The sequence below is a fragment of the Amphiura filiformis genome, chromosome 14 (assembly GCF_039555335.1).
Source record: "Amphiura filiformis chromosome 14, Afil_fr2py, whole genome shotgun sequence".
Lineage (NCBI taxonomy): Eukaryota > Metazoa > Echinodermata > Ophiuroidea > Amphilepidida > Amphiuridae > Amphiura > Amphiura filiformis.
The window spans coordinates 42255217-42327305 of record NC_092641.1 but is presented as its reverse complement, the minus strand read 5'-3'; the positions used below and the strand labels follow the sequence as shown (position 1 = coordinate 42327305).

Here is a 72089-nt window from a genome sequence, read left to right as displayed (position 1 = left end):
TTGAGATGAGTCTGGTATTTATTTCTAGATATTATGTGAAATGAGACACATGTAGCAGCTGACAAGTGCATCGTTTTGATATGGATGTACACATATATCAAGCTCAAAAACTTGCTATTCCACAATATTGTGGCTCAAAAGCCACGACATGTAAGTTAACATTATCAAAACATTATGTATAACTTATTACAGTATATTCAAATGAACCTTAAGTTCATCCCAGACATTTTGATTTTCTTTTATAATTGTTGGCACATTTTCTGCATTTGTTGTTATTTCATTCAATCTTTCTACTTCATTAATAAAGAGCAGTGGTATAGGAGTAAATATATTGGTTTCACTATATCTTATTTTGGCCTTGTAAACTGAAAACGATGCTATAATTAAGAGCAGGTTTACAAAATCAAAATGTGAGTCTTTCTTGTTCCAACCATAAATAATATGTTCTAGAGACACGTTCAAATGTGTGTGTGTTGTAATTAACACGCATTCTTTAAAGAAAATCCAAAATGATGTATTTTTCCTACATGATATGAAAAAGTGTTCATAGTCCTCACAACAATTGCAGAAACAGCATTCGTCCGAATTACTAATTTTCCATTTTAATAGGTTTTTCTTACACGGTATTAGGTTATATAAAAGGTTATATTGAAAGTGTCCAAATTTGTTTCGAATTCTATTTTTTATTTTAAAAGTGAAGATTTGTCTCCAAGATGATTTACTTGTATTACAATTGAAGTGATCTTGCCAATATTTAAAGCAAATTGGGTCGCATTCTGATGGCATTAAAAGTTTATATATTTGTTTTGTGGATAACTTTGAAATGTGTAGTTTGGTTTTCCCAACTTGAAATAATCGATCATTGCCCTTTGTTTTGTTGAAATCGACATGATTATTTAAAATTAACGTTTTCCATTCTTTTGGTATTGCTGTCAGTAATGTATGTAAGTTAAAAACATCATTTGGACACCGAACTATTTGTCTTAGCTCAAAAAGAGTTATAAAACGATTATTAATTGTGTGACCCTTTAGGGTATCCGTAGGGAGAACACTAAGTGATACGGCCAGGTCTGGCCAGGTGCATGTTTGTTCGCAGTCTACAGGTGTAACTAGGTTGTTGTATATTCTATAATTTTCCTGGTGTGTTAACTGTGATTACATCTAGACACCAGTTTATTTTTTATTTGAACGGGACCCTAATTTAATGAGAAAAACGCCGAAAAAGAGAGGCCCGGCAAAAGCCGATTTGCAGACAATTTTGTAGCTACAGACAGCTCGTATTCCATATAACAACTAGGGCGCACACCACTAAATAATCGTCCCATTGAAATACACGGGAAAATACAAGAAAGTAAGTTTGTTTTTCTACCCCATGTAACAACATTTTTAATATTTTGATCGAATCAACGTCTTAAATAAAGATTAAACTTTTATTTAAATTTGATTTTTTGGGACAAGTTGAGACAAGCTTAAAAGATACGAACTCCTGAACAGCGCCATCCCGAATTTCGGCCGACACTCTCGCCTCCTTACCAGTTCCGGCCATGATATTGTTCCGAGGGCCTATTGCCCATGTACATTCGATTCGGAACATTTTCTGAACAGATTTGAAATGTTGAGCTCCTATTCTATCGTTTTATCAAAACAACCAAGAGTCACTCAAATTTGGTTCCCTTGGGACGCCGATATGTTTCGCATAGGCGCTATTTTTTACCGGAACTATGAAGGGTTACACCAAATGCGGAAGGATTTAGTGTAGTGCACTCTTCTAAGAAAAAATATTTTTGAGATTCTTTATTTTTGGAATCAGTGGTCAACATCCTAAAAAGTGTAATTGCTTTTTATCGCTAGTCGCTCTAAAGTTATAAATCAGGGCTCCAAACAAGCTGGGACTGGGTGAAATATATGATACTTTTCGCAATTTTCGGTATTCAAGGGCCAGAGCAACATTTTGACCATGTTAAACTGTATTTAGAATCCCATTAACATCAGGAAAGTGACTTTGTTTGTTAAAAGTATGTACAATCACAAATATAACATGACCGAAAAGCGACATGTGATCATTTCACCCCCCCCCCCCCTTATATCATGCATAATATAAGGACGTGCAAGTAGTCATGTGCCTAAAGTTTGTGGGGGGGGTATGGGTAGATAGAACGTCAATTTGACACTCTAAAATGTTAAATTTCCCAGTTGTGTGTATTATTTTTGCAAGATCTAAAATTAAGACCCCCCATCATTAGAATTTTTGATAAATTTCTCTCTTGGGAATTGAATATTTGGTCATATAATAAAAATGCCGTCATTTTTCCATCATTAGGCCGTAATATAGCATGCTTTGACTTTAAATGTCTATTGAGACCCAATTAAAGGTTCAGTGATTATTTTCAAAACGGTTATAATTGAGTTTTGATCTTATAATTACATTTTGCATCAAAATAATTCCAAAGATGTTTTATTTTTCTGCACCGAGATAATCAAAAGTGACCACTTCTATGATATTGTGGCCAAAATAGCTCAATTTCAAAAGCCCGGTCTTAAATTGTCAATTCGACGGGAACTTGTGTTTTGAAGCGAATTTCTCGCGCGTTTAAGAATGAAATCGCGTATTTGTAGACGGAAATAGAAAACAGATCTTTTTTCTTTGCAAAAACATCAGTTTCAGACAAAAATCTCAACTTTTTGGCACTTAAAATCAGGTATTAATCATGTCCATAGCCTATAAAAATGAGTCTTCTAAGAAAAAATATTTTTGAGATTCTTTATTTTTGGAATCAGTGGTCAACATCCTAAAAAAGTGTAATTGCTTTTTATCGCTAGTCGCTCTAAAGTTATAAATCAGGGCTCCAAACAAGCTGGGACTGGGTGAAATATATGATACTTTTCGCAATTTTCGGTATTCAAGGGCCAGAGCAACATTTTGACCATGTTAAACTGTATTTAGAATCCCATTAACATCAGGAAAGTGACTTTGTTTGTTAAAAGTATGTACAATCACAAATATAACATGACCGAAAAGCGACATGTGATCATTTCACCCCCCACCCTTATATCATGCATAATATAAGGACGTGCAAGTAGTCATGTGCCTAAAGTTTGTGGGGGGGGGGGGGGTATGGGTAGATAGAACGTCAATTTGACACTCTAAAATGTTAAATTTCCCAGTTGTGTGTATTATTTTTGCAAGATCTAAAATTAAGAACCCCCATCATTAGAATTTTTTGATAAATTTCTCTCTTGGGAATTGAATATTTGGTCATATAATAAAAATGCCGTCATTTTTCCATCATTAGGCCGTAATATAGCATGCTTTGACTTTAAATGTCTATTGAGACCCAATTAAAGGTTCAGTGATTATTTTCAAAACGGTTATAATTGAGTTTTGATCTTATAATTACATTTTGCATCAAAATAATTCCAAAGATGTTTTATTTTTCTGCACCGAGATAATCAAAAGTGACCACTTCTATGATATTGTGGCCAAAATAGCTCAATTTCAAAAGCCCGGTCTTAAATTGTCAATTCGACGGGAACTTGTGTTTTGAAGCGAATTTCTCGCGCGTTTAAGAATGAAATCGCGTATTTGTAGACGGAAATATAAAACAGATCTTTTTTCTTTTTTTAAACATCAGTTTCAGACAAAAATCTCAACTTTTGGCACTTAAAATCAGGTATTAATCATGTCCATAGCCTATAAAAATGAGTCTTCGAAGGGCGCACACCACTAAATAATCGTCCCATTGAAATACACGGGAAAATACAAGAAAGTAAGTTTGTTTTTCTACCCCATGTAACAACATTTTTAATATTTTGATCGAATCAACGTCTTAAATAAAGATTAAACTTTTATTTAAATTTGATTTTTTGGGACAAGTTGAGACAAGCTTAAAAGATACGAACTCCTGAACAGCGCCATCCCGAATTTCGGCCGACACTCTCGCCTCCTTACCAGTTCCGGCCATGATATTGTTCCGAGGGCCTATTGCCCATGTACATTCGATTCGGAACATTTTCTGAACAGATTTGAAATGTTGAGCTCCTATTCTATCGTTTTTATCAAAACAACCAAGAGTCACTCAAATTTGGTTCCCTTGGGACGCCGATATGTTTCGCATAGGCGCTATTTTTTACCGGAACTATGAAGGGTTACACCAAATGCGGAAGGATTTAGTGTAGTGCACTCACTACGGAAACCAATCAGTGCCAGAAGTGTTGATTTATATTTCATCCACTTAGGTTTGGCTTAACCCACTAAAAGGTAAAACTTTAAGGCTGATCATTTTAATTATAAATGTAGTGTGTGTGTAAAAGTATATTTCTCAAAATGGAGGAGAGCGCCTATGACTATTGTCCGTTCTGTCTACATGGTCTATGATAATTGTTTTCTTACCGAAATATATTCACTTAACACAGACCACGGTTGCCAAACAAATGAGGGCAAACCGCGGGTCAAATCATTGAAAAGTCGCCCAATATTTTTTTTATCAACCGTTGGTTTCTATGAGATAAAAACTACCAGAAGTCGCGTAAGCCAATGTTGAGAAGTCATGCAATATTTTTCTTAACCATCAATTGGTGTCTATAGGACAGGAAATTGTCGCGAGGAAAATCTTTAAAACTCATCCTATTGACCTAGGCCTATTACATCGCGGGTTTGGCAACCCTGCAATATATACAGTTATATAACATCGCACCGCATTGTGAGGTGAACGAACTGAATGTTGACATTGTATTCAGGATTTAAAACAAGAACTGTCTTTAAACAGACAATGCGGTTGGTATAAAACATAGCGTGTGATATCATGATATCAACTTCAAAATCTAAAAACAAAAGTAAAGAAATAATTTAGGGCGAAATAAATAAACAGCGTACAGCAGGTGCTATCTTGTCAATAATGATAAGAGGAACATGAAAAAAAAAGCAGAGAGCATGCACCCCAGTAAAGAGTTAAATAAAGCAAGGAAAAATCATAATGTGCAGAAGGCCTACTTTTCGGATGATATTCACAGAAACAAAAATAAAGAACTAAAGATCTAAAAACAAAAGTAAAGAAAATGAGGGCGAAATAAATCAACAGCGTACAGCATGTGACGACTTGTCAATAACGATAAGAGGAGCATGTACCTCAATAAAGAGTTTAAATAAAACAAGGAAAATTATAATGTGCAGAGGCCTACTTTTCGGATGATATTCACTGAAACAGAAAAAAAGAAATAAGTTTAAAGAATTATATATTTTAAGATTAGATAATGAACAATCATACATAAAAATGTGACAGGTGTCTGATGATATTTATACACTTCGAGCAAAAAATAAAGAACTACTTAACACGCGACATAAATAAATAGCCATATTTTATGAACGAACTGAATGTTGACATTGCGGACCAGGATTTGAAACAAGAACTGTTTTCAAAAAGAAAACGCGGTTGGTATAAAAACATAGCGTGTGCTATCATGATATAAACTTCAAAATCTAAAAACACAAGTAAAGAAATAATTTAGGGCGAAATAAATAAACAGCGTACAGCAGGTGCTATCTTGTCAATAATAAGAGGAACATGAAAAAACCCAGCAGAGAGCATGCACCCCAGTAAAGAGTTAAATAAAGCAAGGCAAAATCATAATGTGCAGGCGGCCTACTTTTCGGATGATATTCACAGAAACAAAAATAAAGAACTACGTTAGTACGTTTAAAAAATTATATAATTTGAAATTAAATAATGCAAAATCATACATAAAAATGTGACATGTGTCTGATGATAATTATACACTTCGACCGAAAATTAAAAAAATACTTAACACGCGACATAAATAAACAGCCATCTATCAAGAATGACAAGAGGAACATGAAAAAAAAACCACCTAATATATGAGAGCATGCACCCCAATAAAGAATTGCTTTAAAATAAAACAATGAAAAATCATGACATGTGAAATGTATATTGATACACTTATAAATAATACTCAAGGGTGAAATAAAAAACACCTTATCTACCGATATTTCCACAGTTAAACATACTCAGTGATCACTTGTACTAAAACAAAAATAAAGAAATACTTCACAAATGATAAGAGGAACACATAAAAAATAAATAAGCGAGCATGTCCCAAAAAAGAATTAGTAAAAGATAAAATAATGATAAAACGTACAAGAAGGGGCAAAATATTTGTCGCAAAACCTTATTAAATGCTCATTTGCTCTAAGATATTTAATGTTTGCAATTTACTCCTAGTTTATCATTTATTTATTATTTATCTAGGCTTATATATCTTTTATTTATTTATCTATTAATTTATCAATTTATTTCAATATCATTATTATTAAGTGCCTATTTATAATGATATTTAAATCTATCAACATTATGCTTACGTCATCCAGGAGTTATTATCCCACTTGAAATCGCCATATAAACACAAATTAATAAAGAAATACCCAATGGGTGAAATAAAAAGCATGATCTATCTTTTCAAGAATGAAAAGAGGATATAAAAATATAACAGAGCATGTCCTATAAACATGATAAAGAATTATTTAAAATCGTACAAATGTGAAACATGTAATATGACATATACTTAAGGGATCTGGAATGAGCGTTTCGACAGTATTTTTTTTGGGAAATGAGAGCACATCAGACATATCGAATTGCATTCTGAATACGAAGAATGTCTTTCTCATATCAAATAATTTTCATTTTTTGAAATTCACGATATAATGCAAATTTTATGACAAATTATTAAAATTTGATATTTTTCAAATTTTTGATATATAACAGTCCTCGAAGTAAATTTTATAAATCTAATGACATTATTCTTAAAGTGTATGTAGCTGGGAGGAAAAGCCGACGATCAATTGAAAATTTTGACCTTTCATATTGAAGATATGGATTTTATTTCCCAAAAGACCTATTTTTTTGGGGGGAAATCCATATCTTCAATACGAAAGGTCAACATTTTCAATTGATCATGTTGATCGTCGGCCTTTCCTCCCAGCTACATATACTTAAAGAATGTATCATTAAATTTATAAAATTTACTTCGAGGACTGTTATATATCAAAAATATCAATTTTAATGATTTGTCATAAAATGTGTATTACATTGCGAATTTCAAAAAATCAAAATTATTTGATATCAGGACATTCTTAGTATTCAGAATGCAATTCGATATGTCTGATGTGCTCTAATGTCCCACAATAAATACTGTCCAAACGTTCATACCCCAGCCCTTAACACAAAACAAAATAAAACGGTCATGATAATATGACATTAAGGGCGAACACCACTAATGAAGCGTCTTGGTTGAAATGCACGTGAAAATTAATGTCTTTCTTTGCTCAATTTGAGGCCTTTTTGGCTCTCATAGTTGCCTGATGTACCCCGTTACATTTTATTAAGAAACAAGGTAGTATAGTTTCTCTCCATTGATTTTGCAATGGCGTCTCCAGGAGGGGGCTCAGAGGGGCTTTCAGATTTATGCGGTGGGGGGGCTTAATGGCTAAAATCGCCAAAAACCGCCTGATTTTACATATCCCTCTAGCGTTGGTTGTCAGTAGATTGCAGTCACTCCTCATCAAGTGTTGACAAAGACAACAGTGGTTGTTGAAACGTACACAGTAAGTGCATTTTCTTGGATCAGATACTACGAACTCTGGTTTACTAGTTTACTCTACCGATCCTGATGAATTTGTTCAATCAATAACGATATCTGGGGGACCAATCACAAGCCAGATTCATTTAATGATGCATTACATCATGACCAATTTTAGTTAGGCCAGAAATTGGCCTAACTCTCCATAGAATCCCGTGTTAAAAAGTTATCCGCAATCCAAAGTCAGTAGTCCACTTGGGAAGCTAACAAACAGAGGGAGTACGGTTGACTGAAAAGATTAGATGTGAAAATCTATCAATTGTGCACAAATAATAATCAGAGTTTTAAGCTTAAATGCAATAGCCAGAAGCACAATTGGCAAGTGGAGTACGGAGAAGTCTAGCTACACCCTGGAAGGAAAAAAAAACAGTATTTGAAACGAGGAAATGTGCAATATGACTTAATGTAATACATTAGAAAAGGCTTAAAAGGCAACTATTAGGCCCTGATTCATATTTAATCCTCATTTAGGCCTGTAAATTAGATTGTCTGTGTAAATTTAGCAGGATCCGACTTTTTATGACGACTTTCAAAATGTGTTACATTTCAGAAACACCAAGCTGTTTGTGAGGTGGCGTTAGCTGTATGGGTTATAGGTTGAACTTTTTACAATATTTCTGGAAAAAAATCCTGAAATCCATATATATTAATTTTTACAATGGATGTCGTCATCTGACCTTCTGCTTGCAGAAAGGGAAGTTTTGAAGAACTGAGTTGTTTTCCCGGCCCCTGTCTGTACAGAAAGTCAGTGGGGGTTATTTACTGGTGTGCACCCTAAAAGGCCCTTGTCATAACCAATGGTGGCGGCATGATTTTTCCCGTGCATGAGGGTTTAGGCCAAATTAAATTATATGTCTAAACTTGAGGTTGCATGTGTAAAACATGGTCTTTTTTTAACGCATGTTTGGGGTATTGAAATGATATTTTTTTTTTTTGCACAATCATGGTAAAGATCCATGTCATACATAAGAGATTATAGGACATAGAATACTTGGTAGGCCTAATGATAATGCGTAAACTTTGTACCTGTTAGGGAACTGAAATCAGACTGAAAACACAAACGTCATGGGAGGCTCTGTCTCACCAGTTGCATTTACAAGGCCCTTGTTATAACCAGCGGTGGCGGATGATTTTTTTCTGGGGGGGGGGGGGAGGGTCACACAAGGTTCTGAACAGAAACGTCACATGTACATACGGACCAACCCACACTACCGAGAACCGCGAATGCCGAGAACCGCGAAAGCCGAGAACCGCTCTAGTTACAATATCACTTAAGTACATGATACCAGCATCTTTCCACTTCTTAAACATAAGCAACTTATTTCTAAATTTTATGTCATTATTGTACCAGATTATTTGATCATGAAGTACTCTTGCTTCGTGTAAAGAGGCATCAGCATTCTTTTTTCAACATAAACCAAGATTTTAGTACCTCTGTGTAGAACTTGTGAATTTTTTCTTTTGTTACTTCCGATACATTAGAGGACTTACATTCCAAATTAAGTACAAAATCTAGGCCTCCTATTTGATTAAACCAAAATTTTGCTATTTTTATCCAAATACCATGATCATTTTCGCAAAGTAATCTTGAAATCCATTTAATTTTTAGAGCTCTTATTTGGCTTTGCAGGTCTATCATTTTCAAGCCACCATATTCCATGTATCCCGTTATCGTTGTTCTTTTGACTTTTCCTCTTTGAACCCCAAATAAATTGAAAGAGCATTTTGTTTGCTTCTTTTATCACATAATCTGGTACATATATAGAATATGCACAATATAGTAGTTGTGAAACACCAAAAGTCTTGACAACTGATATTTTACCATAATATGATAGTTTTCTGGCTTTCCATCCGTTCAAAGCAAGTTCCATTTTCTTTAATTTTTCAGACCATATCAATTTATGACATTTCTCAATATCTTTTCCAAAATACATACCTAGACTTTTAATAGGTTGTGTTGACCACGAGATAGTTGTTTGAGGAATGTTAGGGGGACTGTCTCCCAACCAAATACCTTCTGTTTTGTTTTTGTTAAGCCTAATTCCCGCAGAATCACTAAATTTTTCAATTGCTTCCAATGCTTTCACAACTGATGTTTCATTTCTGACAAGTAAAGTAGTATCGTCAGCCAATTGGACTAACTTAATCTCTAAATCAGACTCATTTCCAATTTCGATACCCTGTATTTGCTGGTTTTGTTTAATATCCCCAGATAAAAATTCTACCGCTATTATGAACTAGAGCGGTTCTCGGCTTTCGCGGTTCTCGGCATTCGCGGTTCTCGGTAGTGTGGGTTGGTCCGTATGTACATGTGACGTTTCTGTTCAGAACCTTTTGTGACCCTTCCCCCCCCCCAGAAAAAAATCATCCGCCACCGCTGGTTATAACAAGGGCCTTGTAAATGCAACTGGTGAGACAGAGCCTCCCATGACGTTTGTGTTTTCAGTCTGATTTCAGTTCCCTAACAGGTACAAAGTTTACGCATTATCATTAGGCCTACCAAGTATTGTATGTCCTATAATCTCTTATGTATGACATGGATCTTTACCAAGCCAAAAAAATATCATTTCAATACCCCAAACATGCGTTAAAAAAAGACCATGTTTTACACATGCAACCTCAAGTTTAGACATATAATTTAATTTGGCCTAAACCCTCATGCACGGGAAAAATCATGCCGCCACCATTGGTTATGACAAGGGCCTTTTAGGGTGCACACCAGTAAATAACCCCCACTGACTTTCTGTACAGACAGGGGCCGGGAAAACAACTCAGTTCTTCAAAACTTCCCCCTTCTGCAAGCAGAAGGTCAGATGACGACATCCATTGTAACAATTAATATATATGGATTTCAGGATTTTTTTTCTTAGAAATATTGTAAAAAGTTCAACCTATAACCCATACAGCTAACGCCACCTCACAAACAGCTTGGTGTTTCTGAAATGTAACACATTTTGAAAGTCGTCATAAAAAGTCGGATCCTGCTAAATTTACACAGACAATCTAATTTACAGGCCTAAATGAGGATTAAATATGAATCAGGGCCTAATAGTTGCCTTTTAAGCCTTTTCTAATGTATTACATTAAGTCATATTGCACATTTCCTCGTTTCAAATACTGTTTTTTTTTCTTCCAGGGTGTAGCTAGACTTCTCCGTACTCCACTTGCCAATTGTGCTTCTGGCTATTGCATTTAAGCTTAAAACTCTGATTATTATTTGTGCACAATTGATAGATTTTCACATCTAATCTTTTCAGTCACCGTACTCCCTCTGTTTGTTAGCTTCCCAAGTGGACTACTGACTTTGGATTGCGGATAACTTTTTAACACGGGATTCTATGGAGAGTTAGGCCAATTTCTGGCCTAACTAAAATTGGTCATGATGTAATGCATCATTAAATGAATCTGGCTTGTGATTGGTCCCCCAGATATCGTTATTGATTGAACAAATTCATCAGGATCGGTAGAGTAAACTAGTAAACCAGAGTTCGTAGTATCTGATCCAAGAAAATGCACTTACTGTGTACGTTTCAACAACCACTGTTGTCTTTGTCAACACTTGATGAGGAGTGACTGCAATCTACTGACAACCAACGCCAGAGGGATATGTAAAATCAGGCGGTTTTGGCGATTTTAGCCATTAAGCCCCCCCCCCCCACCGCATAAATCTGAAAGCCCCTCTGAGCCCCCCTCCTGGAGACGCCATTGCAAAATCAATGGAGAGAAACTATACTACCTTGTTTCTTAATAAAATGTAACGGGGTACATCAGGCAACTATGAGAGCCAAAAAGGCCTCAAATTGAGCAAAGAAATACATTAATTTTCACGTGCATTTCAACCAAGACGCTTCATTAGTGGTATTCGCCCTTAATGTCATATTATCATGACCGTTTTATTTTGTTTTGTGTTAAGGGCTGGGGTATGAACGTTTGGACAGTATTTATTGTGGGACATTAGAGCACATCAGACATATCGAATTGCATCTGAATACTAAGAATGTCCTGATATCAAATAATTTTGATTTTTTGAAATTCGCAATGTAATACACATTTTATGACAAATCATTAAAAATTGATATTTTTGATATATAACAGTCCTCGAAGTAAATTTTATAAATTTAATGATACATTCTTTAAGTATATGTAGCTGGGAGGAAAGGCCGACGATCAATGATCAAAAAATTTTGACCTTACGTATTGAAGATATGGATTTTTTTTCAAAAAAAAAAAAAAAAAAATAGGTCTTTTTGGGAAATAAAATCCATATCTTCAATATGAAAGGTCAAAATTTTCAATTGATCGTCGGCTTTTCCTCCCAGCTACATACACTTTAAGAATAATGTCATTAGATTTATAAAATTTACTTCGAGGACTGTTATATATCAAAAATTTGAAAAATATCAAATTTTAATAATTTGTCATAAAATTTGCATTATATCGTGAATTTCAAAAAATGAACATTATTTGATATGAGAAAGACATTCTTCGTATTCAGAATGCAATTCGATATGTCTGATGTGCTCATTTCCCACAAAAAATACTGTCGAAACGCTCATTCCAGATCCCTTAAGTATATGTCATATTACATGTTTCACATTTGTACGATTTTAAATAATTCTTTATCATGTTTATAGGACATGCTCTGTTATATTTTTATATCCTCTTTTCATTCTTGAAAAGATAGATCATGCTTTTAATTTCACCCATTGGGTATTTCTTTATTAATTTGTGTTTATATGGCGATTTCAAGTGGGATAATAACTCCTGGATGACGTAAGCATAATGTTGATAGATTTAAATATCATTATAAATAGGCACTTAATAATAATGATATTGAAATAAATTGATAAATAGATAAATTAATAGATAAATAAATAAAAGATATATAAGCCTAGATAAATAATAAATAAATGATAAACTAGGAGTAAATTGCAAACATTAAATATCTTAGAGCAAATGAGCATTTAATAAGTTTTTGCGACAAATATTTTGCCCTTCTTGTACGTTTTATCATTATTTTATCTTTTACTAATTCTTTTTGGGACACGCTCGCTTATTTATTTTTTATGTGTTCCTCTTATCATTTGTGAAGTATTTCTTTATTTTTGTTTTAGTACAAGTGATCACTGAGTATGTTTAACTGTGGAAATATCGGTAGATAAGGTGTTTTTTATTTCACCCTTGAGTATTATTTATAAGTGTATCAATATACATTTCACATGTCATGATTTTTCATTGTTTTATTTTAAAGCAATTCTTTATTGGGGTGCATGCTCTCATATATTAGGTGGTGGTTTTTGTCATGTTCCTCTTGACATTCTCGATAGATGGCTGTTTATTTATGTCGCGTGTTAAGTATTTTTTAATTTTCGGTCGAAGTGTATAATTATCATCAGACACATGTCACATTTTTATGTATGATTTTGCATTATTTAATTTCAAATTATATAATTTTTTAAACGTACTAACGTAGTTCTTTATTTTTGTTTCTGTGAATTTCATCCGAAAAGTAGGCCTCCTGCACATTATGATTTTGCCTTGCTTTATTTAACTCTTTACTGGGGTGCATGCTCTCTGCTGGGTTTTTTCATGTTCCTCTTATTATTGACAAGATAGCACCTGCTGTACGCTGTTTATTTATTTCGCCCTAAATTATTTCTTTACTTGTGTTTTAGATTTTGAAGTTTATATCATGATAGCACACGCTATGTTTTTATACCAACCGCGTTTTCTTTTTGAAAACAGTTCTTGTTTCAAATCCTGGTCCGCAATGTCAACATTCAGTTCGTTCATAAAATATGGCTATTTATTTATGTCGCGTGTTAAGTAGTTCTTTATTTTTTGCTCGAAGTGTATAAATATCATCAGACACCTGTCACATTTTTATGTATGATTGTTCATTATCTAATCTTAAAATATATAATTCTTTAAACTTATTTCTTTTTTCTGTTTCAGTGAATATCATCCGAAAAGTAGGCCTCTGCACATTATAATTTTCCTTGTTTTATTTAAACTCTTTATTGAGGTACATGCTCCTCTTATCGTTATTGACAAGTCGTCACATGCTGTACGCTGTTGATTTATTTCGCCCTCATTTTCTTTACTTTTGTTTTTAGATCTTTAGTTCTTTATTTTTGTTTCTGTGAATATCATCCGAAAAGTAGGCCTTCTGCACATTATGATTTTTCCTTGCTTTATTTAACTCTTGACTGGGGTGCATGCTCTCTGCTGGGTTTTTTCATTTTCCTCTTATCATTATTGACAAGATAGCACCTGCTGTACGCTGTTTATTGATTTCGCCCTAAATTATTTCTTTACTTTTGTTTTTAGATTTTGAAGTTGATATCATGATATCACACGCTATGTTTTATACCAACCGCATTGTCTGTTTAAAGACAGTTCTTGTTTTAAATCCTGAATACAATGTCAACATTCAGTTCGTTCACCTCACAATGCGGTGCGATGTTATATAACTGTATATATTGCAGGGTTGCCAAACCCGCGATGTAATAGGCCTAGGTCAATAGGATGAGTTTTAAAGATTTTCCTCGCGACAATTTCCTGTCCTATAGACACCAATTGATGGTTAAGAAAAATATTGCATGACTTCTCAACATTGGCTTACGCGACTTCTGGTAGTTTTTTATCTCATAGAAACCAACGGTTGATAAAAAAATATTAGTCGACTTTTCAATGATTTGACCCGCGGTTTGCCCTCATTTGTTTGGCAACCGTGGTCTGTGTTAAGTGAATATATTTCGGTAAGAAAACAATTATCATAGACCATGTAGACAGAACGGACAATAGTCATAGGCGCTCTCCTCCATTTTGAGAAATATACTTTTACACACACACTACATTTATAATTGGGCGACTTTTCAATGATTTGACCCGCGGTTTGCCCTCATTTGTTTGGCAACCGTGGTCTGTGTTAAGTGAATATATTTCGGTAAGAAAACAATTATCATAGACCATGTAGACAGAACGGACAATAGTCATAGGCGCTCTCCTCCATTTTGAGAAATATACTTTTACACACACACTACATTTATAATTGGGCGACTTTTCAATGATTTGACCCGCGGTTTGCCCTCATTTGTTTGGCAACCGTGGTCTGTGTTAAGTGAATATATTTCGGTAAGAAAACAATTATCATAGACCATGTAGACAGAACGGACAATAGTCATAGGCGCTCTCCTCCATTTTGAGAAATATACTTTTACACACACACTACATTTATAATTGGGCGACTTTTCAATGATTTGACCCGCGGTTTGCCCTCATTTGTTTGGCAACCGTGGTCTGTGTTAAGTGAATATGTTTCGGTAAGAAAACAATTATCATAGACCATGTAGACAGAACGGACAATAGTCATAGGCGCTCTCCTCCATTTTGAGAAATATACTTTTACACACACACTACATTTATAATTGGGCGACTTTTCAATGATTTGACCCGCGGTTTGCCCTCATTTGTTTGGCAACCGTGGTCTGTGTTAAGTGAATATATTTCGGTAAGAAAACAATTATCATAGACCATGTAGACAGAACGGACAATAGTCATAGGCGCTCTCCTCCATTTTGAGAAATATACTTTTACACACACACTACATTTATAATTGGGCGACTTTTCAATGATTTGACCCGCGGTTTGCCCTCATTTGTTTGGCAACCGTGGTCTGTGTTAAGTGAATATATTTCGGTAAGAAAACAATTATCATAGACCATGTAGACAGAACGGACAATAGTCATAGGCGCTCTCCTCCATTTTGAGAAATATACTTTTACACACACACTACATTTATAATTAAAATGATCAGCCTTAAAGTTTTACCTTTTAGTGGGTTAAGCCAAACCTAAGTGGATGAAATATAAATCAACACTTCTAGCACTGATTGGTTTCCGTAGTTGTTATATGGAATACGAGCTGTCTGTAGCTACAAAATTGTCTGCAAATCGGCTTTTGCCGGGCCTCTCTTTTTCGGCGTTTTTCTCATTAAATTAGGGTCCCGTTCAAATAAAAAATAAACTGGTGTCTAGATGTAATCACAGTTAACACACCAGGAAAATTATAGAATATACAACAACCTAGTTACACCTGTAGACTGCGAACAAACATGCACCTGGCCAGACCGCAGACCTGGCCGTATCACTTAGTGTTCTCCCTACGGATACCCTTAAGGGTCACACAATAAAAGGGCCGAGAGAGGACATCCTTGCCTAATACCTCTGCTGATTGTAAAAGATTCGGATAACCATCCATTTACAGAAACACAACCATTAATGTTACAATATAGAGTAGATACCCATTTTCGGAACTGTTCACCAAAACCCATTTTGATTAAACATTTATCAATAAACGGTATTTCAAGCGTATCGAAAGCTTTTCGAAAGTCAACAAATAATACTGCACCCTCCTGTTTATTATTCGTACAAAATTCTATCGCATCTTCTATCAGACGAATATTTTGGCCACTAAAACGACCCGTAAGGGTAGACGGGGTGTTGTTGGTCGAAATAACCAAAAAAATCGATTTTCATTCTCTAGATCAATAAATTATTGACAAATAACACCTTGATGTTTTGCAAAAGTTCATTCTACAAATTATGTAATTTGAAAACTTGCTTAATTTATTGTTGTTAATGAGTTATGTACATTTTACAAAAGTGTTGTTGTTTCAGCCCTCTTTACAACATAACTCAAGAACCACAGGACCTACAAAATTATTTCTGTGATATTTGAATTCTTCTACACGCTCGCAAGGAAATGAGCCATGCAATTTTTGCCAAAGCTTACCATTCGCAAGATGTTGTGAACTACCAAATCGCAACACTTTAAAATAGTGTATTACCTTAACATACCCTGTTTGCTCCGGATTTATCACTTTATCAAGAACTTTGTGTAATCTCAGTGCTAGAGCCATCGTACATATTTTATAGTCATAATTGAGCAATGAGATAGGACGCCAATTATCTAAACTACTCGCGGTTACCCGTATCTCGCGGTTTTCGGCTATCATGGTTATTGGCTTTTGCAGATCTCAAAATCAGGGTGTGTCCTTTGGCTGGGATCACTTTCCTCACAGCTGAGCTCAATTGCAGCGTTTTACAATTTGACCTTACATTTCGCCCTCAATTTGAAATTTGACCTGACCTTTGACCATGGATGACCTAACAAACGCAAACCTGAGCTTCTTTGGCCAGAGTTACACCCACTCAAAAAGTTTGAGCTCCATTTATATGAGCAATTTGAAATTTGTACGTTTTTTGAACTATGACCTCTTAACCGTAGGTCTGACAAAAAGGTCACCGTGAAAACTTTTGTTTGTTAGTCCAAGGTCCACTCACCCACCAAGTTTGAGCTCCATAGAGGCAATTTGAAATTTCTACCTTTTTTTGACCTATGACCTCTTAACCGTAGGTCTGACGAAAAGGTCACCGTGGAAACTTTTGTTTGTTAGTCCAAGGTCAACACACCCACCAAGTTTGAGCTGCATAGGAGCAATTTAAAATTAGACTTCAATTGGACTTGACCCGGTCGTTGACCTTTGACCTTAAAAAATATAAACTCGTTTTTCCTCATACCAAGCTGCACCCACCCACCAAGTTTGAGGAACGTGCGACCCCCAGTCTCCGAGAAAAGAGGCGGACAGACAAACAGACAGATTCTGGTGAATTATAGTAAGACTAGGCGGTTACCCGTATTTCGCGGTTCTCGGCTGTCATGGTTATTGGCTTTTACATATCTCACATCAGGGTGTGTCCTTTGGCTGGGATCACTTTCCTCACAGCTGAGCTCAATTAAATTGCAGCTTTTGCAATTTGACCTGACTTTCGACCACGGATGACCTAATGAACGCAATTAACCTAAGCTTCTTTAAAATCTTTGAAATTTTTGACCTGTGACCTCTGAACCGTAGGTCTGACGAAAAGGTCACTGTGGAAACTTTTGTTTGTTAGTCCAAGGTCCACCCACCCACCAAGTTTGAGTTCCATATAAGCAATTTGAATTTTTTGACCTATGACCTCTTAACCATAGGTCTGACAAAAAGGTCACCGTGGAAACTTTTATTTGTTAGTCCAAGGTCCACCCACCCACCAAGTTTGAGCTCCATAGGGGCAATTTGAAATGTTGACCTTTTTTTACTTATGACCTCTTAACCGTAGGTCTGGCGAAAAGGTCACCGTAGAAACTTTTGCTTGATAGTCCAAGGTCAACACAATGGCATGGCTAGATTTGCCATTTAACATGTTTGAAATTAGACTTCAATTGGACTTGACCCCGTCGTTGACCTTTGACCTTAAAAAATATAAACTCGTTCTTCCTCATACCAAGCTGCACCCACCCACCAAGTTTGAGGAACGCGCGACCCCCAGTCTCCGAGAAAAGAGGCGGACAGACAAACAGATACACAAACACACAAACAAACAGATTCTGGTGAATTATAGTAGGATTCGATCTATCACCCTTTTTGTATAGTAAGGTTATTACTCCTTTACGCTGTGTATACGACAGTTGTCCCTCTTGAAAACCTTCATTGATTGCATTAACAAACATGTATTTAATGTCATCCCAAAATGTTTTATAAAATTCTGGAGTCAATCCATCAGAACCCGGTGTCTTATTGATTTTGAGACATTTCACTGCGTCTGTACACTCATCAATTGTTAATTCACCTTCACAAAGTACAGAGTCATCTCTTTCTAAAGTATTTACATGACAATCATTTATATACAAATCCATATCATTTGGGTCAATATCTTCTGATGTATACAAGTCAGAATAGTACTTCGTGACCTCCTTTAGGATTGGATTTACGCCAGTTACTGCTTTACCATTTTTTATTTTGAGTTCACTTATACACTTTTGGACACTTCTACTTTTTTCTAAGCTGGTGAAATACTTCGTGTTCCTTTCCCCTTCTTCATACCATTTAACCCGAGACCGAATAATAGCCCCTTTTGTTTTTTTTTTTTTTAATATTTTTCAAGTTTTTTCTTATTCTTATTATATTCATTTGTATTTCTGGTGCTTTGAATGTTTGAATTTAATTCATTTTCACATTGCTCAACAGTGGATTGAAGTCTCAATAATTCTTGTTTTTGAAGTTTTGCTTTAGTCTTACAGTAGTCAATAGTGTATGAGCGAATTCTTATTTTACACAACTCCCATTTCAATTGTTTTGATAATTTACATTTTTCACCCTCTGTTTTTGCACCTTTAATAACACCTTTTAATTTCTCTTTATACACGGGGTCTTGTATTAATGACGAGTTAAATTTCCAATATCCGGGTCCGTGTTTCTGTCGTAACAAATTCAATTTGAGAGATAAGTTGCATTATGGTCGCTTTTAGGAGCAGGTCTAATGTCTACAGACTGAACGAAATCTTTTACATTTTGTTGTATTAACCAGTAATCAAGTCTTGAGGCTTTTTTGAGTGGTATATTTCGCCAAGTAAATTGTCTTTTTCTGGATTTTTTGCCGCCATATATCAATACAGTTTAAGGGGTCTAAAATGAGCGTTTATTGCGTTTCGACAGTATTTTTTGTGGGACATGAGAGCACCTCAGACCTATCGAATTGCATTCTGAATACGAAGCATGTCTTTCTGATATCAAATAATTTTCATTTTTTGAAAATCACAATATAATACAAATTTTAGGACAAATTATAAAAATTTGATATTTTTCAATTTTTATAACAGTCCTCGAAGTAAATTATATAAATCTAATGATATATTCTTAAAGTGTATGTAGCAGGGAGGAAAAGCCGACGGTCAATTGAAAATGTTGACCTTTCATATTGAAGATATGGATTTTTTCCCAAAAGACCTAATTTTTTTGCTGTTTTGGGAAAAAAAAATCCATATCTTCAATACGAAAGGTCAAAATTTTCAATTGATCGTCGGCTTTTCATCCCACCTACATACACTTTAAATATAAATCATCAGATTTATAAAGTTTACTTCAAGTACTGTTAAATATTTAAAATATCAATTTTTAATGATTTGCCATAAAATGTGTATTAAATTGCGAATTTCAAAAAATCAAAATTATTTGATATCAGAATGGCATTCTTCGTATTCAGAATGCAATTCGATATGTCTGATGTGCTCTAATGTCCCAAAATAAATACTGTCCAAACGTTCATACCCCAGCCCTTAAGGTTTTTGCATCTTTAAAAGTTGTTTACATTCACTGTATTTACTTTTAACATTTAATGTATCCAATTTTGAGTCTTGTACACAATTATGTTCACCTCCAATAGCAACATTATATTTTGCATTTTCCTTATCCACCTATGAGTTTTTCTATAAAATATTTCTCTTTGAGATGCTACAGTAGGTGCATAAACATTCACAAAAGTATACTTATCATTACCCATGTTTACATTGACAAGAAGTCTTCGCCCATCATCAGATTTGTGATAATTTACAATTTCTATATCAAGACCCTTTTTAAACAAAATAGATACACCTCTACTATGTAACGACCCATATGTACTTATTACTTTCCCGCCCCATTCTTGTTCTAAATGATTATTAATTTTATCATCTAAGAATGTTTCTTGCAAAAACACAATACACGCATTCTGATTATTTATCCATTTAATAACACTTTGTCTTTTGATTTTGTTCCTGAAACCCCTCACATTTAGAGATATAAGGTGAAGTGACATTATGATATACAGTCAAGGTGATTTATTTCTTCTTTTGTCTTGATCTTCTAGAGCGTTGAGGTGACTTTGATTTCTGCTTCCTCTTATTGTTCTCTTTGGATGACATTGACACAGCAGATATGTCCGACACCTCATTGCTCTCGGTCTCCACTCTTCCAGGTGAAGTCATGTGAATTTCATGTTCTTCTATCTGTGATGTGGTCGAACCTCTTTGTACATCTAGGCTTGAGGTAAGTACTTCAATTTCAGTTTCAGCGTCAATATCATTGTCTTCAACACTGTCAGCTTCAGATCCTGAATCACTAGCTTCTTCTGTGCTGTGTTGATGTTCAAGTTCAGTTTCAAGTTCAGACTTGCGATCTTCTTCTGTCACTAACGGTGCATCACATACGTCCTTTGTGTGACCGAACTCGTGACATGCCTTACACTTGATCGGTTTGTCACAGTTTGATTTGTAGTGCCCTTTTTCCAGGCAGTTACTGCCCGGGAGTTACTGCAGGTTGCATTTGGATTAGGTTGGCTTACATGCCATAATGCGTGCTTTGTAGCCCTCAATGTCTATGAATCTTGGTAATGGTTTCTCCAGCGGTTTCACGTTCACCCGGCGTGTTCCATTAAGGCAGTTTGTTAAACTTCCATTCACTCGCAATTTTTCCCTCACAGGTTCTCCTATGGTTTCTATCGGCCATTCTTGACCAAGAGTGTTTTTGAGTGCGTAATCATCAGGATACTCCAGTGGTACCCCTGAAAGCTTAATGCATAAATTGTTCGGGCGTGGTGGTCTTTGGAATGGGTTGGTTTCACACAATTCCACATGTCGACCACGAACATTAATGCCTTCAGCTAGTAGTATTATCGAGTTCGCACGATCAAGTAAATCCGCCATAGTCCTCCTGTGCGTTGTATTCCAGTAATATACTGATGTTGTATCACTTTATCAATCGCTATAAACAGCTCTTCACCGGTGATGTTATCAGTATCAGTCACCATATCTCTGTTCTTTATAATTAATGAAGAGTAACTGAGGTTTAGGCTTACGGCTGTCTGTGGTCCCGGTCTGTGGTCTGAGGTGTACTGGTAGGCCTATTAGCCCCGATCGGCCGCCTCGTTGGTTACGCTACCGTTCAGAGCTCCCAGTCTCCCACGTAGTTTGACCTGTGTTGTTCTATTTGTTCGGGCGATGTCATTTTGGCGACTGGTTTTAGTTCCTAGAATCACAATATTTCCCACGAAATTCTAAATCAAAGTGATCACCAACAGTCTACAAGTCTAAATCTTCAAAAATATTCACTATATGGCTGGATAAAATCCGATTTTTAAGATGTTTCTGTAGTATTTTGTGGAGCGATATCGAAGTCACGTCCGTAGTGTTGACACTCGTATCGATCGGTTCGTCAATCCTCACAGATGAACTTAGCAAGTCTTTGCCATTCTAAATATGTATACTTTTATATACTTTGGACCAACAATTTAGAAGTTATGAGGCCCGAAAGTTTCCATATTTCCAGGGTTCAGACCAACCTTAATAGGTTTACACGTTACAAATTCAAATTGGAAGAAAAATGTTTAAAAAATACTTACTTGAACCTGCATAGGCCTAAAGCTAGATCCTTCTACTTCTGCGCAATTGCTTGTCAAAGCCTGATCGGCAACTAGACAACACTAATCACTCTTCAATGATTACTAGCAGCAATCATATAAACAGTAATGTGCAGCTAAAACATATAATAGGCCCTATCATCCATAAATTCCAAACAAGAAATGTCTTTAAAAAGACAACGCCATGGATGCAGATCATGTTTCATAATTTTACATTGCAAGTACTTTGAATGCTAGTAAATTTGAATGTTTGGTACAATTAATTTTCATGCTGAAAGCGAAATTGAACAATGTGTGCTAAATAGGTCTACATATTTTAATTCATACCTGAACAAATGTCTCCTCTTAGTTTTACAACACTCAACAGTCTATATTCGGAGGTCCACCGTCGTTGGTCAACTGGCAGGTTTATGCAGGAACTAAATACCAACAATTACTAAATGTTTATACTAGGCAGGGTCGGATCCAGGAATTTTTGATAAAGGGGGCGCCTTTAGGTCGACGACGAAAAATATGTGTTAAAGGGGGTTACCCCCTCGAAAACTCAACGGTTTTGGCCCATTGTTTGCTGTTCATGGCCGAATTTGTTCCTTTTTTTTAATTTCTTATAGCCTAATTTTTGTATTTTTAAGTTACCGGTGCCCTTTGCTAATCAAAAAATAGAGGGGGCGCGCGCCGGCTGCGCCCCCCCCCCCTAAATCCGCCCCTGCTAGGATTTGGGCAAGTAACTTTGTCCTTACATATCACTATGTTCTTTTAGATGGTCAGGACCTTGGCGAGTTGGACAATTTTATTATCATGGATTATATTATGCTATAAAATGCTAAGCTTGTGTAACATTGTATGAATAAATCCAGATGTGCTGGTACCTCTTTAAGGGATTTCATATCAACCAAGTTTCATGACAATCCAACTATCTATTATCAGTAACTTTAACCTTGATATGACCTTGATGGTTTCCACAATCTGACAAGCTATACTCAATTTACCTTGGATGACCTTGACCTGACATTTAACATTTTCCGCTTACTAACTCATCATGTCCATAACCCCCATAACAATCTGTCCTTTTACCTTTTCTGTGTTTTACCATTTACCGATATTTAGTAAATTACAGTTAAAATCCATCCTTTGAAAGCATGGTATTTTATTTAAGATATATTTATTCACAATGTATAGTTTACTGGTAGTTACAATCTACCCCAATTACTGGTATTTACCCTCCCCTGACGACTAGTATCACTCCCAACATCAATTATTAATGGTAGTAGTGGCACCTGCACTGTTTATACCCAGCTTGTTTCCTTGTTTGGTCAGATCAGGGAATGGTCGCTAAGATTAGGCCGAGTAAAAAAAATACATGTTTCTCGTCCGCGCCCTCCTCCTTTTTTAAAGATTTTTCAAATTTCTTTTTATTTTGTAAATTTTTAGTTATAACTTGTTGAAAAAGATGTTTCAGAACGTGAAACTTATTTGACGGGTTTGTAAAACATAATACATCATTTAAGAAGAGTTTTGTGATCACTGGAGGGGCCTACCTCTTAAAACATTAAAATAAAAAGGGCCTCCTCCTTTTTCTCAGATATCAATCTGTATGTCGAGTACCCAAAATATGGTGCCAAATACAGGTATTTAGTGTCGTTTTCCAATAAAAATAGAAAATAAAAAGCCCTCATCTTCCTAATTTTTAAAACCCGGACGAGAAACATATTTTTATTTTTACTTGGCCTTAATGCTCATTATTATTGTTGAATTATAGTCACACTTGTTGCAGCTTATCAGCAGGAGTGCAATTGTATCCTTTTTCATAGAGCAATGATTGTTCAAAATGTTTAATGTCAAATGGTTCCTAAAAACCTTATTTGTAAACGGATTTCAATCGTTGAAAAAACAAAATGTATGTTTAATATATTAATTATTTCATTAATAGCAATTTCCTAAGTTTCCATCCATAAATAACCACAGAGCATTATCTGTTTGCAAAATAAGTGTTTATTTCAGATTTCCAATTATAGCCAAGTTACCAGTATACTGATAAGCATGATAAGAGGCCAAATCCAGACCTTCTGGTCATATTTACATTGTTATAGTCAAAAATGGATACTTTGTCCTGGTAGTCCCTGGCAACCCAGTCTACATGTGGCTCAGTCGCAAACATACACGACAGAAACCGGCTGTGAAGGAGCCTATATACACGTAAACAACTTTAATTCTTATTATAAAATCCGTTTTTGGGTATAATAGGAAAAACTCAGATACCATGGATGGATACTGACTAGAATTTTGCCTACTAGGGATTTCATTGAAACATAATGGGATAGGTGGAAAACAATAATGGACAAGTATTAATTCAAAAGAAAATATCCATTTTGGTCAAAATTTAACCAGTTTGAATATGTTGGGTGTCAATCTGGACTGAAAATGAGCCATTCGCCAGATTTCGTTGATTACAGCAAATTTCATCCATAAACAAAAAACTTATTCAGCACATTTCATATCTACCTAAACTCTTGAACAACCTCATCCTTTTTTCTGAAAATAACCACATTTTGAAGGTTATCACAAGAAACTCATGCATATGCAAAATGAAGCAATTCCCTACTGCTAACTTGATAAAATGCACACTTGTAGCCCAATCTCGTACGTCATAGCACCCAATTTTGGTTTGTCGTTTCAAAATATTGCAATTACACATTAGTTCTTTCAAATATAAAACGCTAAAACCCAAATCTAGAACAATCGAACATAGCTGATCATTATTTATAAAGATATAGCAAACTTTCCATGATAGAGATTCGACCCAAGATAAATTACACCTAAATTGAGTGTCAATTCAGTCTTATACCCGCATGGCGGGAAAAATATTAACGATATAGCGAAACAAGAGATAAGCTCTTGAGCCTCTTTGTGTCATTTGAATTTCAACTGCCACGCACTATGTACATGTACATAATTCTACGTAGCGTGCATTGGCTGTACATGTGGACGGCAACAGGTACGGAGCGACCGTTTAAACAAACAAACAAACTTTTGTAAAACGTCAAGCAAGTTTTCAAAGTAGGCCCTTCTTCCTTCCTTCCTTCCTTCCTTTCGTTCGTTCGTTCGTTCGTTCGTTTGTTCGTTCTTGATTTCTTGATTTTAAACGATGTTCCATACAAACACGTTTGATCAGTTTGCCATTGCAGTCCACAGCTACTTTGCGCTTTTATGCCCATCATGCCAATTGTTTTGAATAATATGTTTGGTAACTTACAGAGATAAATGTCGATTTGAAGAAGCTAGCTGAAATTTACAATGAAACGGATTCCGCAATGGACGAAGTCGGCGTTGGGAATGGATTAACTCCGAGCGAAGTGGATACAAATGTGACCTTCGACTGGCAGACGATGGCACTGGAATTGGCTATGGAAGAAAAGCGGGGAGAGATGTCCTACAGAAACGAGTCGCATAGCTCCAACAAGACCACGATGAAGAATCATGACATAGACCGCCCTGGAAACGTTTTCATCTTCAACTCATTGGTTGATGACAGTGAAGGTTTTCACGGGAATGGGGGTGGAATTTGTGTGAAGGTACGTTTCAGATTTGTCAAGGATGTAGTTTAAACAATTTGATATGATAATCTCATCTGTATGACATGCAAACATGCATAATCTATTTGGGGCTGTTATGAATCACTTCACCCCGTAGTCCTCAGTCTTTGGTATACGCCCCTATTATAATTCTGTTTGGAGGGTTGTTTTACGGGGAAAGCTCAGAATGATAAATATCACTTTAATGTGTACTTTTGTAGGATTTTGCTGACTTGTTTCTGGATAGACAGACATGCCCAGCTGGTTTGGATCTTCAGATGAGAATCAATGATGTCAACGTGAGTGGCCCTGATGAAGATGGTACTGTCCATCCAACTCATGGTAAGAAACTATCACTCAAAAATAAAATCGAACTTAAGGGAAGGGGTATGAACGTTTGAACAGTATTTATTGTGGGACATAAGAGCACATCAGACATATCGAATTGCATTCTGAATACGAAGAATGTCCTTCTGATATCAAATAATTTTTATTTTTTGAAATTCGCAATGTAATACACATTTTATGGCAAAAATGTTTGATATTTAATAGTACTTGAAGTAAACTTTATAAATCTGATGATTTATACTTAAAGTGTATGTAGGTGGGATGAAAAGCCGACGATCAATTGAAAATTTTGACCTTTCGTATTGAAGATATGGATTTTTTCCCCAAAACACCTTCAATATAAAAGGTCAAACTTTTCAATCGATCATCGGCTTTTCCTCTTAGCTACATACATTTTAAGAATATATTATTAGATTTATAAAATTTATTTCGAGGACTGTTATATATCAAAAATTTGAAAAATAAAGGTGCAGAAATGAAATTATGAAGATCACATTTTTGAAACAGTTCTCTTTTGATTGTAATAGTTAGCCTACATTAATCGTCGATTTTGTCTGTTTTTCTCTTATTCCAGGATGCATTGGATAAAAATCACACTGGTTGGACGGGAGGATGGGAAGGGAGGGAGGGGGGAAAGCCATTACAAATAATCGAAATTCGAAATAAAATGACTGTGTTTTAAACATTGATTTTATTACCAGTATTCTTTCTTTTTTTGGTGTGATAGCAGGGTTCGGTTTTGCCGGCAAAGTGGCAAAAACCTGGCAAAAACTGTTTTTGCCAGTTTTTGCCTGGTTTAAACCGGCAAAAATGGCAAAAACTCGCATATAGTCACTCAAATATTAAAAAGTGACACAGAAAGCTCATAAACAGTAACACACATATTTTAACGAATCATTTAACATATTTTTTGTCTCATCAAGTCTTTAAAATGAAAAAGTTTTGAATTTGATACATGCCACATTTCGATTAAATGCACTTGAGCAATGAAAACGCATGCCTTTAAGTTCTTATTATATTGCTATAATTACAAAATCTGGCCTTGTTAAACTCGGGAACTTATTTTTGTAACTTAATAATTTGTTTTGAGATGAAAAAATTGAATTATAAATCACTTTCTTAGTTTTTGCCATTTTTGCCGGCAAAACTGGCAAAACTGTTTTTGCCAAGTGGTTAAAACCGCGGTTTTTTTCCACCTGCGGCAAAAACCTGCGAACCCTGTGTGATAGAAATCATATGACGCAGGTGTTTAGCTGATAAGCTGTTAGTTTGTTTGTTACACTTCACAATGCAGTGATGTCTACGAGTTAATTTTGTGAGGATATCCAGGGACTGGGAAGACTACCTTGTTGTTACACTTCATAATGCATGGTGATGTCTACGAGTTTATTTTGTGAGGATATCCAGGGACTGGAAAGACTACCTTGTTGTTACACTTCACAATGCACAGTGACATCTAAGAGTTCATTTTGTGAGGATATCCAGGGACTAGAAAGACTACCTTGTTGTTACACTTCCCAATGCACATTGATGTTTACGAGTTTATTTTGTGAGGATATCCAGGGACTGGAAAGACCGACTTGTTGTTACACTTCATAATGCATGGTGATGTCTACGAGTTTATTTTATGAGGATATCCAAGGACTGGAAAGATTACCTTGTTGTTACACTTCATAATGCACAGTGATGTCTACAAGTTTATTTTGTGAGGATATCCAGGGACTGGAAAAGACTACCTTGTTGTTACACTTCATAATGCATGGTGATGTCTACGAGTTTATTTTTAGAGGATATCCAAGGACTGAAAAGACTACCTTGTTGTTACACTTCATAATGCATGGTGATGTCTACGAGTTTATTTTGTGAGGATATCCAGGGACTGGAAAGACTACCTTGCTGTTACACTTCACAATGCACAGTGATGTCTACGAGTTCATTTTTGTGAGGATATCCAGGGACTGGAAAGACCGACTTGTTGTTACACTTCATAATGCATGGTGATGTCTACGAGTTTCTTTTATGAGGATATCCAAGGACTGGAAAGATTACCTTGTTGTTACACTTCACAATGCAGTGATGTATATGAGTTTATTTTGTGAGAATATCCATGGACTGAAAAGACTACCTTGTTGTTACACTTTCACAATGCAGTGATGTATATGAGTTTATTTTGTGAGGATATCCAGGGACTGGAAAGACTACCTTGCTGTTACACTTCACAGTGCACAGTGATGTCTACGAGTTTATTTTGTGAGGATATCCAGGGACTGGAAAGACTACCTTGCTGTTACACTTCACAATGCACAGTGATGTCTACGAGTTTATTTTGTGAGGATATCCAGGGACTGGAAAGACTACCTTGCTGTTACACTTCACAATGCACAGTGATGTCTACGAGTTTATTTTGTGAGGATATCCAGGGACTGGAAAGACTACCTTGCTGTTACACTTCACAATGCACAGTGATGTCTACGAGTTTATTTTGTGATGATATCCAGGGACTGGAAAGACTACCTTGTTGTTACACTTCAAAATGCACAGTGATGTCTACGAGTTTATTTTGTGAGGGACTGGAAAGACTACCTTGTTGTTACACTTCACGATGCACTGTGATGTCTACGAGTTTATTTTGTGAGGGACTGGAAAGACTACCTTGTTGTTACACTTCAAAATGCACAGTGATGTCTACGAGTTTATTTTGTGAGGATATCCAGGGACTGGAAAGACTACCTTGCTGTTACACTTCACAGTGCACAGTGATGTCTACGAGTTTATTTTGTGAGGATATCCAGGGACTGGAAAGACTACCTTGCTGTTACACTTCACAATGCACAGTGATGTCTACGAGTTTATTTTGTGAGGATATCCAGGGACTGGAAAGACTACCTTGTTGTTACACTTCAAAATGCACAGTGATGTCTACGAGTTTATTTTGTGAGGGACTGGAAAGACTACCTTGTTGTTACACTTCACGATGCACTGTGATGTCTACGAGTTTATTTTGTGAGGGACTGGAAAGACTACCTTGTTGTTACACTTCAAAATGCACAGTGATGTCTACGAGTTTATTTTGTGAGGATATCCAGGGACTGGAAAGACTACCTTGCTGTTACACTTCACAATGCACAGTGATGTCTACGAGTTTATTTTGTGAGGATATCCAGGGACTGGAAAGACTACCTTGTTGTTACACTTCAAAATGCACAGTGATGTCTACGAGTTTATTTTGTGAGGGACTGGAAAGACTACCTTGTTGTTACACTTCACGATGCACTGTGATGTCTACGAGTTTATTTTGTGAGGGACTGGAAAGACTACCTTGTTGTTACACTTCAAAATGCACAGTGATGTCTACGAGGTTATTTTGTGAGGATATCCAGGGTCTGGAAAGACTACCTTGTTGTTACACTTCACACTGCACAGTGATGTGTATTATATTAGTTTATTTTTGTGAGGATATCCAGGAACTGAAAAGATTACCTTATTGTTACACTACCCAATGCATAGTGATGTTTATTAGTCTATTTTTGTGAGGATATCCAGGGACTGGAGAGACTACCTTGTTGTTACACTTCGAAATGTACAGTGATGTCTATGAGTTTATTTTGTGAGGATATCCAAGGACTGGCAAGACCACCTTGTTCTAACACTTCGAAATACACATTGATGTCTACGAGGTTATTTTGTGAGGATATCCAGTGACTGGAGAGACTAACTTTTTGTTACACTTCGAAATGTGCAGTGATGTCTACGAGTTTATTTTGTGAGGATATCCAGGGACTGGAAAGACTACCTTGTTGTTACACTTCACAATGCACAGTGATGTCTATATATTAGTTTATTTTTGTGAGGATATCCAGGAACTGAAAAGACTACCTTGTTGTTACACTACCCAATGCATAGTGATGTTTATGAGTCTATTTTTGTGAGGATATCCAGGTACTGGAGAGAGTACCATGTTACTACATTACATTTCACAATGCACAGCGATGAGTTTATTTTGTGAGCGGTAGTATCCGGGGGTTCAATGGCCAGTCTCAGTATCTTTGTTCAACTTGTTCGGTTTTGTTATTGGTGAGCGTCAATAAAGACCCACCTTACACACTCGTGTAAATTTACACATTATAGGTTGAACAATTGTATTTGGTTACAAAACGTAATTTTGTTGCTAAAAATAAGTAGCTTAGTCTACAACGTTTTACCCCAAGGTTCTGATAATATTAGTAATATAAAGGAAATTTAATTCCATCTCCTCTAATCTCCACTCGTTGTTGTCTTTATCTGCATTTAACACGTGTCTCGTCTTTTATGCAATCAGAATGAAGTAATTTTTGTTACCATATGTTGGGAATTTGCAGTAAAATATACCATTTCAAAATAATTATAAAACAATGACTAGTGTAATTTTTTTTAAACATGCGTATTTTTGGAGCAATGAGCACATTTGGTGTCAGTTTACTCAGCAAAGCTTGTATAACATTTGGGAAAATACCATAATTGGCATTCATTTTGCTTAAATTCAGATTTCGTAACCCGAGTCATAACCGGCCTTTAATTTTTTTTCAAGCTTGTGAGTGTTTCAGCACATATGAAATTACCGTATATCAAAATAATAGGAATTCTATGAACGATATCAATCATCATAAATCACCCTCCCCTACCATGCCTACTAATTGCGTACTGATGGAATGTGTTTAAATATTGTTTCAGCCATTCGTTGAAAATTGTGGTTAAAAATATTCATAATTATTATCAAACGTGGTGTAACGTGAATTCAACCAATCAAGGATCTTTTACTGTGTCCCGTACTGTGTCCATGCCATAACATGACATAGTGCATCTGTCTTTAATGTTAAAAACATACGCTACAGTTTTCAAAATGACACGTAGACGTATAGAGCGGCTACCTATTCTTGTTCTGAGTTTAATAGTTTTTGGTTATTACAGTATTATAACAAACGAAGAAAAATACCACGCTGAGTCACAGTTGAAATTACAACGGACATTATCACAACCAAGCATATCTTCAGGTACGTAATATTTATACTCCAAAATTATCGGGACAACGAATGACGAATTACTAAGAGCTCTAAGATGATGATGAAGCTGGCGAAGACGAGGATGATGATGGTGATAATTATGAAGGTAATAATAATATTGGTAGCGATAATGATGTTGATGATGATGATAATATGATGATGACAATGACGAATATAAATTATGTTGAGGATGACGATGATGAGGATGGTGGAAGTGATTTTTATGATGATGATGATGATGATGATGATAATGTTGATGATGATGTCGACGATGATATCATACACAATGTAATTCAGTTTGGAACAAAAAGCTGCCTTCAGCTCCTTTTCGATATTGCGGACAGTTACCGGGGTAGGGATCCGTACATTTTGCAATTAACCTTTTTACAAACTGATAAATAGTCTTCAAACCACTTAATATTTTATAGCTCAAGATTGTTGTTATTTTTTGTTTTCATATTTTGTCAACACCAAGACCAAAGTACTAAGCCATCATTCATTCTCGACGGAGGCAAGATAAACAGTGAGGGGGAGTACCTACAATACTGTGGATTCACAATCGTTAGCAAATGCACCAATGTCGAAAAATTGAAATATTTGGAAGAATTCATCAAACATAGTCACATCCTAAGAAAAGTTATATCCCCCTTGCCTTACACGTCTTATCACATGACAACGTATGGCATCTATTCGAATTCACAACCACCGATTAAATTTGTCCAAGATTGGTTAGATGCTGATCCAACTCGCACTATCAGCCATGAAAAATGCATCCCAGCAGATGAGGTTTACCCAATCATGAAAAGAGCTCAACAAGTTTGGGACAAAACTGGAAAAGATCATTTTACTGTTGAAGTAAAATATTTATATGTAAACTGTGAAAATAGTGCACTTTCGATTCGAGTGAGGATTGATGATGCGGGGCTATTAAAGAAATTTGGCAATGCGAGATTGGAGACGGGCAAAGTTTTCGGCACATCTTATAATCGTCATCTACACATAACGCTTGGCTATTTTTATTCTGAACTTTGGAATCTGACAATTAAAGATCAACTTGAATTTGAGCTGGAAATAAACAAATTTGAACGAATGCTACCAAAAATGTTGTCGATGAGCCCTCCAGTAGTGTCATCGTATTCATCAATGACCGAATTTATACCGATTGTTAATAAATGGCACGGTGACCTATAATAGCGGTACGGGGCTCTGACTCATAATTGGAAGGTTGTGGGTTCGATTCCCTGCACTCTAAAAACGTGTTGTCCAACTCCTTGAACGAGTTGAACTTCACTATTTTACCATGGGTTTCACTCTTTTTTTAGTAGTTTTGAAGTTACAAAACACATTTCACTCTTTTTTCGAGTGGTTTTATAAGTGAATCATTCTTTTTGGGAGTGAGTTTTTCACTATTTTACATTCATATGGAAAGGTTTGGCTACAAAAATGATTCTCCTATAAACCATTATGCAGTCTCCACCTCGATACACCTGAGCACACAATCTCGTCCAAGCTAGTAGTGACTTGTCCCGACACAGTCTTTCATTACACGACACGGATGAGTGCATAGCATCATAGAGCTGTGTGAGATTCTAGCTGGAAAATAGGCCTCTATGATTGGTTTTTCTGACCTCAAATGTTCTCTTCATCCAATCAGATTTTTTTTATATCGAACGAAAGCTAACACTTCCCTCTAAAAACGCCTTCTTACATTAGGTCAACAGATAACGCAAGTCAATGTTTATAGCAAGGCGAACATGGTAAATCACGATTTTTGACGAAAATGTAGGTTTTAAAAGTCAAAACCTCAAGTGTTCCTTACAATATTTTTCAAATTTTATGTCATTAAATGAAAGAACACACTTATATTGTCCATATACTAGCGTCATTAGAATGAGCAATGACCAATTCTCTTTAACTTGTAAATATTGTGCAAAAAGTTACTATTTTCGCCTGTTTTGTCATACGGTTGAAAATTCAATGAACTCTGAATTAAAGAGCGCTTACAAATTGGTATATAGAGAGTATACCTACAATACGGGCTGTCGCTATGAGGGTGCAATCCCGCGGTGCGAGAGAGGGAGGGAGAGGAGTTGACCCCATTTGAGCTATGTCGGCCCATTTCAATGTAAAAATGTCGAATTTTCACGCACAGACGTAAAATGTTGCCTCTCCGTTTACCTCCCTAATTCACACCCGGGGTATACTTGTTGCACCACCCCTTACCACCCTATGTAAGGCCTATACATTTTACAGTCCTTTAATTCGGTTCACTTTGATTGATGAATATCCCAGTATATCGACTGCTCAGTGCCAGAAGTGGGTAAGTAAAAAGCTGCCCTTTGAACATTTGGCAATTTACACACAGTATATTGTACTCATCTACACATGACAGCTACACATGGCAGCTAATGGCTTACCGACTTCAGGCACTGAGCAGTTGAAATATAAAAATGTTTTTAAAATGTTACAAACGTCTCATAAACGTGTTTTAACCGTTTTAAAAACATTTAAATGTCGCGTTATACAAAGATCATGAAACCATTTTCCAAAATAATGTTTATAATGTTGTATTGAAAACAAAAATTATATTTGTCAACACTTAAATGTTTTGCAGCATTTTCAAGAATATATTTGAATGATATTATAAAGTTTTATACTGTTTGTTGTGATTAGTATCAAAGGTCGCATTATAGGACAAAGTACTGGAGTACAATAACTATCAGGATATCGTAAGCACCAGAGTTCAATGTTTTTAAAATACTACTAGTACATAGACAATTTACATTGGTTTTCAAAATGAAATCCAGCTCCAGACCAATTAGACGGTATATTGAAATCATCTTCCCGGTTTTAGTTTTGAGTTTCATAGTGTTCGGGATATATATCATAATCACAAACAGAACAGATTGCAACATAGAGCCACGGTTGAAATTGCAACAACGAAAAGAACCAGGTGAGTAATGCGTTATGTCCTTATCATTATGACAATATTGATGATTACGATGGAAACAACTATGATACAACGATGACGATGGTCAACGACGACGACGGTGACGAATGTAATTCTCACAGTTCAGAGTAAATTATTAAATTCATTTTCATTATTGCCAGCCAAACCACTGGTTAAAAATTCGTTATTTTACCAGACTGGGTGTTTTTTTTTTAAACATTAACCCAAAATTTGTTAAAAATAAACGTTATTTTCGTTACCCTTATAGAAATGCATAATCAAGTGGCGTGGCGTGAGTCATCCTGTGGGGGGCACCGACCCCCTGCATCTTTTGGTATACTTTAGAGTAGTTTAACTTATAAATTCTAATTTATCAGGCATGAGACTGCACTTTCCTTAAAAAAACCTGAAAGTGCGCGTGAAATTGGGCAAAAAGTACCAAAACAGGCTGAAATTAAATAAAGTTACGGAAATTTTGACTAACCCTGAATTCAGTTTTAAAAATTCTCATGCCTGGTTTATAGACCATTCCTATAATTGGCACTTTCCTGCCGTTGATGGGGTAAACATCGATATCACACCCTTCATGTTCTCGCTTTCGTTATTTTATGATCAAATGATTCCGTTCTTGTCATCGCTTCACTCATCATCCCTTCATTAAATTTAACAATAGGCCTACATGATATCGATAGGATGGTCTTTAGACAAAATGTTTTTTGCAGAAGCTAATTAGGTTGTGAAAGAGCCGCAGAGTTTGGAAGGGCATGAAGGACGACCTAGCAATATCGGAGCATGTGCGTGATCTTATAATTGATTAATAAGCTCAATGGAAGCTGACAATGAGCTTTCAAAGTTGCGGGCCGCAATGCATGCAAGGGTTGGTGAAACGCGTATTCAGCATGCCGATGATGATGATATAGTGATGATTATGATAATGATGATAAGGAGGAGATGAACTTAACTGAAGAAAAGCCATTGTTTCCGTAAACATTATCCTCTTTTCCATTTCAGCTCGTCAACACCACGACCGAAGACTTATTGCGTCACCAATTATACTTCCCGGGGGTAAGATCAACAGTGCGGGAGAATACGCACAACTCTGCGGATTCACCATCATCAGCAAATGTCACAACATCGAAACCTTGAAATATTTGGAAGATTTCATCAAAAATAGTCACACCTTAAGAAAAATCATATCCCCCTTGCCTTACACGTCTTACCACATGACAACATATGGCATCTATTCGAATTCACAACCACCGATTAAATTTGTCCAAGATTGGTTAGATGCTGATCCAACCCGCACTATCAGCCATGAAAAATGCATCCCAGCAGATGAGGTTTACCCAATTATGAAAAGAGCTCAACAAGTTTGGGACAAAACCGGAAAAGAGCAATTTACGATCAGATCAAAACATTTGAACGGTAGAAAAAATGCACTTTCCATTCGCGTGTCAATGGATGATGAAGAGCTAATAGAAAAATTTACAAATGCAAGATTGGAGACTGGTGCGGTTTTCGGGACATCGTATGAATGGCCGCTGCACATAGGGCTTGGCTATTTTTATTCCGAATATCAGAATCTGACTAACGAAGAACAAGCTGAGTTTGAACTGGAAGTAGATAAATTGGAAGCAATACTCCCAGAAATTATCACCATGAATCCTCCTGTAGTTGCATCTTTTTCATCGATGACTGAATATACACCCATTATCAGTCAATAGGTATGGGCAAGACACGGCAACATTCAGGGCCGGATTTATCGTCTTTTGCTGCCCCTGGCTTTTCGAATGGTAGGCCTACAAATGCGCCATACATTTTGCCATACTGAAGCTAAAAAATGGTCCAAATGGTTGAAATTAGAATAAATTCTTTTGAAGCGCGCAAAATCGGACTTTCTTAGCAGTAATAGTCAACTATGAGATCAACTTGATCAAAAGCACATCCACAGGTGCAGGCGTCAATTTTGGCCCCTCTAGTCCGTGTGGCCCCTGGGCTCGGGTCCACTTGGCCCTGTGATAAATCCGGCCCTGACAACAATGCAAATATCACAAGTGAAATATAACACTTTTCAGTATCCGATGCCATTATCACAAATAGTAATTTCATTATCTTCATGTTCTAACTTATGTGTCATATTTAAAGCTCTTTGGGAAGGTGCTATTATTTCAAAAAATGGGTTTTTGGGAATATGCTGATACTTCTTACTCAAAATAAGCACAAACTATTAATAAGAAATTAAAAATTTGATTTATTTTATTTGTTTCAGAGCTTCATCATATTATATGATTTTCTTATTAAGTTTCCTTGTAAGAATGCAGATGGATAAATATGTAATATAATATATATGGTCAAAATGTTGTTGAGATATGATAATAAATTTTAGTAGTTTTAATGAAAACCCTGAAAAATTCTGAATTTTTATAAGAAAACCAGGAAAAACATACGTACAATCTGAACAAAATGGGCTAAAAATTTGAGGAATGTGTTTTTTAAAGGGGGGGGGGACAGCAGGGTTTTAAGAGTCAGCCAATTTATGACAAACAAACACATATTTTTTTATGCCTTATCCTGAATGCAAAATCAGGAAACGATCGGAATATAAGAGTATTGTAAGGATGTATGCAAGATCACGTTTGACTGGAAATATTTAAATTTTATTTTCACTATAATTTCAAAGTTTCAAACAGATAAATATATGAAAGTACATATCTTTAGAAAAGAAATGGTGACTTTATGCTTGAAATTTGGTAATAATACAAATATTTGAAAAAAGTCCAAAAATGCGACCATTACTACTTTTAATGCTTACATTTCGAAATAATAAATATTGCATTAAGTCTAGTTAGTACTTTCTTATTTCTTTTTAAGGCATTTGGAATGAGCATTTCGAATTTTTTTTTTTGTGGAGCATCAGAGCACATCAGACATATCGAATTGCATTCTTAATACGAAGAATGTCTTTCTGATATCCAAAAATGGTCATTTTTTTAAATTCACAATATAATACAAATTTTATGACAAAATATTAAAATTTGATATTTTTCACATTTTTGATATATAACAGTCCTCAAAGTAAATTTTATAATTCTAATGATATGTTCTTAAAGTGTATGTAGCTGGGAGGAAAAGCCGCCGATCAATTGAAAATTTTGACCTTTCCTAATTATTGAAGATATGGATTTATTTCCCCAAAAAGATCTAATTTTTTTTTGGTGTTTTGGGGAAAAAATCCATATCTTCAATACGAAAGGTCAAAATTTCCAATTGATCGTCGGCTTTTCATCTCACCTACATACACTTTAAGTATAAATCATCAGATTTATAAAGTTTACTTCGAGTACTGTTAAATATCAAAAATATCAATTTTTAATCATTTGCCATAAAATTTGTATTACATTGCGAATTTCAAAAAATCAAAATTATTTGATATCAGAAGGACATTCTTCGTATTCAGATGCAATTTGATATTTCTGATGTGCTTTAATGTCCCACAATAAATACTGTCCGAACAGTACACCCCATCCCTTAATTAGATTCTCAAATTTTCATGGTCAAAAATATCCAAATGCTATTTTGGAAAAATAAGTAAAATTTAAATAAAAAATTTGAGAAAGTAGTAACTAGAGATTTGACTCAAACCAATAACATCTTTTTCAAAAATTTGTAATGTTTTCTAAATATCAAAGATACAGTTGCATTCCTTTCACCATTTCCTTTCCAAAAATATATATCTTTATATCATTGTTACTTCAAAAGTTATAAAATAAAGTTTACAGATTTCCTGCCAAAACGATCATGTGTGCCCCTAAAAACATTTTGTGTCAAAAATGACTTAATTTAATGTTTATTTGACATGTTATTAGTTTTGGCAGAATCTTTTTTAAGAAACGTTTTGTCAACATTAAAATAACCTACAAGGTTCAAATATGATCTTGCGGTAACATTTGAAACTGTTATTAAAAACTTGAATAACCTTATCATAAGGCCCCCAAAAAAGTCTGTCTCGGACACCCGCACAATTTGCTATGTGAACTCCAATTTAGCGCTTAGCACTACCGTTGGCCGTAAAAAATGTTTCCCCTTTTTTTTGCCCATATGTTCAATTTTTGTTGTTGTTGATATTTTCAGTATCGTATCGAGATCCAATTTTGTGGGTTTTTTTGCAGTTTGGTTGTTGTTTTTTGTAAACATTTCGCCATGATTGTAAAAGAGAGACAATCATAACTATTGATTGTCTATGTTTATTACTATGTTTCTGTATTTGAATATCAAAAAGTACATAAATATTGTGCCTTGCATGACTGTAAAAAGAAAATCGCATATCGCATAGCTCATTTCCTTTAAGAACAAAAAAAAAGAAAAAAAAGAAAAAAAAACAGCATAGCACTTGGCTTTTTTACAAAATGTGTCTGAAACAGACTTCCCTTTTTTTTTCGCCTAACCATGCAGATACCGTATTTCGTCAAATAAACGCCCCCACCACTTTTTTCAACCAAGATGTTTCAAAAATTCTGATATTTCCATGCTATCTTGTGTAGTAAGCTTACCAAGTTGCTCACACGGTCAATAATAGCAGCAATAAATGGCGAAAATCTGCATCCGAACCAGGAAGTGAACCAAAAGTCAGTGTCAAAAGGTCATAGTTCGTCATTTTAGCGTGACTTTTAAGCTTACCTAATGATTTTAACAGGAATTTTCGTGCTAAAAATGACCTCTAATAAATGCCCCCCCTTGGGAAAATGTAACGCCCCCGGGGGTGTTTATTCGACGAAATACGGTATTGCTTTATTTTGAGTGTTTCTTTGGCTATTCCAGTTGAAATTGTCCTCTATGGAAGACACAAATTTAATCTCCCATCCCCAACACAGGGAGTGTGAATTTCAAGTGGGTGACTTCATTTGAAATTCACACTCCCTGTACTTGGGTGGAAAAAGGTCATGTCTTCCGAAGGGGGCAATTGGACTTCAACTCAAAATAGCCTATGTGGCCTTTTGAAATGTTATGAAAACATTTTGTGTTTAAGATGTGCAGCAGTACTTCTATGTTGAAGTGTGCACCCAGCAAACGTGATTAAAATGTTTTTCCAAAAATATTATATTGATAACGTTTTTAAATGATATAAAATGTTGAGTCCCGGAAATGTCGAAAACATTTTTAGAATAACTATTATCAATGTTGTTTAAATTATCTAAAATGTTTTTAATTTAAAGTTTTGTCAACTTTCAAATCACATTATGAACAATGTTTTCTGAAACCCTTTTGAAAACATTGTAAAAATATTGTGAAAGCGTTTTATAACCTTAACTAGAGTCAACATTTTAATGTTTTCTTGTAACCTTTATTAAAATGTTACAAAGAAAATTAACATTGTGTTTGTGTTTCCTGGTGAGAGATGTACTACCCAAATGGTCTTCTTTTCACAACAAAACCCTAAGTATTGGGGTACTTTATTCGCAGAAGTTTGTTTGGCATTTAATAAGCGAAAAAATTAAGACCCATAATTTCGTATATTGATATAGAATGATGTACATCCAGTTGGGCGCAGCACTTATGCTGGTTGTGCGTTGCGTAATGCGTGACTGGCAATTTATGCAGACGTAAGTTGGGACTTTATTGACAAGCACAGTAACAAAAGCCGAATAATTTTCGCCTGTTATAAAGCAAAACAAACTTTAGACATGGGTACATGTTTTGAAAAGTTGTCCAAAATATGGGGTAGTATTTATAGAAAATCCTTAGATAGGTCCAAGTTTGGACAAGGCCACTCTGAAAGAGTAAAATTTTACTGTTTTTGAAAAATATTACCCTAGAAATGGGGATACGGTTTTGAAACTTGGGCAGCATATCCTGTCATGAAATAATTCAAGTACCCTCCCTCTCGAGGTATCTGTTTTTAAGTATATCTTATAAAACAGTGCAGCATTCTGATTTATTGTCAAAACTACTTCTGTTTCTTCTTCTTCTTCTTTTTAGATTTCCCATGGCTTTCATGTGTGCTAGTTCTTTGTTCACTGTCCGCATTACTGTCTGATACAACATCAGTCCTTTTGTGTTTGGAAACTTTTTCCCTTTCTGTTGGTGATATTTGCTTCTTCTCTGGTGACTTTGTCATCTTCTTGAAGATGTCCTGGATGTCATCTTCATCTTTTGTCTGTTGCTCTGCTCTTTGGTCTTTGTCCTAAAAAACAAAACAAAAGGACACTATGGTGTGAATGTGTATTGCTTATTATGCATCATATAATGGGGAACAGCCCATTAGTCCAAAGGGTCATTAGGCAAAAAATAATTTGTTTGCTTGCCCTCCACCGACCGATTCAAAATTGGCCAAAATCAGGGTCGGCCTTGTTTTTAGTTCATAACTTTGATGGGTTTTTTATTACTTTTCTGTGTCTAAATTTCATTTCAAAGCTAAATTTGGCCAACAACAATTTTCTTAAGAAGAAAATCACTATTGTAAACTCATTATAACATTTATAACTATCCATTCATGCATCAATGTTTCCAATAAACTTGGCGTCTTATCGTTGTAAGTATGCAGTTGTTCTAATTGAATCAATTTCTATGGTGTATCTTGCATATTGAAGGTCTGAAGTGAAGTATGTATCTTTCCACATGACCAATGTTCATTGCCTACAGGCCTATACAGTAGTGAGTCATTAAGAAAAAATTGAATAATAATAAAAAAAAATTAAGACCGACGATCCACTTAAAAAAATCCACTAGAGGGCAAGCAAACAATTTTGTTTTCTTGGCCTTATAACATTTTCCACCCTGATGTGGCAGTGATATCAGTGCCACATCAAACTGACTTTACTGGGATAAATGCATGCAAAGAGTACAAAACGTTTTAATGCTAAAATGGGCCATTTTGAATTGAAATGGGCCAGAAAGACACAAAATTTGGTGTACCAACGAACTGTTCTATGGGTCTATAGTGATACATGTTTTGCTTAAAATATATTAACTGCTGAAGCAATAACTCAAACATGGAATCAGATTGTTTTACTGAAATTAGTAAGCGGCCTCAATGCAATGTTACAGGTACAAAACATATGAAAACATCAGACCATGCCATAATATATTGCACGGCAGGCTGGGGTGATATTGTGATAAATCAAAAATAATTGACTATTATTTTCAATCAGGTACTCAATTTTAGAAACACCCGTAATCAAAGTATGGACATTTTGATTGTATCAAAAATAATTGACTGATTTTAAAATAGTTGCATCTTTATAGGTCTACAGGCAAAATAACAAGTGAAACAACTCTCAAACACATCTTTATGCACATAAAATGCACAAGTCTATGCAACAAATGATGCTCAACCTATTACAGTCACACAATGTTCAATACATTGAAAATAATCAACTGGAAAAAATTCTCCCAAGCCTACAGCAAGGTGTTAACCTCTTATACTATAATGGCAAATGCATCTTACCGCATCTTCCTCCATGTGTTCATCTGACATGCCAACTCCAAGCACCACCATCTCCTTATAGTATACATCATCAGCTGCCCTTTTATCCTTCTTCTTCTTTTTCTCTGTGAATGCACAAAATACTCTCAATTAATTTGTTAGGTTTACTGCTTCAGGGAAACCCAAATCAAACTAGTTTTGTTAGGGAGGGACCACTTAAAAAAAAAATTGTTTCACATGTGGAATTAAAACACATTCTTATTTTGACCCACTGCCATTTTTGTTACAGAGGAAGTGAGTCAACTACAAAACAAAAACTAGATATGTTTGTAAGACTTCAGCAATATCTTTTAACCCTAGAACTACTGAGCCATATTTTGTAACACAAACTAAGAAGAGGGGGTTGTTGCGACTCCCCCCCCCCATTATAAATGTCATATACCATTATATTTGGTACCAATGTATAGCTATGGGCCTCTTCTATCCAATGATACCAAAATAAGTACAAACATTCCCCATATAATGTCTTGAAAATTTGTGAGGACCCTTGAAATTTCAAAGGAAAGAGTCCGGAGGACCCTTGGATTTTTTTTCTTATTTCAAGGCCTGATGCATGTGTGGTGGTTTTCCTTGTAAGATTTTGTACGATTTTTGGTGTTAGTGTCAATAAGATGATAATACAGACTTGCTTTCTATTCAGTTTGCAGGATTACCACTTTTATTAAAACAATATTATAACATTTTCAAACAAAATAGATTAGCATTTCTTTGCCATAAAATGTTAGCTTTTACTGTCAGATATATCCCTTTATTTTTGAGCCGAACAACTACGGCAAAGCAAAGAAAATTGGAATTTACTACAAGCGCACATATGTCGCCAATACGCACCACTCCTTCGGTCATGTTGTGGTACGACCCTTTGTTGTGTATATCACCGTCAGCAAGCACGCCGTGACGTACTGTGTGTTATGAACATCGTGTATGCGTTCGAGTAATAATTCCATCATAATAATAAAGCACCGGTTCCGGCGTTTTATTCAAAATCTCGGATTTTGACAAAACTACAGCACTTAGAGTCTTGATTTTTGCAGGGTATATTGGTTTAATAAAGTACAATTTAATCGTGTAAAAAAGGAATTTTAAAAATTCAGTGAGGGCGTCTTCCTCAGCAAATGTTATAATATGGCTTTAAAACAAATTTCCTGTATTCCTCCCTTAGCCAACATTAAGGAAACAATACTTTGCAATTATTATGATACTCCTGAAGAGGTTCAGGAATGGGGTATCCCAGTAGAAGTCCATACACTCCCCTATGGAAGACATGATCTTAAATCTTCCACACAGGGTCTGTGAATTTCAAATGGGGCTACCTGAATGGGTGACTCCATTTGAAATCTACACCCCCTGTGTAGATGATTAAGGTCATGTCTTCCATAGGGGGCCTATGAACTTAAACTTGAATAGCCCAATGTCACCAGAAACAGGGAGAGAAATTTACAATTGCTGCTAAGTTTGAAGAAAATGATTGATGAGTTTGGGGACATTTAATGCAGGAACCAATGTGGACATGCTCTAACTTTTGCTGTTGTTTCATTGTGGCAGAATTAGAGAGGACAATATCAAGATATGGCAATAATCCTGGGTGATAGCATCGCAATATTTTTTCCTGTGATGTACAATGTTGAAGTAATACCCCAAGAGGTGGGCGGGTAGCATTTTGATGGGGTAGGTAAACTAACCTGCCTTCAGCAATTGGCACAAAAAGTTAATATTCATCCTTAACCAGAAGTAAAATTCATTTATAAACTGTCCGCCCCTGACCAAGGTGATGGGTAAAACAACCCTGCCTATAGCAAATGGCACAAGAAGTTGATATCCAACCCTGACCAGAAGTAAAACAAACTCCACTTACTCTTTGTACTATCCTCCTCTTCTCCAATAATCTCCGCGAATAACTTCCTCTTCTTGGTTTCTCGTCCTTGCAACTCCTTCCATTGCCCTCGTCGGTACTTAAAATGATTGAGGGCGCAATTCCTGTGCACATGTCGGCCAAATTGGTCCCCTGCAAGTTGGTCGATTTTAGCAGCGAGTTCCTCGGCTATGGTGAATTTGCTTCGCATGGAGGCTGCTGCAAAGAGGGAGTCAATGGTGCGACTTCCATTTCGGTTGCAAGCCACCTTGATGCAATGGCCCTGAAATCAATAAGCATATGAATAATAATATATGCAATACTTTTTACATCTATAGTAAGAATTCCAATTGAATGAACGCAGCTTTTAACAGCTGCACTCGATCCAACCGCGATCGTATATCGCGTATTTCAAACTACAACGGGAACGCACGACCTTGGATACAATGCTATCCAATCACGAGTGCGTTGGCATGTTTGGATTCACTTCCGCGTTACTCACGCACAGTCGCACACGCTGGCGTACATCGCGCAGTATACGCAAAAATTCGTCACGCTATTAAAAGCTGCGTTCATTCAATTGGAATTCCCACTATAGGTCATTCATAAACTCATTGCTATTCATGATGTGAAAGCTGGCATGAGAAGGAGCTGGCAATGTAACAGTATAATTATGTAGTGGTGTAACTACAGGGTCTGTGCCCCCTCCCATCCCAGTACTGACAATCCGTTGGTACATCATAACCAGTCGGTATATTTTGCCATATGCAAGCAAACATATTTACAATCAAGAGGAAGAGTCTAATGTTGACAATTTTCAAATTTGGTTAATTGCTCATTTACCCAGCCTGAATCGTGGATCAAATCATCAAAAAGTCAGACAATTTTTCTCTAAAAAATTGTTTTCTAATGAAAAGGTAACAATCAAAATACGAGGGGCCAATGTTGAAAAGTCACCCAATTTTGTTCCAAGCCATTAGTTTCTATGCGACAGGAAATGGTCAGAAGTCACAGAAAATCTTCAAAACTCATACAATTGGGCTACAAAATCACCCATTTGGCAACCTTGAGTAACATTTACTCACCTTCAACCTGTCAATAAGCTTATCCTTTTTCTTCTCATTCACACCACTTGTCATGAAAGCCTCCAATAGGAAACTCCCTGCAGGGTCACATGCCATGGCAACCAGGTCATCAGGGGTCATGGCCAGGAAGCCGGCTGATATGGAGGCGCAATTCTTGAATTTCAGTAGCTGTTGCAGAAGCAGCGACCCGTGGAAGTTGATTGTTAGTGACTTCTTGCTGGATTTTGTCTGTAAGGGAATTTCATATCAATATTTAAAATAATTAGCTTAACTGCTCCACCAAATGATTAGCAAGCATAAATAAGTAGGGAGAAACAAACACGTAAACAAAAATCCCCTAAGCAAACAACCTTTTGTGGCATTGGATGCATATATGTGCCCATCCACCAAACTGGTCGTAAAGTGGGCATTCTCCATTTTGAGATAGTATATGGATTTTTGACCTTTGATGAACCATAACTTCACTTCCAGATGTCCGATGAAGCTGGTTGAGGTGTCATTTTAAAGCTAAAAGTACATTCTTTCAAAATCTGTAATTAACAGAAAATGACCTAGAGGCGACTTTACTACCACTTTGTGGTGGATGGTCACATATAGAACTACACTACCAGATAGAGGCTCTCATTGTTGCCGCATCAGAGGTACACTGTCATGCAGCTACTTTATTAGTACTCAATACATGTTTGGTTACTCCAGAGTATACACACCTCTTTGGGTACTCTAGAGTACACACGCTGGACTTGGAATCACTCATACAATACACACACTGGTACTGAACTGGTTCTGAACTGTTGACTGTAGAGTAGCCACAAGGTAGCTGGGCAGCAGTGTACCTCTGGGGCAATAAGAATTTGGTAGTGTAGTTTTCAATGAAATATCTTGTTTGAATCAAGAGCCTATAATCAGACTACTCAACACCACTTTAGCAAAGCAATTTTTTCCAGAACATAAATTGCACCATTCTCATACTTAATAAGACAAAGTGAAATTTCGGTTTGTTATACTATGATAAGCTCGTAATAGGCGGGACTCATAACACCGTGTATTTGATACAGAATATTGTTCACACAGTTTGGGCTCAGCACCTACAGAAAGCGCAGTTCAAAGTGCATGCGCTTTGCGTAATTGACTCGCTCTTTTATAACATTTACGGTATGCTTACACAACCGTTAGTCAGTCCAGCACAAGTTCCACTGGTTTTCAATATGCTCTTACTTTCATACTTTCAAAATGACAATAAAAATCCTCTATCAATGTTTTCCAGAAATTCTCCTCAGACTTTATCAGAAATCCATTTTTAATTTCCTACGAACCAACTTAATCATTCCCAGGTGCAACTTCCATCATGACTCATTGGGCAATTCCAGTTGAAATCCATACACCCTGTAATGGAAGACATGACCTTAACTGCCCACACAGGGGTGTATATTTCAAGTTCAGTCACCCCATTTGAAATTCACACCCCCTGTGTGGGTGATTGAGGTCATGTCTTCCTGACAGAGATGCCAACATTAACATCCAGTAAATAGGGCGGATTCAAACAAAAAAATAGGGAGGTTTTCAACATTACATGCAACTTCAATGGCACTTAATATCTTGTCAGAAATAGGGAGGTTGCCAAATTTGGGTGTCAAAATGGACCAAAATAATTACAAAAATAGGGAGCCTCCTGCTAAAATAGGGAGGGTTGGCATCTCTGCTTCCATAGGGGGTACCATATTTGTTCCAATAAGCGCCCACACCCCAATAAGCGCCCACCCAGGGTATATTAAATTTGCTAAAGGGTATCATTAATGTTGAAGTGACTGATAGACATTGATACAGTGAAATAGCTTGAGGATTTGAAGTCCTGTGTAAACTTATAATACATTTACTGCATCGGAAAAGCTACTAGAACCTTTCGGGACCTTTTTATAACGTAGGTAAATTTGTTCCTAATAAATGGCCTTTACGAAAAAAATTAGGTAAACCAGGCAAAATATAAGCGCACACCCAAAATGACTTTGTCAAGCACCCTGGGTGCTTATTGGAATGAATACGGTATATGGATTTCAACTGGAATAGCCCATTTGAAAAGTTCATGTACAAAAACTGATCCAAGGGCTGCCCTGTGTATTAATTGTATTACTATTAATGTAAGTATATTACCTTTGTCGACTGCTATGTTAAGGGATCTAAAATGAGCGTTTATTGCGTTTCGACAGTATTTTTTGTGGGACATGAGAGCACCTCAGACCTATCGAGTTGCATTCGGAATACGGAGCATGTCTTTCTGATACCAAATAATTTTCATTTTTGAAAATCACAATATAATACAAATTTTATGACAAATTATAAAAATTTGATATTTTTCAAATTTTGATATATAACAGTCCTCGAAGTAAATTATATAAATCTAATGATATATTCTTAAAGTGTATGTAGCAGGAGGAAAAGCCGACAGTCAATTGAAAATGTTGACCTTTCATATTGAAGATATAGATTTTTTCCCAAAAGACCTTTTTTTTTGGTGTTTTGGGAAAAAATCCATATCTTCAATACGAAAGGTCAAAATTTTCAATTGATCGTCGCATTTCATCCCACCTACATACACGTTAAGTATAAATCATCAGATTCATAAAGTTTACTTGAGTACTGTTAAATATCAAAAATATCAATTTTAATGATTTGCCATAAAATGTGTATTAAATTGCGAATTTCAAAAACCAAAATTATTTGATATCAGAATGACATTCTTCGTATTCAGAATGCAATTCGATATGTCTGATGTGCTCTAATGTCCCAAAATAAATACTGTCCAAACGCTTCATACCCCAGTCCTTAACTGAAGGCAAAATATCCAATTCTCGACCATGAAAGCCAACTTGGGTACGCACAGATATTTGCTACGCAAAGACTACACACTAATACGGAGAAAGCACAACTTTTGAGAATTGACCAATCATGGTCTTCAAATATGTGTCAATGCTATGCAAGGTCGAGGTTCGGTCATGTAGCTCACACGATCAAGTTATTCCACGAAAAGTATGCCGGCGCAACAGTATGCAGAAGATACATCCGCTCATGATCAAGAAATAGATATTTTGCCTGTACTCCTCCGATTCCAATAAAAATATCCTGTGTTGCCAAATAAAACAGCTAATTCTTAACCCTTTAGAAAGCACTAATTGGAAATAAAAGTCCAATTTTAATAAATATTGCAATTAATGACATGTGTAATTCATCCCCTGAGTAAATTCTTTACTCACCTGAGATTTGTCCCCCTCCTTGTCCCCCTCATCTTCCTTCGTGTCTTCGCCAAAATATATCTCGTAAGTTGTCAGGGATGCTATCAGAACCACACAGGTTGGTTGTCTCTCTTTTGGGGCATCACAATGGAATGCTTTCAATAAGGCAACCATTAAGGCACCTGAAATATTGTACAAAGGTTTTTGTTAAGTGAATGGAGATGAGGTAGCTTACAATCTTAGTCCTGTCACCAAAATATACCTCGTATATTACCTTTTAGGAGGCTATAGCAATGAAATGCTTTCAGTAAGATATCAAGGTACCTGATGAGTTCATGTACTATAAAGCTGTTATTGCAAAAATGCTCAAAAACAGGCTAAAAAGAAATAAAAACACAGACATTTTGGGGAAAAAACGAATTTCTGTAAAAAAAAAGAAACTTCTCATGCCTGTGTTCTTACAGATGCTGACTATCAATCTTTTGAATATATCATTCCGTTTTCAGAAAACCATCCTTCTCAACAATTGGAACGTCTTGAAACCACCAACTTGCGACTTTACGCTCATATCACAGGAACAGGTCACATATATGTGACACGATTAAGGAAATGAGTCGGATGTCGCTAATATTGATTTTGAGATATGGGCAAAGAAAGTGTTAAAATGCTTTTGTTTTATATTGTTTTCAGCAATTGATAAATTGACGTAACTTCGCAAAGAAAAGTCGTATCAACATGGGGTTTTGAGTTTCTGAAAGCTCTAAATGTCCTCTTTAGAAACTTTATGTAAAACTCAATTTCAACCAGGGTCGACATGTGACTCATTCCTCTTGATCATGTCTCATATCTCAAAGTACACAGACTAGTCATCTGAGTGCTCCTGCCAAGTCTTGCAGTAATTTCCAAAACCCGAGAATAAGTCATTGTCTATACACAGATTGTCACTGCATACTGCTCAAACAAAGGAATATGCATATATTGTCGATTTGCTCATAAACAATGACACAATGTCAGTTTCTTTTGCAAAGACTTTCGGGAATTACCAAAAAAGGGGAATTAAAACTTACCTTGTTGTGTTGGCCTTTGCACACATGCCTCAGCTAGTCTTATCACTACACCCAAGTGATTCACTGCCAACATGTCTTCTATGCAACTACTCAGTTCTGAAAATAGTTCTTCAAACTGCAAAGAGGGAATCGTTTTTTTTTTAATTTCATGCATTTATACACAGTTAGTGGGGAAAGTTTTTTTTTTTTTTTTTTAGTGTTGGTGGGGAAAGTTTTTTTATTTTTGAAAAATCTTCCTACCCCCACCCTGAGAATCTAATGGTGCGTCCCTTAGGTCCTACTGCATTTCGTTGTTGGCAGGAAAAATCTCCTACTGTAAAAGTGTAAGTTTTCGCGCTTTGTCGATTTTTTACCATTTCACTTGTTTTAAAATTCATGATCTTGAGTTTTCTTACATAAACCTGTACATAAAAAGAACATATTCATATGTTTTTATTTTTGCGGTAGCCACACTGAGTGCGAAAATTACAGCATGTGTCATTGGTCCCTGAACATGTTTAAAGCAAAATCTCCTATGTAACCTCTTGGCAGTTTTGGTTTAAACATGTTCAAGGGCCACAAGTACATTGGGGTTTTTCCTGCCCTACAACGATTTCTTACAGTGATTTTGATTGGTTAATTACATAATATAATCATTTGAGTAACCAATCAAAATGAAGATGATGGAGGTATATAACATTGTAGGAATAGCTTAGAAGGTAATTATAAGGATAAGTCTCTCTTTAAATCTCACCATATCTGTGTGAACCGCTCTGGTAATGACCCTCTGTAACACAAAGTTGGCTGTTGCATGTAATGCTACTTGCTTATACCTCCCCTTGAAGCATGATGAGCACAGCTTGTTGAACTGATCATCTGGTGAGGTTTGTATTAACACTTCCATAACATGGCTTGCTATTGGGTGGGTCAGCATCGCTGGGGGTGTACTGTAAGGTCATATCAAAATCAATTCAAATTTATAATCGTCATTCATTATTCATGGTTTACTAAAAAAACACAGTAGGAGCTAAAAGCTGAATTGATGTGCGATTTACAAACAATACAAAAGAGCCAATTGCATGATCAGCATTCGAAATAAGCCCAATCACAGTGCAATTTGCACCCCAAAAATCGGTTGGTGTGATACAACTTTCAAAGTGTGGTGCAAAATTACAATACCACATTTCACGGACTTGACCCTATATGTTAGACGGGACTTTCAAACTTCCATTATTAAAAAATTTAATGAGAAAACAGTTGTTAATTTGCATCAAATCAGGTTGCATCAGTTTCAGTAATTTTTCCTTTGATGTGCACACAATCCAGTATCATATGGTGTCTAGCCCTGTTTTCTTTCTTATTTTACAAGAAACAAAGAAACTTTTTATATGGTTGTTGATTTTCTTTATTATTTGTATTTAATGTATTGTGTACAGTGACAAGTTATTTGTGTCCTGTGATCATAAGAAATACAGACTGTTGAAAAGAAATAAAACACTGAAAACCATTGTTACATTGCATGATAATATGCCTGGATGTTTTAAAAGTGTAAGTGTCCCTCAAAAATGTTAATTTAATTTTTATTGTTCTGAGACAGCACTTTAAATTGCTATGCACAGTGGCAGCACCAGGAAATTTTTGCGGGGGGCATGGGGGGGAAGTGAATTCCAGGGGGAGTCAAAATCAACAAATTTTGCACAAAATTGCTGCAAAAAGTGGAAATTTATGTAATTTTGTGGGTTTTGCCTTAAAAGTGGGGGGGGGGGAGAAGGGAAATGCCCCATTGGCCCCCATCCCCCCTAGTATCCCCACTTGCTATGCATCAGATGAAGTGATTACTCACTTTTCATTGAGTTGCTTTGCCTGTAGTTTACAACTTTTGGTGATTAGTTTACACAGCTCTCTATGTAAATCTGCATCAGCTGTCTTCAGAACTAATAAAAGCACTGCCACCACAGGACTGGCCACTTGATTCAGTAGTAAATCTGTGCGGGGTAAATAAATAAATTGTAGGCATTTAATATATAGAACAGGGCTGCATGCAACTTTGACGAGAATCAGAGAACCAATTCTAGTAACAATTCTCCTATTCCTAATTGATTTGTGAGAATCTTTGAAATTCAAGCCTATTCAACACACAGTACTTTAACTTGGATTCTTCAGATTGTTGTGTTTGTGAGAATCAATTTTGATTCACTCAAAGTTTGAAAGTCACTGAAATATTCAACATGGCGTTACTCTCAACTTGAGACGAGACAGACTATAGCTGTGTCTTTTTAATTCACCCAATGAGATTATAATCAAAGATACAATGCCGACTCAAAGTTGCCCTGTGTGTAACACTATGGTAAATCTGCCATTTTGGTTTCTCGCACATGCAGGGCAAATATTGTATTGCCTAGTTTTATCGGCAATAGTCCGTAATCAAACAATTATTTGCATCTTTAAGGGAAGGGGTATGAACGTTTGGACAGTATTTATTGTGGGACATTAGAGCACATATCGAATTGCATTCTGAATACGAAGAATGTCCTTCTGATATCAAATAATTTTGATTTTTTTTTTGAAATACGCAATGTAATACACATTTTATGACAAATCATTAAAAATTGATATTTTTGATATTTAACAGTACTTGAAGTAAACTTTATAAATCTGATGATTTATACTTAAAGTGTATGTAGGTGGGATGAAAAGCCGACGATCAATTGAAAATTTTGACCATTATTTCAGATTGAAGATATGGATTTTTCCCCAAAACACCAAAAAAAAGGTCTTTTTGGAAAAATATCCATATCTTCAATATAAAAGGTCAAAATTTTCAATTGATCGTCGGCTTTTCCTCCCAGCTACATACACTTTAAGAATATATCATTAGATTTATCAAATTTATTTCGAGGACTGCTATATATCAAAAATTTGAAAAATATCAAATTTTAATAATTTGTCATAAAATTTGTATTATATCGTGAATTTCAAAAATGAAAATTATTTGATATCAGAAAGACATGCTTCAGTATTCAGAATGCAATTCGACACGTCTGATGTGCTCTCATGTCCCACAAAAAATACTGTCGAAACGCTCAAAACGCTCATTCTAGATCCCTTAAGCTTGAGTGTTACCAAGGTTTACACATTTTTGACACAACTTGTTACATGCAGAATGCAAACAGCAACACTCTGGATTAAAATTTGCCAGGAGAATTGAAAGGTATCCAGAGGCACACTATTTTGCCCTCCAGGAGAGACACACAAACATGGCAGAGTTGGTTCTACCTTAGGCCAAGAAAAAAAAATTGTTTGCTTGCCCTCAATTGAATTTTAACAATTGGGTCGGGCGGTCAGGATTTCTTTTTTTTCTTTTTTTTTTTTAATTACTAGGAAACTCTACTGTTTGTATATGAAAAATCCGACAATTTTGGTGTCAAAATGAATCAACTAACATTATAAAACAACTAAAATGTTGAACACAAGCTCTAAAATTTTTTTTTTTTTACATTTTCAGTATGCAGAAATTTGAAAAGAAAAGAAAAACTTTTTCAAAAATTTCCAAAAATAGGGTCGGTATTCTTTTGTACAGTAAATAGAAAAAAAAACCCTTTTTCTGATTTCCAAAATTAGGGTTCGGTCGGTTGAGGGCAAGCAAACATCTTTCTTTTTTTTTTTTTTATTGGGTGTATCCAATGTGATATACCCAATAAAAGTAGGAATCTTAATTTAAACATTAATGCAAAATTGTAAAAGAAATTGGATGAGGGGGGGGGTAATGTCAACAAGACAAGTACATAGTACAATTGAGTACCTTTTTCCTCTTTCATCAAAGGTAAAATAAATAATATGTGAAAATAATAAAGTCAGTGAGTGAGAGGAGTAACAGGCACTCATAAAAGTTTGATTGATCTTCCAGTTGAAATCCATACCCCCCCTATGGAAGACACATGCTTTCAAACTCTCACACAGGGGTGTAGATTTCAAATGGAGTCACTCATTCAGGAAACTCCATTTGAAATTCACACTCCCATTGCAGAAGATTAAGACCATCTCTCCCACAAGGGGTGTATGTATTTCAACCAGAATAGCTCATTGTTTGAAATGGACACCATGCAATCTTACCTACTATACTGTCAACTTGCATGATAACTTGTACTGTTCTCCTCAACTCATCAAGGAAAGGAACTGGAACCTTTTTCAGTACCACCTTTGGCTCTCGTCCATGGTCTGTCAGAAGGAAACAAAAAATTTCAACGGTTTAATATTTTCAGGGAAAGTCAATACTAATCATACTAAAGCATTTTTCACCCTGATGTGGCAGTAACGTCAAAGCGTTGAGGCATCTGTTTTGCGCACTCATCTTTGCAGCCAGTACTTTGAGCGAACACTAGCGATTTGTAGCTGCGCCCAATGAAATGCGCACTGACATCACTGCCACATCAGGGTGGAAAATGTTTTAGCAGTCACAGCACTCAATGATTAAGAGGCAAATAATTTGCCTATTATTTGTGTGATCAAATTGATTTTTTGGATTGAAATTGTCAGCATTTCACACATTTGTTTTAGGGAGGAAGCAAGGGGGTCAACCTATAAAGTGAAAGTACTTTTGTTTATAGGACATCATCGAAATAGTTGGTTGGTTAATCTTTTTTTTTTTTCTAATATTTTGACACATTTTTTGACACATATTTTGAGCCCACATCCTAGACATTCCAAAAATAACCTTCACAACCAGGATCAGCTCCCCGAGTTTCATACAGATTACCAGAAGACAATTAGCAGTAAGTTCCTTGTCGAAGGGAATTGTAAGCAAACTCAATTTTTCCATGCGATTGTACTAGGAACCCGCAACCTCTCACACCATAGTCGAACGCCTTATTGACTGAGCTAACTTGACTGCTGTACAATGTACACAAGTTTACAAACAATGAGTACAATGTATAAGGTTTGCCAGGCTCACTTTTTGAATATCAGACTTATGCTGTAGGAATTACAACCATGCAAAACATTTTGCAAATTTTAAACCAAATGGACGAAAATTCAAATATGGAAAGAAAAAAAAAATTGCGACCGTATTTTTATCAGATTTTTGGGTCGGTCAAAAAGGGCAATATAAAACTTTTTAGGCCTTATCTTATTAGTTGTTGCAGTCTCACCTTTAGCATGCATCTGCCCCTGTGACAATCTACTTCTTGTAACTTGTTCAGGAACTTTAACCCCTGCTAATACTTCAACAACTGCACTAAGTACATGTGCAGCATAGGTGTGATAGACAAATTCATTGACTTTACTTGTTACTGCCTTACAGACAGCTAGTAGGACTGTTTGGACATCGGAACCGCAGTCTGGATCTTCCACAAAAGGGACAGCCTGTAGGAGTTAAAAAGAAATTCAATTAAGGAGTACGGTAACTAGAGTTATGACTAGTGAGAACCATTCCACCATTGCATCCTTGATCATACGGGTGTCTATCTGGTGGGAATCGGTTAGGCATTTTCCTCATTTGCAAGAGGTACCACTTATGTCAGTTGGAGCACAATTAAAACAGCACACACTATAATTGAAGACCGAATTAAATAGACTAGTTTACATCTGACGTCAGTACAGAGGTGCGGCATGATTGGTTGCTGACCTGCGCAGTACGGCATTTTTGGTCTGGTTGACAGCTCGTCATACGCAAGCTAGTCTTTTTAATTCTGTCTTCAATTATAGTGTGCCATGTAATGTTTGCTCCAATCACGTTGTGTTGGATAACTTACTTTTTTGTGTTACAAATTTGAGGCTTTCTGGTGATCTGATCTGCCCTAATTTAGTCCACACTCTCTCTCCCCTTCCCCCGCTCTCTTTATCCCCTCTGTCTCCCTCTTTGTTTGTCGATCTCTCTGTCTGTCTGTTTATCAGTCTGTGTGTGTGTCTGTCTGTCTGTCTGCTTGCCCCCAAATCGCTCTCTCCCTCTCTCATCAATTAGTATCCCTCCTGTTGTCCTAATAAAATTGTTGATTTAAGTCTCATCATCTCCATGTTCACCTTTGGCCCCTATTGACTCTTTCCACGGTCATCTCAAAATGAGGTTCTACCCAAAGTGCATTTTGTGTGTGTACGCCTTTCAAACACACGCTTTAATTACCGCGTAAGCTTAGCATAATCCTTCTGGCATGTTGCTAGAAAAGTGTGAGTCTAAATAAAAATGCACTTTTGCGCATGCATTTGCAGGGAGAACCTCGTTTTGGTAGGAAGATGGTGGAGTCGTGCAAAGGACGAATGGTGGTGTATCAACTGCAATTTTCACACGCATATTGGCCCGTCTTATTTCCAACACTGCATCCAACTAAGGGTGTGAGCGAGTCCCGGGAATTCGAGTCCCGCCCGAGAATTACCCGGGCAGGAAATTCCCTGCCTGGGTACCGAAATAAAAAAATAAAAAATAATTTTTTTTTTTTTTTAAATTTTTTTTTCAAAGTTTTTTCCGGTTTTGTAGTGTCTCTGGACCTAGACCTAAATGCTAGGATCATTCGTGGTTGACCTAAAAAAAAAAAAAAATTCAAGATGTTTTGCATTTTTAATATGAAAATTGATAATTTGTATTCATGTCATACTCTATTAATTATTTCAAAATGCATTCAAATTCAATGGATTTTGAAATCATTACATGAATACAAATTATCAATTTTCATATTAAAAATACAAAACATCTTGATTTTTTTTTTAGGTCAACCATGAATGATCCTAGCATTTAGGTCTAGGTCCAGAGACACTACAAAACCGAAAAAAAACTTTGGAAACAAAAAATTTAAAAAAAAAAAAATTTTTTTTTTTTTTTTTTTTTTGCAATTTCGGTTACCCAGTTACCCGCCCGAAAAATGCGCCGGGTACCCGGGCACAAAATTACCCGAAAATCACACCCAACTCACCGTCAATATGGCTGTCTGCAGAACGTGGGCCGCAAACCTGTCCTTGGCAGCATTACACACATCGCCAGCTTCATGCAGTCCTTGCAGAAACCCACTCAGTTGTTTGCCTGAAGACATCCCCAGTAGTTTCTCCATTATATGACTCACAGTCTGGTTTTGGGAAACCTTCAACTCTTGTTTCTCCACTTGTGCAAAGACATTGCTTACAAAGAGTTCTGTGAAATAAAATTTGGGAGTACATACATGTTATAGATGATTAAATTAATCTGATAATTTTATCTGTAGGAATGGGTTATTATATTTTTTTCCACCTTCAAGTTCTTGTTGCCTTGAGGAAGCAATGCATAAAAAGGAGGCTGTGTTTGGTATACATGTCACATTTGGTAGGCATGCCTGGTTCCATGCAGCCAATATGATTAAATGACAGTATTGGCTGCGTGGGGTTAGGCTGTATACTTGTCGTGTTTTATCCATTCACTTCTCCACTCACTATATTCAAAAACATGACATGTACCTCAAACACAGCCCCTAAATGGTCCATTATTTTTTAGTTTATTTCAACAACTCTTCCTATACCTTTGTACAGGAGTCAACCGTTGTTAATCCGTGATTTGAAAATTGATATTTACATCTAGGCGTCTGTGTATTAATTTTAAAATTAGTAATTTAATAGCATTATTACAAAAAGTACACGTTTTCAAGTTTTAATGATATTGGTACCGGTATTGAAATTATTAGAGAGAGTCACTTATAACATACAATCTGTCCATGGGGGCCAAAGGCGGCAAATTTGAAACTGAGATGCAAACTACCCCCATTCACGCAATATGAAGTTAGAAATAATGCTCCACTAGCACGCCAGTCACCACTAAGCATGCAAAGTGCATAGGACAGCGTTCAAGATTTGACTTACGTTTGGCGGACACGCGTGTGAAAAAAGTATTTAGGGGTGAAAAGAACCAAAATTCTTGAATGTTTATATATGTTTCCAATTGTAAAATGTCATCTAGTTTCAGATTTTGGCACTTAAAACTCCCTATCTTTTATAGATTTTGATAAAAAATCATTTTTTGGTCCGATTTTGGCCGAAAATGGCCATTTTGCGGTGACAAAAATTTTGACTTGCAGATTTCCTGTGAGTGAACATGACAACGGGGTCATTATTTCTCAATTCACCCAATGGGAAACACCTCACCCCCTTCAAATTTGTTCAAAATTGGTATACAGGGTGATTTTGGCTGGCAAAGCTCAAAATTCAAATTTTAGCTTAATCGGACGTCACGGTTTTTCGCTATGCCCGCCCATTTTTGGCGATTTAGTGAAAAATGGTAGCCCATCAATATTATCATGCGACCATATCTCCGTAACTGTAGGTCCTACTGAGCTGAAATTGGTGTCATTATTTAGCTAATCTCTCAAAGAATCCAAATCTGCTATCATTTAGCATTTAGGAGTAAGAAAAATTTGTGACCTTTTTTCTGTACTTTGACCTTGAATTTGACCTTGTTGCCTTGCACGTGACCCTTGAGGCAATTTGTGTTGGAATTATACCCCCATATGTTGTCTACAAAATATCAAAAAATTGGAGGGAGTAATATTTTTTTTTTTGCTAGACTTTCTAAAAGCAAGCATGCAGGTGAAAACATATGTATTTAATGCATATGTACATATAGGCCTATACAATTGGCCTATATTATAATAGTATCATGTGTACAATATACTGAGCCTACATACAAAATTACAGTTTTTCAACCACATGCTTGCTTTATGAAAGCCTAGCAAGAAAAAAAAAAATATTACCCCTCCAATTTTTTGATATTATGTAGACAACATATGGAGGTGTAATTCCAACATAAATTAAGCCTCATGGTCATGTGGGCAACAAGGTCAAATTCAAGGTCAAAGTTCAGAAAAAAGGTCATATTTTTCTCTTCCTCCTACACACTAAATGATAGTAGATTTGGATTCTTTGAGAGATTAGCTAAATAATGACACAATTTCAGCTCAGTAGGACCTACGATTACGGAGATATGGCGCGACAATATTGATAGGCGCCATTTTTTCTTGGGCGGTCATAGCGAAAACCGTGACGTCCGATTAAGCTAAAATTTGAAATTTGAGCTTTGCCAGCCAAAATCACCCTGTATACCAATTTTGAACAAATTTGAAGGGGGTGAGGTGTAAAATCATATTTTTTTTGGGTGATTTGAGAAATAATGACCCAACGATCAAATAGTGCCTAATTTGCTATTCTAATTGTGTAACAAGAGTACAATTGTGATATTAAATGCATTGAATGGGATCCATATATTTCTTTATTTTTGTAGCAGGGGTAGAAACTTGAGGGTTCGGGTGACAATTGATTTAGAAAAATATACAATATTAGCATCATTTTCAATTCAAAAGCGCCATATCTCCACAATGGTATGAGCTATAGGGATGCTTTAAGTGTTTATTTGCTCAGTATTTCATTAGCTAAATGGTGATATAACAAACAAGTAAGCTAGATCTACAGAAAATAAAATAACTTGCAAAATGCTACCCCCACCCCTAAGGATTTTGAGGGCGTGAAAAAAATCACAGATTTTGCAAAAAAAAATAAGTCCTTCAAAATTGGGAGGTTTGAGGCTAAACAAAAGACATGTTGCCCTTACCAATGCCTCCCTCTAGAGCAACATGTTTTTTGTTTAGCCCTGTGTATCCCCATTTTGAAGGACTTTTTTTTTTTGCTCCAATTTTTGCTCTAATTTGGGGACTTCAGGCAGAAATATGCCAGAACAGTGCTATGGGGAAAATTTTCAAGTTGATAATTATGCATTTTTTATGTCAGATTCAGTTTCTACACAAAATTTCACCCTAGAAAATGTTCCTTTAAAGGAGTATTTCGTGATCCTAGCATCCTCTATTTATGTCATTTTTCATTAGATATCCACGAAAAAAACCTATTCCCAAAATTTCAGTTGATTCCGATTTTGCGTTCGCGAGTTATGCATGATTATGTGTATTACACTGTTCCATAGACAATGTGTTGTAATTTCGTTCTGGTGCACCAGAACGAAATTCAAATTTCACGATATCTTTGCTAAACGAATTAATCTGCAAGAAATGTTTTGTACATAAACATTATGTAGCCAGAGGTTACCAGTGATATAAAAATCTCAACTTTTTTTGAGAAAAGTGGGGGGGATGAGGCTGTGGATCACGAAATGCCCCTTTAAGTAGGATATCTTTCACTTTAAGTTTCCACCATTCTGTCCGCCAAACGCAAGTCAAAGCTTGAACGCTGTCATAGGTACATGTATAGCATCGGAATTTTGGTGATCTGCTCATTAAATATTCATGAACCCAACACGTCACATACACATGGTCTTATTCGTTGTTGAAATTGACCCGACGTGGTTTTATGAATGAATTTATGACCTGGGTCAGACATACATGTATGCATATATTCATGTTTTTTGTAACATTCAAGATGGCTGCTTGGCCCTGGCGAAAACAGAATGAAAATCTGTGGTTCCGTTTGGAACATACTGCTGTTTGAAAATGGACCTTTCTCTGGCGTCAAACGAACAAAAATTTCGATGACTGAAGATACTCAAATTTCATTTTCATTTATCTGTAATTTTGGTGATAATTTTTTGTTGGACATTAGGGTGCATCAAACGCCCCTCATGTCAATGTTATTTTTTGCTTGAGTGATTAAAGTGTGCCACTTATCAAGTTAAATAAGTGCTCCAAATTTAAATTCAAATGGAGGTCGGGAAATGGGTCCTCCATGAGCTCAAAGTTTGAGCGTTATTTGTATGTATAACGGTAGAACTACAAATGAGGCAGCTATTTAGTTTTACGCACTTTTTTTCATGTAAAATAAAGGCTGCCATATTGATTCTGCATTAAACAGTGTGTTTGTAACTAAAATGTGTCACCTTATACTTAACAAATCATAACAATCATGCTAGGATGATGTCACAGGTTAGACATGCCTTAAAGTTAAAATGAATATCTGCCCCATGTAATTAAATACATAATAAATCATACATTTCTCTTATTTGCCTTAATTAATTCACCTGTTACTATCAGAAAGTGGGCAATATAATAATCATGTTGTCATAATCTTTCAAGTCATAACTGTCACTTTCCTTTTAGAAGTTATTAGTATAGATAAAGTTCAGTTGCAGCTATACAGTTGATGCTTTCGTAGATTGGGTTTGTTTTTTCTATCTTGTTCAACCACCTGCAAAACATATATATATACAAGAGTCTGCTTAAGTATTCCGATGTCAATGCTGATGTTGCTGCAAGTGCCCTAAAAGCCATGAAATGACATTTGTGGTACATCTCCCAAGAAATGATCCCACTGGCTCTCTTCAGTGATAAGGTGCCACCACAGCAGCCCTCGAATTAAGGATCTGAAGGGGCACGGCAACTTTTTTAGGGCAAGTTGATAATTGCTGTGGATTTTCACTGAAAAGGCAAGGCAGCACGGCAATTTGTAATATTTCAAAAGGGCATCAAGGCAACTGTTGAAAATTTGAGAAGGGCACCAAGGCAATTTTTCAAAAGCGAATAGATGCATTACCGTCAGCTGAATTCGACACCAAAGTAAAATTTGACTCTCAACTTTACACTAAAACTAACCTGATTGCTTAAAAAACCTGCTTTTGTGCTTTATAATACAGTTTAATTCACTTAAATTTTGCGATCCCTAGTTCTGAGCTGCAAAACTGACTCGAAATGTAGCGATGAAACAGCTGTAACTTTGGTAATAATATTGATCAAATTCGCCGGGATAAAATCTATTTAGTGCAAAACATATCTAGAGATGGGCTCACATGTACAAGATAAGAGCGATACGGAAGGGTATAGCCATCGGTTTGCAATGGGAAGTCAATGTTTGCTAATCGAGAGAACAATTGATTTGCCCAGCGCTCAGATTTTGGTCACCACAGACACGAGGTCGAGGAAGCTATAGTTACTAACAGCGTTTCTGATTGGTCGATAGTGCGTTGAAGGTATTTCTCTGACCAATCGAGAAAATGAAGTCAGATTTCTAGTAACCAGATAATGTATAAGCCGATGTGATTGGCTGAATATGTAAGCTTACGTAGGGGTAATGAATATTAATTCACAACAAACTATTGTGTATACTGTGATTGATAGCTGGGTTACGATGCTCAAAATAGCGATCGTGTTCAAGATTTTCGATTTAATTTTCCACAATTTTGCTGGGATTTAACCAGTACTTGTTAATGATTTTATAACGAAGGGACAGGGCTGGCCGGCTAGGGCCCCCAATGCAACTTCATTTAGGGGCACGGCAAGTGACTGCCGTCGGTAAAGGACATATTTTGAGGGCATTGCGGCAATGGGGGTGGGCACCACGGCAATATGCCGTCGGTGCCGTGGGTTAATTCGAGGGCTGCACCACAGGAGAAGCAAGCTCTTGCTAGTAGGCTTCTCGCAGTTAAACCTGATGAAGTGATGGTCACTGTCAACTAATCGGTATGGTTCAGGCTTTGGCAAGCCAAAGTTCTCTGATGAGAACATCACACAGACATCAGCTTTAGCTGATTTTGCAGGCAGAGATTAAGTGGTTTACTATGAACATCTTGCAGATTAACGACGAGTTCTTAACAGATGCTGTAGACACATGGCCAGAGTCCCCAGCATATCTGTCTTCCCTAAGCAATGTCAAAGCCATCAATGTGGTTAATGACGCAGCAGAACGCGGTGTGAAACTTAGTGCAGATTCCTTGGCTACAGCCCACAGTGAGAAACATTATCAGAATGTTTTGCAGGTGGTTGAACAAGATAGAAAAAACAAACCCAATCTACGAAAGCGTCAACTTTATAGCTGCAACTGAACTTTATCTATACTAATAATAACTTCTAAAAGGAAAGTGACAGTTATGACTTGAAAGATTATGACAACATGATTATTATATTGCCCACTTTCTGATAGTAACAGGTGAATTAACGCAAATAAGAGAAATGTATGATTTATTATGTATTTAAATACATGGGGCAGCTATTCATTTTAAGGCATGTCTAACCTGTGACATCATCCTAGCATGATTGTTATGATTTGTTAAGTATAAGGTGATACATAGTTACAAACACACTGTTTAATGCAGAATCAATATGGCAGCCTTTATTTTACATGTCAAAAAGTGCGTAAAACTAAATAGCTGCCTCATTTGTAGTTCTACCGTTATACATACAAATAACGTTCAAACTTTGAGCTCATGGAGGACCCATTTCCGACCTCCATTTGAATTTAAATTTGGAGCACTTATTTTTAACTTGATAAGTGGCACACTTTAATCACTCAAGCAAAAAATAACATTGACATGAGGGGCGTTTGATGCACCCTATTGGACATGGTATATTTTTTCTGGCTTGACTGGAAGCTTATTTCAAGTGGTCATGATCGAATGATGGGTTTTACTTCGGAGGATCCAGTTTTTCAATGGAAACAGACAATGTTGCATGCATGAGCCTCGGCTATTTTATAACATGTTAGGAGGGGTTTTTTTACCAAATTTTATAAAAATTTCACCGATCCTATGCACACGATTAAGCAGTTCTGTGCATGTGATGTCATGCAGTCAGTGCGTCGGGCAGTGCTAGGAAATTTGCATAATTTAGAACTTTTTGAAATCACATGCAGCTTTTTTTCATTATTCATTATTTCTATTCTACTAGGCACAAACGAACTACCCCCATTCACGCTGTACATACAAAGTTAGAAGTAAAGGAGCCGGTTTCCCGTTAGCACGCCAGGCACCACAAAGCATGCAAAGTGCATAGCATCGGAATTTTGGTGATCATCCCCATCATCTTTTTTACCGTTTGAGGCAGTATCGCGCTGCTCTTTAAATATTCATGAACCCAATCACGTCACATTCACGTGGTCTTAATCGGTAGCTCGGAGTGGTTGGGATTGACCAGGCATGTTTTTATGAATGAAATTATGACCTTATAACAGGGGTCAGGCATTAGCATATTCATGTGGTGTTTTTTTCAAGATGGCTGCTGGCTACCAGCGTTGCCTGGCCTGTGATGCATGCTGTACTGAACTTCACGTCCGGGACTCGCTGTGAACAACCAACACGGGTGAACAACATCATTGCATGCTCATTTCCACGATTTTTACGAAAATTACCAACTTCAAACTTGCTGATTTTATGTTTGAAAGCCATTTTTTCATGTTTCTGATAAATAATGAAATTTTTTGCAATAATGAAAAAAAATATGCGGTAGGTTTTGGAGCATGCGGGCGGTGAACGCAAATCTACTACTTTAATTCCCATGGCCTTGTAGCCCGAAACATCATGGCCCTGTTCCTTCATCACTAGGGCCATAAGTGCCCTATGGCTATGTACGTAAACACGGGGCACCGTGAACTCACGTCGCGGTGATGAGGTCACACTGACAGCATCTATTTATAGGAAGAATTCAAAACACAGCGATGATAACAGTCACAAGTCTGGTCTTTTACATCCTCAAATGTGCTCAAAATTTACGAACATGCACCAAATATGTTTTGTTTAAGTCTCATCTTCACGTGTCGTGAGGAATGGTAGGAAGTGGTATTTATGAGAAAAAGTGGTATTTTATGTGTACCCTGGACCAGGGTAGACATGATCACATTTTGAACATGTGAGGGTGGGCTTCATTAAGCTTACCTGTGCACAGGGTTCCCGTTAAGGTTTTAAAAATGTGCGTCCGTAATGACGCAAGTTTGCTGACGAGGTTGCAAAACTTGCGTCCAGACAGATTTTTGTGCTGCGTCCATCTGAAATTCACGATTATGACGATACACACTTACTCCGGGTTTTCTCCTCATCAAATGTTGATTGTTAAAAAAAAAAAAAAAAAGTGCATTTTAAGCCGTGATATTCCATCTCCATTAAGCTATGATAATTTTTCTCATTTCTGTGTAAGTTTTGGTCCGAAACGTAGTCAAAAACAGGTGCAAAAACATGAGCAAAGTCTGTCAATCTTGAGCAATTTTAGTTCGTACTTTCACTTCCGCATTTCTATTTTTAAATTAACGTGTTGTTGATGCTACAAAAACTAAAACACGCGCTGCCACAAATAATACGAAAAAGGGTTATCATTTGGATTTTGTCTTTAAAATTGCTTTTATTCATCGTAACAATAATACTAATAAAGGAAACCTAGATTATTTATGAGAAAATAAGCTTAAAATATTAAAAATTGAATATTGTCAGGTTGTGATAAATAATTAAATAAACACCGCACGTTAGCGGCACGTGCTTGCTTGTAAACAAATCAATCGGGACTTCCCCAGGCCATGTGATCAAACAGCTGTACAGCGATCGTTCGGAAAGCATGCAAAAAAGTGCACGATTTCCTGATGTTGCATTTACAAATATTGCAGAATTTACTTCAATTCTCAGCAGGTGGGTCAAAATTTTGGGGCTTTTATTATCTTAAAAATATAAAAGAATAAAAATTTCTTATTTTTATCATCAATTAATGATAAAATTTGAAGTTTTGTCTCGTCCAAATGCATGTGACATGGGCGCTTAAAATACTTGATTAGCCATGTGAATTTGCGTCCAAATTTGTAAAATATGCGTCTGGACGCAATGACGCACACTAACGGGAAGCACCAAGATCCTGTCTTAACTGTGTAATCCAATAGGAAAATGAAGAAAATTTGGATTTTGACCCTCAAAACTCCAATGTAGCATGACTTTAAAAAAATCTGCATTTGAATAACTAGTATTTGATACTATCAAGTAATGAAAGCCACATTTCATGAAACATTTGCGAAAGTTTTGTAAAATGGCCCTTCGTGCTCAAAAATTTAGCCATAAAGTACATACACACATGTTATGACATAGGAAGCCATTGATAATGTTGGGACACACAATTTGGCCCATTTTGGGACATTCAGGCAAGCATACTTTTCCTCATAACATTGCCAATTATAGGCCTACATACATGATTGACCCCTCATTTTTTACGTTAAATGATTCTCTTTTTAATGAAAGACCAGATATGCTCCTCAGGAGTCTCAGACCTTTGTACGGAGAAGGCCAGTGGAAATCGTAGTGACGGAGGTGTGAGTATATTGTACCTCGGGCTAATGGCCTTGGTAAGAAGAACTTTGTCTGACTGTGAAATATTAATATGGACATGATGGAGTAAAAAAACCCACTAAAATAAGTAATTTTTTAGTAAACAACAACACCCTATTGGGTACACCAGTTCATGACACATGGCCATGTTCCATGAATTTCTTAATGCATCAACTGTTCATTAAAATGTATTTTGACAATGCATTCACTGCACTGATGGACTGGTGCAGAATTCTGCACCGATGTTTAAGCTTATCTACTACCTTGTTCAGTCTGGTCCTGAAAACCTTCCGTTAACGCCTCAGACACTCGTCTGTAGTATCCCATAGTATCATCATCGAGTCTACCGATTCTTCCCGAACCAGAATCTTCTGATTCATCAAACGATTTGTGATATTTCTTGTGATGTGGTTTCTTTCCGAACTGAACGCGTTTTTGCTTCATGTGCGCTGACATCTTGGATTTGGGTTTAGTGATGGGCAAGATCAGATTTAGGGAATGTCGAAAACCAAAATTAATTTAGTATCGCCCTACCCTAGTATAGGCTTGGCTTTTTTTTTCATAGATATTAAAATAAATGGGGCATTTCGTGATTCACAGCATCATTTTTCACAGCCCACTTTTCTAGCCTACAAAAAAAATTGAAATTTTTTATCACTGGAAACCTCTGGTTCCTGATGATGTTTAGGCCTATATACATTACAAAACAAGCTAAAACATTCCTTGCAGATTAATTCGTTTAGCAAAGATACCGTGAAATTTGAATAGCTTTGAATTTCGTTCTGGTAGGCCTATAGACGCAGGGCCGGATTTTCCATAAGGCCAGATGGGCCCGGGCCCAGGGCCCCTGATTTTGGGGGCCCCCAAGCCCCAAAATTGCCATGTGCAGTGTGCATCTTCCATTTTAGTCACTAAACACCATGCATGTTTTGGGCTAGCCTACACATATTTAAGAAATAAAGGGTAGGCCTAATGCTTTATCCATTACACCCAAATAATGTGTCCGAGGCGGTAAAAAACGTAAATAGGCCTAATGGGTGAGGCGCAGCCGAACCCATTATTTAAACGTTTTTACTGCCGGCCGAAGACACATTATTTGCGTGTAAAGGATAATGCTGCACCCTTTATTTCTATTCTATTACCAGAAAATAGTGCGATTTAAAGAGAAAATATTATTTTTTGGCACAAATATTTTAAGTTGTTTACTTCAAGGTGGAGTGCGTACGCGTAAGTGACAGCGCGTATCGCGGAAATATTGCACGCGTAACCAAGCGTAATGCTGTGCGTATAGAATGAGTTACGGCGCTCGACCCATTATTGATATAAAATTGGATGGATTGAGCATGATACTATAGACCTTTTTCCCTCTATCCCACAATGCACTATTCCAGGGGGGTATGACGTAGTTCATCAACCTCATAGATCGTGTGCATCCGACGGTCTTTGCCAGGCCTTTGCAATTATTTTGTCTTAATATGGGCATACTGATTCCATATACGCGGATTATCGTAAAGGCCATCGATGTTACTAATTATGCAATTATTGAATACACGAGTGATGCAGTTACGGAGCGATGCAGAACATCTATTTATTTTATTTTATTTATTTATTTGGAAAACGCTTTTATAACAGCGGCACCCACCGTCTTGGTGGTGCATCCATATAAACAAAAGTTAACAAGAGTTAAAAGGTGATACTGAAAGTATTTACAAAAGTTAACAATACAAACAGAAATACTGAAAAAGAATACTTAAAATACTAAAGTTAAAATACTAAAAAGAATACTAAGTTGGCTTGCATTCATCGTCCACCCGTGGGTCAAATTCTAGGGTCTGTGAAATGAAGTGAGGAAAAAAGAATGTAGCAAATAAAGCCAGCATCAAAAGCCAATTGGCCCCTGGGTGGAAGCTGAGTGCCAGCCACTTAAAACTACATCAACTGGGTATATACATTATTATACAATAGACAAGATTGTATTCAGTGTGGTGAAGAATTAATTACTTAAGGAAATCATTACGTGCCTTCCATGTTCTTTTCAGTAAAGATTTACATGTGACATCAAAACAAACATTAGCAGTGTGAACTAAGTCACTAGGAAAAGTTGGTAAAAATTGGGTGCAGTCACCAAGCAAGATAAATAATTTCTCATCAATGTTGCTTGTAATAAATAATTCCCATACATATAATAGACCATTCCTTTCTAAACTTTCCTTCAATCTTTTGAACTCATTAGAACGAATATCATTGTACACTTGGCAAGAAAATATAAAATGCCTAATATCTTCTATATTACTATGACACAAATCACATAAACCAGAAGTTTTACTATTATGCCAAGAGGCAACTCTACCGTTTAGAGGCAGTGTATTTGATCTTGCCTTAAACTTTAAGCTGGCACCATAAAAATCCAATTTATCTTGAAGATAATTCTCCAGATTGGGCTTATTCTTAAAACGTATGTAATCACACAATGAGGATTTATTACAAGCTGTATTGTACCAACTTCTATTGTAATGATCTTGATTTGTATCTTGAAACAATCTAATCCACGATGGTTGATGAATATACACAGACCGAAAGATTTGGTCAAAACCACTGTCATTTAAAGTCTCTTCAATGCAACCGATCCAATTCCATCTTAAGTGCTTGTTAGAATTGTGAATTGTAAAATTGCATTGAAAAGAAGTTTAGGCCATCTATGAGAGTCCATATTAATTAGACGATCAAAGTACTTAACTTTACTAATCTTATGTGAATTTTCAATCGTATCCCAGCCTAAGTCTCCTAATAGTGTTACTGAGGGCGTATTTCGTGGGGCCCTAAGAATTGACCCAGCCATTTGAAGTTGAAGATTTTCAAGTTATCTGTGTAAGAGATTTTGTGTTCGTTTTATTTTCAACTCCGAAAAAAAAGTGAAACGGACGCCGGTAAAATATCACTGCGTGTCCCGTCATCAGTTTTTCACCATTAGGTCTATAAAATGTATGCAAAGTTAGGTTTCAATAACAGGAAACTTTTTTGGGTGAATACACCATGTCCATAAAGCATAGAAATGTTGTTTTTGCCCCGAAAGGTATTAGTGAAAGTGGCGCCATTATCATCATTATCGGGGATTCCTTTTTTGTGATGAAGGCACCAGTCGAAATGTCCGTATTCCAGAATGTGATGAACATAACTCTGTACTCCCCCGGGGAGATGATGTATTTTGCGACACTCATACTAGACTAAATCCTCCAGTCCTTTCAACATCTACGCACGGTCATCGGGTTGTGCTGATGGTGAGGACTGAATCGTTCAGCAATCCAATATTGGTGCAGTGAAAAATGCTAAAATATGAATATTTAGTAGATTTTGATTACGTCATTGCATTCAGCTACTATTGTGCTCCATTCTTCGTTCATGATGCTACCATGGGAATATAAAGACAAACGGATCCCTGATTGAAGACCAAAATTTGGCTGATTTGGGTAGCTTTTGTTCGCTATACATAAAGCGAGCTTGAAAACAAACAGCTGAGTACCGATGCAGGGAATAAACCTCTTTGCCAGCAAATTTGGTAGCTGATGTTTAAAAAAAAATTTCTGTTGCGTCCGCCATTAGAAGTTTTTACAATTTTCCCATTTTTAAACCAAAATAATCAACTTTGCACGATTTTTAGTCATCATGGTGAAACTTTTGTGGTTTTGTAACATATTGAGTCCATTGCACACCGTCAGATCGCAATATTTAACTTGATTTTGAGAATGAAAGATCGTCGCCACAGACCCCGCTCAGACCACAGTGACATGGATGCACTGACTATGCACAGCCTCGGCGTTCACGGTGCGGTGCAGTGGCACTGGTGGTAAACAATGTAAGTATAAAAGCTGAAGTTATTTCAATTATTTTCACGTGTAGTGTGCATGGTTTATAAGGCCATCTTTTACACCGTAAACAAGAGCAGTGTCGTGACTCATGACTGATTCACTCTTATATTGTAGGCTAGGCCAGGCCCGGGATCAGGCCACGAAAAAACATCAGTCATAAACAACCTGTATCAATGACAATTGATTTGATATGGCATGCACGCAGTTGAGCACCAGGCATTGCTGTCTAGATTTTAAAGCCGAGTGGTTGATGGTACGCGAATGATGGTACGCGAATGGTTGAATTTTCACAATACACTTATTGGGGTATATTCAAATAAGAGTTTCGGTTTTAAAATTCACGTTCAAATGCACGCCGAAAGGCACTAATATTTGTACCTTTCTAAATCGTTTTAACAATTAATTAATTCGCTGGCTGATATTGTGAGATTCGCACCGAGTAATATTTAGTGTCCATGGCGAGTGGAAAATCGCTCACTAGAAATTTTTTTTGGGGGAAAGCGGCGGTGGCGGCGATCGCTCACCAAAAAAAAAGTCAAACAACAAGGCCTGGCCCTGGGGTTCAATAATTATAGGTAATTATGAATGCGTGTGCTTACTGCTCGAAAAATAATGCACATGCGCTGATGCTGGTGCGTCTAATGCATGAGCCCCAAAGGGGAAGACAAAATTAGGCGAATCGACATCAGCGCAAGTGCATTATTTTGCCTAATTTCTCGAGCAATAGGGCCTAAGTAATATGTGTTTATTAATCTATTTCATACAGTGGCGTAGGGCCTACCGTGGCCGCCCCAACCCCGGGGGGCTGAAGAAAATTAAATTTTGCTGCCCCTTCCTCAACAGCCCGAAAAGGTTGACCCATTTTTTTTTTTTTTGTTTGAAAAAGTGAAAAGCAAAAAAAAAAAAAAGATTTCAGGTGCTAGCACCCTAAAAGCAACACATTTTGATGTACTGGTATAGCAACATTTTTTCAAAAATTTGTATGCTTTATCAAATTTTTCTGCCTTTTTATTTATTAATTCTTTTTGCCACCCCTTTGTTTTTTTGTTTTTGCCACCCCTGTTTTTGCAGCCCTTCAATTTCGCTGCCCCTGATTTTACCCTGGGGGCTGGCGCCCAAAGCCCCCAAAATAAGCGCATGTCATACTGCGACAAGAAAAAAAACACATAATTTTAACTTTTTTATGTAACAAATTAACACTCAAAATGTTGGAAATTAGAACCAAATATAAACCCGCCCGAAAAATGAATCAATCCTATGTGACACGAACACGCATGAAACACTGCCGTAGACTACGCAGAATGCACAATATACACAACACAATCAATGCATGTTTCATACTTTTCTGATTGGCTGCTTTGATAGGAGTGTATGAATGCTTTACGCTAGTTGTGCGTTGTGTAATGCAGGACTGGCGCATGATTTTCATGTGATTTTACGCGAGAAGTCTAGAGGCCCCTCTTGTAAAACTTTTCTCCATTTTAAGATATTATTTCTTTAATTTCCCCAACTAGGTGATACTGATGTCAACTTGATGTGAACTGTACAGTTGCAGCAACTGCTTTCAGGAGATGGTGGCTTTTAATGAGAATGTATAGTGATGAACTCAACAGTAGCCTACTACTGGTGCAACAAAAAGCTGGTATGTACAATGAGTAACCAGGGACTGCCTTTTGAGGAGAGTGACATTCATGCATTTAAATTGGGATGCAGACAACCCCGGGCGGACAACATGATCTTTGAGGGCACCTTAAGTTTGTTCGGTTTTTTATAAGGTGGAACAAATAAGACTTGTAACAAGAAACAACATGGTATATATGTGTATGTAGAATGGCATGCACGCACTGCCATGTAGGTGGTCGCAAGCAATGCTTAAATCAAATGCTATTTGTGCGAAATTGACAATCTCCAATGTTAAGGCGTAAGGCTTTTTTTGTGAAAATTTTTTATCGCAAAATTTAAAAGGCGGAAAAAGCAGAATTTGACATTTGTAAAGCGGAAAATTTTGGGCTTTTTTTATAGTTAGTCCTGACTCCCATCTCACACATGATGATGAGCTGATCATAGTTTAGCCTTTAGGCTGCGTTCACATAGAAGTATACGGTATACGGTATTCGCTATACGAAATACGCTCATTCGATCAGGCTGAGTTCATATAGGCGTATACTATGTGAACTCAGCCTGCGTGAATGAGCGTATTTCATATAATGAATAGCTTAGTAGGTCAGTTTACCAATTTTCTTCGTCTAATCAAATGCTTGTAACTTTACTTCTTGAGGTCACATTGCATTGAATGAGGTGTCATAATGTGCAGAATTAGATAGTGCATCTATTACAAAAACTGAATTTACCCACATATGGTTTAGTTTTAAAATTAGGACGGTATACGCTGCACTAAAATCGAGCATGCACGATTCCCACTATACTATACTATACGCAGGCATACGACCTTTTCGAATAGTGCCTATGTGACCCGGTACTATGAAATTACCTTGCCCGATTTAGGCTATACGCATGCACCTGCAAAACGTGCACCGTATACCCGAATAGTATACTTCTATGTGATCGTAGCCTTATGTGACCCGGTACTATGGAATTGCCTTGCTCGATTTGAGCTATACGCGTGCACCTGCAAAACGTGCACCGTATACCCGAATAGTATACTTCTATGTGAACGCAGCCTTAGGCATGAATGGGCAAAATGCCAAATTGCAATACGTGTGCTACGTACACTACGGATCAACGGATGCACCACCATAGCAACACAACTCGCATGCCATACAAGTCACACACAGATGCAATGATCAAATTTTTATCTAAAAGGTGCGCAGTAAATCCGCAGTTTACTTTTGTGTGCAAATAAATGGTAAAACAATTTCCATAAATATATTTTGAATTGGTACCGTACTTAGACCTCCCATATATGTAACTCTGGGGCTTGCAGCATGGATCAGCCCAATTTCAGAAACCTGGAGGCACAGTGAAACATGCTTGTTCTTGTAAAACGTTTCTCCATTTTAATATTTTGTTTCTTGAATTTTCCCAACTAGGTGATACCAGTGATGTCAACTTGATGTGAACTGTACAGTTACGTTGCAGCAATTGTTTTCAGGAGGTGGTGGCTTTAAATTAGAATGTATAGTGATGAACTCAACAGTACTGGTACAACAAAAAGCTGGTATGTACATGTACTATGATTAACCAGGGACTGCCTTTTGAGGAGAGTGAGAGCATTGCTCTCTACTGCTCTCCTTATTACTACACCCCTGCCCAATTCTGTGCATATTTTTGCATTTTTCTCAAAAATTATAGTGCATTTGTGACAAGTAAGATATGTATATTATAGGGACAAGGACTACAACTACTGCACTGGAAATTTTATTTCAGCACAAACAACAGTTGTGGAGTTACAGTCAAAAATGAGGGAAAACCAGTATTTGATCAATAAATCAATAACTACTTGCCTTGAGTTGCTGAATTTTCAGTGCAGTACCGTGAGTTGTACTCCTTGCCCTATAATATACATATCTTACTTGTATCAAATGTGCTATAATTTTTGAGAAAAATGCAAAATTAGGCACCAAATTGGCCAGGGGTGTAACCCCTTAAATCTGATATAGGAGAGTGATGTTTGACATGTGAAACGGCTCTCCTTGAAGGCTCATGAAGAGCTATTTATT

The 72089-nt window shown here is 36.4% G+C and overlaps 1 protein-coding gene and 1 long non-coding RNA gene across 2 annotated transcripts in view; one reads left to right on the top strand and one right to left on the bottom strand.

Moving 5' to 3' along the window:
- Positions 1-39193: 39193 nt before the first annotated feature.
- LOC140170123 (nucleolar protein 9-like) lies at positions 39194-65008 on the bottom strand. Its single transcript, XM_072193449.1, has 12 exons — positions 64807-65008; positions 55431-55645; positions 53676-53889; positions 52642-52746; positions 50372-50513; positions 49283-49475; positions 48550-48664; positions 47504-47664; positions 44256-44483; positions 43174-43453; positions 41283-41386; positions 39194-40019 (listed from the first exon to the last, which is right to left on the bottom strand). The coding sequence occupies exons 1-12, from the start codon at positions 64997-64999 to the stop codon at positions 39783-39785; spliced, it is 2187 nt and encodes a 728-aa protein (XP_072049550.1). The 5' UTR covers positions 65000-65008; the 3' UTR covers positions 39194-39782.
- A 3002-nt stretch (positions 65009-68010) lies between these two features.
- Positions 68011-72089, top strand: part of LOC140170122 (uncharacterized) — a 6969-nt gene continuing 2890 nt past the window's right edge. Inside the window, exons 1-3 of the long non-coding RNA XR_011861494.1 lie at positions 68011-68396; positions 69924-70051; positions 71460-71587. This is a non-coding gene — a long non-coding RNA (uncharacterized lncRNA). The remainder of the gene's footprint in view (positions 68397-69923; positions 70052-71459; positions 71588-72089) is intronic.

What these genes read in the sequence shown, in the direction of transcription:
- LOC140170123 (XM_072193449.1), bottom strand. Translation starts at nt 64,999, where the DNA reads ATGTCAGCGCACATGAAGCAAAAACGCGTTCAGTTCGGAAAGAAACCA. An exon ending in GCAAGTTGACAGTATAGTAG is followed by an intron (nt 50,514 to 52,641) that starts GTAAGATTGCAT and finishes TACCCCGCACAG; the next exon opens with ATTTACTACTGAATCAAGTG. An exon ending in GAGCGGTTCACACAGATATG is followed by an intron (nt 48,665 to 49,282) that starts GTGAGATTTAAA and finishes CCCTCTTTGCAG; the next exon opens with TTTGAAGAACTATTTTCAGA.